Source organism: Phalangium opilio, unplaced genomic scaffold (assembly GCF_054372755.1).
Source record: "Phalangium opilio isolate 3A_F unplaced genomic scaffold, DU_Popi_V2 ptg000483l_1, whole genome shotgun sequence".
Lineage (NCBI taxonomy): Eukaryota > Metazoa > Arthropoda > Arachnida > Opiliones > Phalangiidae > Phalangium > Phalangium opilio.
The window spans coordinates 69,843-141,931 of record NW_028324236.1 but is presented as its reverse complement, the minus strand read 5'-3'; the positions used below and the strand labels follow the sequence as shown (position 1 = coordinate 141,931).

Here is a 72,089-nt window from a genome sequence, read left to right as displayed (position 1 = left end):
GTTACACGTGAAGATGTGAGTTTTCTAAAACCATCGTAAAAATTAACTATTTATGCTTCGTAATTTGTTATTAAATCAAAGCGTTTTAATCACTCACTTTCAAAATACTGTGTGTAGGTTTAAGAGTATATAAATCAAAAGGGGGAGTACCGTAAAACTCATAGACCCTGAAAATTAATCGACAAGATGAATTAAAATATGACCTTAACATAATCTTATGAATGTTCATAAAGATATTGGTTTCTGAGGGTTCGTTACGATTACAATTCTTCCCCTTTTTTAAGTTTTCCCCGTATTTGTCTAAATCACTACTAATAGTTTTCACCCGCCACTTTCCGCGTATCAATTTTGTCAAACTAGTGAGGATTAATTTATCGCGTTAAGGCGATTCTTTCTCGCTCGCCCCAATTTATAGTCGTCTAATATATTTTCAAATATGGAATTTACTTTATGTTCAGGGATCGTTTTAAATAATCCGCCATCATTTTTAACTGGGTCCGTTTGCTCGTAGTACTCCACCAAAGCTGACAAGAAATGAAAGTGCAATTGTCATCTAGAAAATCAATCTCAATTCCGAGAGATTGTTCAAGTCTCGCTTCGATAACGCGAACTAATGATTATAAACTCACCGGAAGTATGCCGTATTTAATTTCAGTCTCATTGGCGAACCTATTGATCAACTTATCAAGGATAAGTATTTCAAAATGCAAATTAAATACCTGTATTTAAAATATCAATTATTTCCGAGAAATTCCATTTCGTTCAGCGCCATTTTGGGCTCCATTTAAATCATAACGTGTAAAATCCGAAAGGCGACGACATGAAGTGAAACTATCTTATTAACTTCAAATCTCTCAAATTATTCAAGCCATAATCATTTTATTAAATTTTAAGACAATTTGCTACGCTCCTTCGAGTACCGTTTTCAAGTCTCGTACTGAACAGAGTTTAGCCAATCAATCTAAAATATCATTTTCACAGCTATTTTTGCCAAACAAAACACACCTGCTAATGTTTTTGTTGCCAGGGTGACTGCAATGAAAATAATTAATTTATCTATACGATTTTTATTAAAAATAAAGACCAGACTAGAACAATTGCATTTTGGAAATGTTTAGTTTAGAAGAGAACAGGTTCTATTTCAACAAAGTTATCCATTATTCTCGTAATAGTTTCTGACAAAATGTTAAGTTTGGCTTTATCATAAGAAAATAATACGTGACTCAATATAAGTATGAAACTCTCCATTTAAGCCATATAAACAGCAGTTTCTTCCGTTGAAATTTGTGAAAAGTTTCCATTGCCACCTTTTAAGATTTTTTGACGTTAAAAAAAATAAATATTTGTTGAGAAAAATTCATATCGTTAAAGGTCTTGAACTTATTATTATTATGATAATTATAAGTGATTAAGTGCTTGACAATATTATCATAGTAAATTAATAGATGACGCGAGAAACTAGCTTGGAGTTTTTTGATTTGGACGATCAAGGCCAGAGCCAATAAACGGGTAGGAGGTAAGGAGTTTGGTGGCGGTTTCGCCCCCCCCTTTTACTCGTAGTTCGAAAACGTCCCGCATGGGGCTTAAAAGCGCAAGCGCGTCAAATACTGTAGTATGAAAATGTAGTACGTTTCATACTTTTAGGAAGCTTTATAATATTTTCCTATGGCTTTATTATTCAATTCGAGACTTGAAGGAGCCAAAACATCGTCGCACGCGTGTTTGTATTAAACGTTTTATCCGAGGGGGTAAACACTTTGGATCTCTGTGTACACCTGAGTTCAAAAGAGTTCAGCTTTGACAGTGCATTGAGTTCAAAGTCTTCGAAACTCACAGCTTTGACAGTGCATTGAGTTCAAAGCCTTCGGGACTCAGAGTTCAGCTTTGACAGTACATTGAGTTCAAGACAAATTGTACATCTGAGTTCTCAAGTGTCTACCCCCTCGGTTTTATCAGATCTCCTATTCGAAATCCGAATAGAGTATTCGTTTAAACGAATATTACTCGTTTTTCAAAATATTCGTTTCGAAACGATTAATCGTTCTCTAAATACATGTAGCAGACGAAAAATATTGTAGAATAGAATTGTAAAATTTTGACTTGACCACCTTGTAGTTCCCTCATTTACAAATGATTGTGGATGTGGTAGATGCACTTTTGGGTTGACTTAATTATAGCATATTTGATTTTAAAATAAATAATTCCCCGAAAACCTTTGTTGTTAATGAATAAGGTATAATAAAAAATGATTGGCAACTGCAAAAATATCTCGCGTCAAATTAACTTTTTATTTCACCCACAATAAGATTACAGACGGGATTTGAAATTTAACAGTAATGTTGTAAACGAGAATTTTGAAGCCAGGGAGCAAATTATAGCCCCCGATGAAATATCAATATCATTTCAGTTTATTATATGTAAATCGAAGTGGATTTGTGGTCTTCATCATAATAATTGGTAGTTAATTGTTTTGAAGGTCAGGTTAAGTTAATTTCTATAACTTGAGGTTATCGCTTATTTACAAGAAATTCAATATTGATTTTCGCATTTTTTTCAACTTTCAAACGGAATCCACAACTGTACTTTTTCAATAATAGTTAAAATTATCATAAAAATTACTATATTCTATTGGCTATAGTTTTTTGAGGTAATGAAAACCATAGATCAGCATATTTTCCAAGTTTAATTAATTTTATTTAAACTCACACGAGAGTGAGTAAATATTTAATCGCATTCGTGTCATAAGTGCATAATTACCCTCAATAAGTTCAAGTGTAGATCGCAACACGCAGTGATTTCGTTGGTAAACTATATATATTTCCAAGTAAATTTGAAGTTTGTGTTAGATTTGGGGTGGTGACGTATTGAATTTTAAGAGTTCATGTTAAATAATAGAAGATTATATCGGTGATGGCGACGGCTACTGTTCCCGACAACAACATGAGAAGAAAGTAGAAAGGAACGCAGACGCTCCTTAGGTCCAAATCAGTCACGCTTTTCAACGGTTTCTCCCACTTGAGCTGTTCAATCGTGTAATCGAGCTCAAAATGTAGATATTTGGAAACTTGCACTTCGAATAAGGGTGCCATGCTACAATAGAACATTCGTCAAAAGCCGTTCATAATTTTATCATGAAATTCATTGTTGACCTCAGTTGGAGGGACTCGTGCAGTTGGGGGCTGCTTCTCACCCAAGAGGTGTTGAACATGGTGTGTAGGTAGTCGAACTCGACGTCTTCTTCCGAAAAATAAAGTCCCGCTTTCATCGCGGATATTATTATTATTATTATTATTATTATTATTATTATTATTGTTGTTGTTGTTGAGGAGGGTATGCGCCCTAGCACCGATGCCAAAGGCATATTGAGCATCCTCGTATTCAGGCCGTGAATACGCCCGTAGCTGCAGCGTAGCGAAGAATTCGCTCCACCGTAATTGAGGAGACCCTTAAAGGCTCCACAGTGTGTGAATCAAAATGTTCTAGTCCAAGCGAGGCGAAGCAGTCGCACTCGCAATGTACGTGAGCGGATGTTTCATCGTTCTCCCGGCACGACCTGTCGAGAGGGTCGTCAGCAAGACCCATCAGATGGAGGTGTCTACTAAGCCGACAGTGTCCGGTCAGAAGACCGGTGGCCAGCCTAATATCCCATCTGCTGAGCGAAATCAGGTCTCTAGCGCGAGACCTGCAGGGGCCATTGACTAACTGTTTTGTCTGTCTCTGGCCCTCCATGTTATGCCAGAGCTGGTTTTGTATGACAGTCAGCCTGTCATGCAGACTCCGATTGACAGACCCATAGGGGATGGGGACGGCCGGTGCCGGCCCCAAGAGCTTGGCCTCCGCGCCCCTTTTCGCAAATCTATGGGCTTGCTCATTGCCGTAATTTTCCAGGATATCCTTGACCAAATTTTCGCAATATCCCTGACCATTTTAAGGTGTTTACCAGAACCCACTTTTCACACCTGGCTCATATTTAGCATTACTCGAATCAATCATGGTTTGATATACCAAACGAAATCCCTGACATATCCCTGACTTTTTAGGAAAAAGTTTTAAATCCCTGACTTATCCCTGACTTTTTCCCTATTTTCCAAATCCCTGACTTATCCAGGTTTTCAAGGTTATCCAGGTTCCGTACGAACCCTGCTCATTTACAAATTTAATAGGGTCGGGTTGGGCCAGGCTCATTTTCAAATTTAATAGGGTCGGGTCGGGCCGGGCTCATTTTCAAATTTAATAGGATCGGGTCGTGCTTGTTTACAAATTTAATAGGATCGGGTCGGGCCGGGCTCATTTTCCAATTTAATACGGTCTGGTTGTGCTCATTTACAAATTTAGTTGGGTCGGGTCGGCTTATGTTTATAATTTCGGGCCGGGTCGGGTCGAAAAGAAAGTCGACCGTACTCGTCTCTAGAGCGCGGTGACCGAATGAAAGACACACGTCCTGTGTTTTACCTCTCCGTGACGTTCCTCTTCACTCTTAGGCTTGAAAACTAATTTATAAATGTCTCAAAGTTGTAAGATTACGCCTTTTACTGTAGAAACTTCTACAAAATTGCTTTTCTATAGTTTAAGCCTACTTGAACGTTACCAACTAAATTAGATTTTCTAAATTGCAAATGTTTATATTTAGATCGAAAATAAGTTTATTTTGACTCGCTTTTTTTTAATTGTTTAATACAAAGTTATAACAAAGGAAATTTAGCACACCTTGATCAATCAACTCCGCCATTTTTCACCGTCTTTTGTCTTCTCTTCGTATTTATTATGGGTCCCACCTTCAAAAAAATGACGAGTAGCTGTAGCGAAGCTTGCCATATTTTGGCCGCTCACGAGCTAGTAACGGGTAAGAAAATTATTGTCAACGTGCTGCACAGCTTGGACAAGAAAATGACCTTGGGTAAATTATACTAAGTGAACCCTAATTAACTTAAATAATAAACGAATTACGTCCCAAAGTAAAGAAAACCCGGATAAATGTGGTCACTTCTGGCAAACCAAAGAATACTCTTTGTGTTCAAAGTTTTTGCCGGTAAAAGAAGGTAGTTGCCAAAACGATTTTTAAATGGACCTGGAGATCCTGGAATAGAAAATGTTGGAAAATGTTGCGAGAAATTCCAATGGATCAAACCCAATGATTTGCTTAAAACGAGAAAATTTCAATTGTTACATGGTAATGATACCAATCACCTTTGCTGAAAGAGACACGCAATGTGATATGTAGAGGCGCGAACTCAATCGAGCTTATCTTCCATCCAATAGAGTTATTTTTTATAATGCTACAAGTTTTCCGTAAGTTTATTAGATACGTTCCAAAAGTATGACACTTCCAAAACTTAGTAATGCTACTGAGAGACTTACAAATGACAACTAGTTCGAGAATAAAAAAAAGAGAGAATTGCTTAACTGCACTCGGTGGTGGCTAATTTTGCGGAATTTTCTATTTTGTCCACGCATTCCTAAGTCTTTGACAGCCGCGCCTCACTCACCAAGCGTCGCTTTACGAGATCTACTTTACTCTGCGGGAAGCGCGGTTTATAACGGCCCTTGACGACACGTTTAACTTTAATTTTTTTACGAAGTCAGTAAGAAGGTCGGCTCTTTTCGTTATTGATGAAAAATCACAAATTCCAAAGTCCACCGTCTGAAAGACCCGTACATTAATTGAACCAAATTTATAATCTATCATCGCTTAAAATGTCGAAAACTTAAGAAATGATATCTTAGTTACGTAAAGACAAATCATATTGCGTTGTTGCGTGACGTGCTTTTTAGGAGAGTGATGGTCTGAAAAAACGTGGCAAAGTGTGGTCTGGGGAAGGGGCGGGGGAAGGAGAGGTCAGGAAATTCTATTTATACGCCCATAAGATTATAAGATATGTTCTATAAGTTTGACACTACCTATATTTCGTAATGCTAGAAGTATTACAGAGAGCTTGTTCGAGGGAGAACGCCGGAACCGAGTCAATTGAATATCTACACTCGGGGGTGCTTAATTTTGCTGGTCTTCCATCTAGTTCCTATTTAGTCCGCATTACTTTACCCCCTTTGACAGCAGCGCCTTACCAGGCGTATGTCGCTTTACCCTTCGAATCTATGACCTACCTCACTCACTTCAAGACGAGCTCCAGTTTGTAAGCAATGAAAAACTTATGGCCAACATATCTTATGAACTCGTGGTAATAGTGTCCTTACTAAGAGCTGGAGCGTAGGAACGATGTGGCTTTGATTTGGGTCTTGACAATCTTGTTTTTCTTTTCAAGACAAAGATGATTCCGTTGTGGAATTCAAAAAAAGGCAACGCAAGGTTAGTTAAACGATGGATACACTGACTCGAATTATAAAATATAGCAATATAAATCTTATTTCAGAATTATTCTACCAAAAGCATGGAGTCTGTAACTATATATCTTTCTTATCTTATTTAAATGGCGTAACCGATGAAACCCTTTCTTTTCATTTGAAAAACCTTTTTTGTTCATGTTTTAGTTTCGAGAACTCTTCGACGGGGTTAAAGAAAAAACCACGGAAGAGAAAATTTTAACCATCTGCGGACAAAATAAAGTCAAGTTATTTAATACTTTGATTAATAAAAAGTCTATCATTTCAGGGCTTCAGTCAGTTTCAGGCATCGGCACAGCCAAAAGTATTAATTCCTTATGAGAAAAAAAAACACAATTTTCTTACGGAATTATAGGATTTTATAGGAGAAAAAACCCGCTTATATAGGAAAATATGGGACTAAAAGTGCTCGTATATAATACTATTTTGGCTTAAACCATGTTGAAAAATCTAAAATGGAAATAACAAATTGGTTTTAACTTTGAGAAGAGGAACTTAACTAAATTCGGCAATTTCGGGGGGTGTCTTCTGTTCAAATGTGATCTCTATTTTAAAAGAGATAACTAAATTTTAGGATAAATTTGATGCTAAACTATACGAAAACTTATAGAAAAATCCAAAATGTAGGGCATTTCGTGAAATTAAAAGGACATATTAAAAACAGGATTTTATTGGAATGATAAGAGCGCTGAGCGGGAGGTACTAATTTGCCATTAAATTTTTTACAAACTTTTTTACAAACTTGCCAATACTAGTTGTGACTTACCCCTCGAAAAGTTTGCAAAAAAACTTATACTAATTTGCCCATACTTTCAAAATTTTTTTACAAACTTGCCAATAGAAAAGTTTGTAAAATCTTATTCTAATTTGCCCATAATTTTTTTCTTTTATTTTTACAAACTTGCCAATAGAATTTTACAAACTAACAAATAATAGGTGGAAATCATAAAGAGCAAAGACTATGTGACCCGCAGTCGTCTGCTTAAAACTACAGCTTATGAAGAAGCCGAGGATGAAGTACATAATAATTGCTTAAGTTTTAATCGAAATAATGTAGAAAAACACTGTAAAGTTAATAATTTTACAAACTGTTGATAAAATATTAGCATTATTTTTCAGTTTCTAAGACTTTTATGCGTAAATTCTTTGACAAAGGAGTTTTCCTCCATGGAAATGGTACCAATTAGTGTGTAAAATTAATTAAATATTATTTCTAATTATTATTTACAGTTTCCATAGGATTTTATCGGAAAAAAAGACAAAATTCTAATTTGCCACTAATTCTAAAAACAACTCCAGAAACGAGTTTTCCTCCATGGAAATGGTACCAATTAGTCTAAAATTAATTAAATATTATTACTAATTATTATTTACCGTTTTCATAGGATTTTATGGGAAAAAAAGACAAAATTCTAATTTGCCATTACTTTTTAAAACAACTCCAGAAACGAGTTTTCCTCTCCATGGATATGGTACCAATTAGTGTCTAAAATTAATTAAATATTATTACTAATTATTATTTACCGTTTTCATAGGATTTTATGGGAAAAAAGACAAAATTCTTGGGAATGCAAAATTGAACAGTATAGTTGACAATTTGGCACACATAATGTGTCAATTTTGCATGATAGAAATGACAATTTGGAAAGCTTATAGTGGCAGTTTTGAAAGGCTTTAGTGAAAAATTGGCACACTTAATGTGGCAGTTTTGAATAGTTCCGTGGACCATTTATCTCTTACAATGCCAGCCTTCGATATTCGTCTTGATTCCTTTCCTATGTACCGAATTCCCAATCTACCGGAACCAAAAAGGGAAGATTCCATTAGATTGTACTCCCACACCTTGAACGGTTAACGAAAAGTAGTAGTTAGCCTCCAGGGACTGCACTTGACGAATGGGGTTATTGTCTTTATCCTCCGTTATTAATGGACTAGCAAATAATTACATTTTCAATTTAAAGTCCTATATAAATATAAGGGAAGGGTGAAATACGCAATAATCCTTGACATTTCCTTTCATATTATTTTAAAATGATGTTTGTAAAGACCAATTTATATTTAATTTAGGATAAATAAGCATTTCCCAGTAAATTGTTGAGATATTATCGGATACTATTGGATTTTTAATGAAGGTTTTGTTAATGAACTTCATAACGTTTTAGGCAAACTGTCAGGATTGAACACCTTCAATGTTATTGTATGATTCTGCACTCCTTTCGCGATTGAACGCCTAATATTTCCAAACTATTCAAGAATGAGCAATTGCTTTCAAGTTTGAACACCCATTGATAGCTTTTTTCTTAGAGTGATCACGATCTGTGCAATCTTAAAGCACACTTGGCAGGTCATTTTATTCCTTGGTCAAAATTTGTCAGTAGTGTGCAAATTTGGCGTGTTAATTTATGATTTGTGCAACTTGGGTCAAAAGTGTGTAAATTTGGTACGGCATTTTTGGATTTGTTCAACTTAGGTCATAGACGTGCAAACTTGGTATGCCATGCCAATTGAACAATTATGTTTCCTTTTCCTAATTAATAACCAATATTCTTTGACTCTATCATTATTATACATCTTTGTTCGTATCAAAAATATCGTGACTTGGCAATCGCTAAACCTTATAAACGTGTACATAGGGTTATGCATAACTCGCCTTATAAACTTGTAAATTGGGTTTTGCATGACCCACCATATAAACTTGTTTGTACTCTTCTTATAAACTTGTACATATCCCCTCGACCATAAACGACTTATACTAGTCTACTTACCTGCGTTCCCGTTAAAAGGCCTTAACTCTCCACAACTGACTTCATTCTAACATCTTGTCTAGCGTTAGCGAGGTTGAATCATAAGTGAAAAGAGGTAGGTCTTTGTCTTGCATCTTCCTAACCCCTCTAGTAAGACGTCGAACACCCCACTCCCATAAACAACAAATGAAGAAGGCAGGTAAAGGCTTATAATTCACGTTAACGCAACTACATTCTCAGTTGGGCTCTGCGTTAACCCTACTCTTCCAATGCTTAGAGCATCACCCGATCGTTTGGTTTACGAAGAAAATGTTGGCTTTGGGCTCTTGGAAATAAAAACACTGGCCAAATGTAAGGAACAAATGTAAGGAACCAGGCAAAAGCATTGAAAAAGCAATGTTGGCCAAAGACCCAACTACAAATATTTTAACGAGGAACGAAAATGGCAGTTTGTTTTTGGATCAAAAACATAATTTTTTCTTCCAAATCCAGGGCCAGCTGGGATTAACTGGCCTGAAGTGGTGCGACTTACTCGTTGATTTTGGCAATGATAAGCCTTTCTGTGATAGAATCCCTTTTGATTCACACGTATTTAACACTAAAATGGCTCCTAAGCTCTTAGAGTATTATTTAAGTAATCTGGAAAAATCAATGTGATATTTAGGAATGAAAAATATGTGATATTTTGGCATAAAGTTAGATGATGTATGTTGAATACATGCTTAAATGGCTCCATGGTTCCTATGAAATGTACAAACCAAACTACTCACTAACTCTCACCATTTGATTTGGGGAAAAGCAAAATTTAAAATTACAAAAATAAAAGCATTAACAGAAAAATTAAATACTTCATTTATTTTAATGAAATTTCAACATCATATTTTAATTTAAAATTGTGGTGCTTTCTTTTTTACATCCATCCAGCAAAGGCTCATTACAAAAGTTTATCAAATGACAGCAAATTTTCCACACTTTATTCAGCTGATTGTGCATGCTATTTGGAAGTATTGTGTTCAATAAGTGGAATTTTTTACGCTTCTTATTACTCGTTCAATATGAATTCTAACAGTAGCTATGTCTCTGGTGTAAGATCCTGACTCTGCAGAAAGCTTGGTTCTGTCTCCTTAAAAGGGGGCATGTTTAACATCGCTGCTTTTTCCTTTAAACATTCCTCGATCAAAAAGCCTCTATCGGCCATTACCGAATCAGCAGCTTTAATCAGGGAACTAACCATGGTTAGTTCCCTATCAGACATGCGTTCTGGTACCAAATCGGAAACAAAACTTATAAATCCATTTGGTGTACAACCGATTAAGCCCTTCGCTGTGTTATGGGTCTTACAAGAGGACCAAGTATCGCTCTTGAAATCGTCAGTCTTTTGAATGAAAAACTCGGTGGCATCAATAATAACCCTAGTTTTCCCAAGTTTCTTCCTAAATTCTTCAGGCTTATGGTCATCCACTAGCTTTCGAGAAGGCCAGATTCTTCATTTAGATAATCTTTACTATAATAAGTCAATCCATACAATGCACAATTTGAAACCGTTGAAGACGATATTTCAAAACGATACGCTAAATCTGCAACGATTTTTCTTTTTCATTCTAGCATAGGCATCCAGCTCACTTCGTTGACAAAATCTAAACTTATTTATAACTTAAACTAACGTTAGAGTTGTTCTAATTAGGGAAACGAGGAAGGATTTCGGTTATAATTAACTAAGTATTACGGAACATTTCTTATTTTTACATTCACTCATCAATTCTAATTTAATTAATTCAAAGGAACAAAGGATTATTAGTCAATATGCAAAATGGTTAATTATTAAAACGGTTATTATACGAAATGATGTTACAAAAGGTGCAAAGCTCTTATTGTTTTACGGTTTGTTCTTATTCCATCGTTATACCATGGTATAGCTTTTCACTTACGTTAGGTTGACTTATTGTTTTCTTATGTTAAACTGACTGATTTTCTTACGTGCCGTAACTTCACGCGCGGCGGAAAAACGCCGACGTCGTTATTTTCTAAATGCTCCTGGTTTTCGTGACAAATCCTATTTCAAGTCCTGGTCGAGCTTTGCTTGGACGTTCAGAGGAAAAATGGTCGAGAATTCATTTCAGGCAACATAAAATCGTTAAAAAAGCGACGCATGATTTTTCATTAACCTTTTTACTTCACTGTGTGATTTTAAAGCTGTTGAGTTGAAACATAAGAAAATAATATATATAGCTCCCTATAAGTATGAAACGTAGTACATTTTCATACTACAGCATTTGCTCCCAAATTTGGCGCGCTTACGCTTTTAAGCCCCGTGGGAGAAGTTTCGGTACTACGAATAAAAGGGGGGTGAAACCATCGCCGCCACCTAAGGTGTCCGCGAAAGGCACGATGGGCCGGGAAAATATGGCCGCACCCGTAGAGACACAAGATACTCCTTACCTCAGTACCAATGTAGGCGCTAGCCTCGTTCGTCAAAATATCGCGCCATCTTTTAATTTATTATGATAATTTTGACATGTACTTAATCAGTTATATTTATCATAATAATAACTTCTAGACCTTTTAACTATTTAATTACGATATAAAATTTGAAAATTTTCAAAACAAATATTTCAACTTTTTAATGCCAAAAACTCTTAATAGGTGGCATTAGAAACTTTTTACAAATTTCAATGGAAGAAAATGCCGTTTACAAGGCTTAAATGGAGAGTTTCATACTTATAGGGAGCTATATATTATTTTCTTATGGTTCAAATTGTTTCAACCTTTCATGCTCCCACTGGAGGCAATTCTTTAACTTTTAAAGCGAGTTATGGCAAGTGCTACGTATCGTTCAAAGGGAGTTTATTTAAAAAATGGAGAATCTGTTTGAAGAATCCAACTTTAAAGTTAAAAATATCCAGATTTTTCATAATGGTTTTAAGGAGTCAATTACAATGAGAAAAACAAAATACCAGAAAGTATGTCAAAAATAATTGTGATTGCACATGAAGCCAAAGAGAACGCGGCTGGTCAAGCTGTCATGTAAGACAACCGGATAAAACTAAATTAAAATAACTTCGTATTGTTAGGGCTAGTTCTTCAACTAGCAGCTCGCCATCAAACTTCACTGATGTTGTTGACAGTTCTGAAGATGATAGAAATCTTTCGACCAATCTGAGTCAAAGACGACTTCCTTGCTCTTATCTCATACCTACTCTATCTCCAGCGATTTTAACCTTGATCAATGAAAAGAACACTCTAGTATTCGAAAGGTCATTTTGTTAACAGATCGTAAATATATTGTTTGAAGTAGCTGGTAGGCATAGAATTTTTGACGTAGTTTCCTTGATTTTAACATTGTTCTGTATTTTTTAGGTATCCAATTGGATTGGATTATGACACTGTAGGAAGTCAGCTATTTAAAAAACACAAGTTTCTCAGGGATAGACTTTCCGTTTCTTCTGGTTACGTAAGTTTTAAGTCTTATTGTCAGGGAACTAAAATGACGGCCCATGCAGAAATAAGAGAATACATTTAAACGCGCGTAAAGTTTGTTGAGATTGGGTAAGAAGAAAACAATTTTGATAATAAATGAAAAAACCCGTACGTTGAAAAAAAAGAGGGTAAGGCTGCCGACTGTTGGCCGTCCGAAGGTTAACCTTGAGGCCGACTCTTAAATGCCGTTATAAAATCAATTTTGACGGCTTTGATTAAAAGGTTTTCCTATTGAAATACTAGAAGCTATTGAGTGCAGTGGTAAAAGGACCTATAAATGATGTAATACGAACAATTAAATTTATAGCATGTTGTTGAAAATAGATCCTTTCGGGTATTGGTGAGGATGATGATAGCATCGAGGATCATATAGTGACTTTGCAAAAAGAAGCAATGAAATTGCATCCAGATCAATCGGTTATTGAAAATAAAATGCTTCGTACAATGAAGTAGAGACAGAATTATGCCTTTGAATATTCAGTTAAGGAGATCATTGAAAGGTTTCCCATGTTGTCCAAAAAAATCAGGTAGAGGGAGGGGGAGTAAAAATTCCAACAATGTTCAATATATATATAATTTCTTATCACATCATAGGTGATTAAGGAACTGAATATGATGTTCGATTTGAGACCGTCCGCAGAAACACTTTTAAGCATTATTTTAATCAAAAAAATATAAAATATTTAAACTTTTTGAAAAAAGAAAAGCGCTCAAAAGTTGATAGGCATGGTTAAACACCAAACCGAGTTATTGACAAGCGGATTCAAAAATGGTAACTATTAAACTTGCAAGTACAATTTATTCAACATATTTAAAAAAATATCTGTAGAACTTGAGTTCCGCCCTTGCCATGCCTTTTTGGGGAAAACCTTGGTAAATGGATGACCTACAATGTAAGGTTTTTGACCTTTGTCCATATTTTGACAGTCATGTAGTATTATATAATATTAATGAGGCAGGTAATTTAACAGTTAAGTATGAAAGAGGTCAAATGTTACAAACTTGTGGTTTTCTTAAGAAAATGTTAAATATGGTTAGTTCTCAGGATATTACACATTTCAGTTCGAATACCCCTAAGAACTGAAAAAAACGATGGAATTTTTACAGAAAATTATTTATAAAATTCAGCCTGAAAAGATCTCCTCTTCCATTATTAATACTGTGAATAAGTTGGTAGTATAAATTTTGACCAAATATGAGTAATTTTTGACCAAATATTATTAGTTTTGGACTAAATATTACTGATTTTGACTGAGCTTTGAGTAACAATATCTGTTATTATTGATTTAAAATTTAACACACATTTTTAAAAAAAAATAATGAAATATTTTGGCACTTAAAATTCAATTTCAACGCATATTTGTCAAAATTTCAACGCATATTTGTCCCAATTTCAACGCATATTTGTCCCAATTTCAACGCATAATTGTCCCAATTTCAACGCATATTTTTTCCCAATTTCAACGCATATTTGTCCCAATTTCAACGCATATTTGTCCCAATTTCAACACATATTTGTCCCATTTTCAACGCATATTTATCCGACATTGAGCACACGTGTGTTCACACATGCATGCCATTTTCAGTGTGGTATGTCGCACGCTGCCAAAGGTGTGCAACATTGAACGCAATTCCGTACCAGCACAGTAGCAAGGCTCTGCACGCACTTGTATTTAAAGTTGAACGCATATTTTTAAGAGTGTTGGAAATAATGAAAAAATGTAAAGTGATAAACATTAGACCACTTCGATGTTTCAAGAATTAAACCCGACTCGTTTGTATGTTCCCTTCATTTTGTCGGTGGAAACGGACCCATTAAAGACCACCCGGACATACTGGATTGAGATGACAGATTTTCAAAACTCTTTTATAATTAAACATATTTTAAAGGTCTGTGCTATAATTCAGTTCAATCTGTGGGCTTAGATAATGAAAGGTCTGAGTCAAAATTCAATTGCGGTATTTTGGAGTGCAGAGTGAGCAGCTGAGAATGAAAAGTAATTGTTATCATTTCATTTAAAAAATTAAAAAATCGTATAAATTCAATTATGATCAAATTGAAGATCAATAATTCCTGAGCGAGCGAAGCGAGGTCCGCGATTTTTGGATCTGACCAAATTAGATACGAACAAAGATGTGTAATAATGATAGAGTCAAAGAATATTGGTTATTAGTTAGGAAAAGGAATTTATTTATAACATAATTGTTCAATTGACGATTGAATGAGAAGAAAATGACAGACTTGGCTCTACATGGGATCTCAGAACGTTTTACAGCGGAGAGGGCACGAAGCGAGGCCTGGCCAATTTTTGTACATGTTAAGGTTTTTGATAGGATTTCGAATCTTTGAAGAAATTACAAAATTCTAGGGCTTTGTGAATAGTGGTTTTTCGAACCGAATCGAATCCAACAGTAAATCTCCTATTCGAAATCCAAATCGAGTGCTCGTTCAAACGAATATAACTCGTTTTTCAAAAAAATCTTGTTCGAGTGCTCGTTTTGAAAAATATTCGTTTCATAACGATTAATCGTTTTCTAAATAAGCCTAGCAGTGACTTAAATCGTAAATTTAACTGATATACCTAGCTTTAAAGTTCCAATATTCATGGATAGGGAGATTTTATTCCTAATGCAAAAAAGTTTTCTTGGTTAAGAGTTTAGACCACCGGCATGAACCGCTCCTATTTTTGGAGGTTCGCCCCCTCTGCTGGCGATTCCTCGGCTTGGGGATTAAGAGATACCAAGCAAGGTTGGAGTGAAAAGAGGGGGTTTAATTTTTGAGTTTTTTGGTACCTTTTCAATAAGAAAAGGCCACTCTTCGTATATTTTTTGGAATGAAAAGACTTGTTGGTCGGAGTGACCGTATTAGTTTCATGATATTTCTCTGTTTTCGCTAACTCTTGGACTGAAGCATTATTTCACCTACGTGGAATAAAGGTTTAAAACTATTCTGTGACAGCAGTGACAGTTTTATCAAAACGAGTACTTAAAAGTGGCAAATTCGATTCGTCGAATCGATTACTCTATTCTAAATAAATGAATACTATTCGAAAATTCGAGTAATCGCACAGCCCTACAAAGTTCGGAAATATTTGGCAAAAATCACGAATGAAATCATGAAATCTCACGAAATAGCAAAATCAAAGAAAAAAATCCCGCAATCTTTGGGGAAATCGCAAAATCAAAGAAGAAATCTCTAAATCCCGTAAGCTTTTTTCGGCAATGTCGGACCCCTCGTGCGAGTCACTGTATAGTCTTAGATCGTTGTAGGGTGCTTTTCAACCTCAGCGCATTGGAAACCACAAGGAGTATTGTGAAATTATTTTTGCCCTTGTTTCTAATATGAAGCAGACTAAGCATCATATCAACCCAGATTTGTCAAGTGAAAGTCTCGCGTTAAGACATGGCATCTTGAATAAGGTAGATTCTTCCAAAAATGTAACCTAGCGCGGCCCTTCCTAAAATATTAGCCTGGAGCGGTCTCTGTTGATAACTTACGTCTGCAGCTTCACTCAATACGCTTACGTTATACACCTCTTCTTCCATATGTTAAAGAAAGAGTAGCGTTGTCCAACAGCAAATTTACGTTCGGATTTAAAGTAACAAAATGATCGTATCTACTGCGTGTCCTCACCATGAGAAGTCAAAACGAGTTTTACCAGCGGAATCGACTGAAGAGTCCAATTATTTCCGCACGCTCATTCTGTTGACATCATTATCCTGTCAAAACAGAGCCTTATTGTTTCGACACCGTTTTGTTAAAATGTGCATTTCTAATCACGAACAGAGACTTGGATCAACAGCGCCAATCGAGGAGTTCATCACTCTCAGATTCCCGGTCCACCTATTAAGGGTTACGCTTTGTAATTTTAGGGCTGTCAAGAGTAGGCCTTTAAAGATTACGCATAATGATTTTTGTAAAAAACAATTAAGGGGGCAGTCTCGTTCACTGATTACAATTAGTGGCTGGCTCCACGACGCAAGGTTGGAACAATTACATTTTGAAATAATTGCATTTACAATAAGCAGTCACAGTTTGTTATTAAAGTCGTTAGAGAGTCCACTTTGTATTACATCCACATTTGATATATCTAAAACAGAATGTCGACAGCATTTTGATGCCACGAAGTTAAAATGTTAATTTTTAAAGGCGAATTTTAAATCATAATTTTCTAGATTAAAAATAAGCTTTCGCGACAATACCGGTATTAATGTTCAGTCAAAATCAGTTTAACGTCTTTTCAGGCTTTAAACCTTCGAAAGCGGATATCTAAATGAGTTTGATATTTGTCTCTCATTTTCTTGAAGTTTTAACCGCTCAAAGTAAAAGTAATTGAGTTACTCTCTCTGTAGTCAATTTTATTCTTTTAATGCTTGTTTTAAAACGGTCCGAGTTGCAGCTTTTCGATTTTCGATTTTTGTTATCTTCGGAAGCGCGTCAAAAGTTCGAAAGAAAAGGCCAAAGGGAAAAGATAGGAAAACGTTCGTTGAAAATGGCCTTTAATTTAAAGAAAGGGATATTGTTAGGAAAAAGAACGGTCGTTTACGGACAGTTAAGCCGTTACTCGGTATGTACACGTACTCTAAGGGTCACTTACTAAATCTAGGCAAGACTTAGGCCTCGTTTCTAGTTGTTCGTGGGTCCTTGGTAGTGGTTCGCCCGAGAAGGAGTTGCCAAGACTGGCTTTTCTAACTCAGGGTCACCCTTTTATATGCTGTGGACCCTCTTTGTTTGGTCCTTCGCTAGAGCGTCGGCCTATTAAGTACGGAGAAAACCTAAGCTAGACACGACTGACCCGTGTTTATTTACAAGAATATATAGTAAGGCTACAAGAATATATAGTAAGGTTACAAGAATGCAATTACTTACTAGTAAAATATTATTCCATAACAATATAATCTCCGATTACTGGCAAAAGGCTGCAATTATGGCTTTGGTAATGATGGCTCAATATTAGGAAAATAGCTATCTCAACGATAATTAGTGGTTCAAATGCTTAAAGCTAGGTTCCCACTTGACCGAAAAAAACCGGCGGAAATCACACAGCCAACGGTAGAAATTTTACCTTTCGCCGGCAGTAATGTAATAATGACAGTTTGGCATAACGGGCTGAAAAAAGCCCATAGGAATAACATGGGGTTTTCACCTCGACGGCTATTTCAGGGCCAGTTTATGCCTTGAAGCACGGGTGTGGATATATTGTCTACCGTCGAATGTAGGGTGGTTCACATTTCCCCGGTTTTTGAACGCGAATGTGGGGGAGGATCTACCGTCGATTTCAAGTGATCAGTTAACATATGGAAGTCTCTTAACGCGACGGGAGATTTTAGGAATACTTCAAATGAGTGGTGATAGGAAAATCAATCAACACCGCGCGCTTCCAAATGTTTATCTCTCAAATATAACGTATATTTGCATTAACGTTTAATATCTAGAAATGAATTGGGGGTGTTGGAAAAGATGATACATTTTGTATAGGCCTATTGCGGAACACTCTTATTATTATTGAAGGGAGACCTTATTTAATTTAAAGCTTACACTTAAAAACCGACTGAAAAACTTCTAAGTGATTTTTGCCTATTTGGCGCTAAATGTTTTCTAAGTATTTTACCTATTTGGCTAGGTTCTAAATTTTACCACTTTTTTGCGGTACTAAAGTGGCGAGATCTTAAGGGTTTGAATTCTTAAAAGCAAGTGATTTTATTTGTAGAATTTTATACATAGATAAAGTTGATATCCTTTAAATTGTTTTTCCCAGATTAAAAACCCCGTGCGTATCACCCACGTCACAGGTTGTTTTCGATTTGAGGGTTTTTGCAAGGTACCCAAATCTTACAAAAATATTTTTCACTTACGGGTTTTTCAGTTTTTCAACAACATGTTTTTAAATTTTAAAGGGTGTTTTTGAACGTTGGGTGTTATAATACAAAGGGATGAGGGGTTCCATTTAATTTTTTAACACTCCCCACAAAGGACTTTTTTTGCATTCAATTACACTATTAAACTATTACAAATTAAAAAATTATATCAATATTACAGAGTTTTTTATATACATAGATTTCAAATCAAATTTTTAGCTAAATAATATTACCTTTTATGATTATTACATTATTTAAACATTTTTTAACACGAATTGCATGCAATTTTAATCTTAATTTATTTTATTGAGCTAGTCTAATCATTTACTTCTAAAGAATACAGCGAGGGGCTTACCACTGGGATAAGAACTGTACACCAGATTACAGACTACACCTTATTTCCCCGAATTTTTCCAGACTACGCGTAATTTCCGCGACTTCACCCATAATTTGTAGACTTCGCTCACATTTACGAGACTACGAAAAAATTCGGGACTACACCACAAACATTTGGGACTACACCTCAAAAATTTGGGACTACACCTCAAAAATTCGGGACTACACCTCAAAAATTCGGGACTACACCTCAAAAATTTGGGACTACACCTCAAAATTTCGGGACTACACCTCAAAAATTCGGGACTACACTTCAAAATTTCGAGAGTACACTTCAAAAATTCGGGACTACGCATGAAAAATCGGGATTGCGCATAAAAAATCGGGACTGAGGCTTGAAGTACGCGACTGAGGCTTGAAATACGGGACTGAGGCTTGAAGTACGGGACTGAGGCTTGAAATACGGGACTGAGGCTTGAAATACGGGAGTGAGGCTTGAAATACGGGACTAAGGCATCAAAATTAGGACTAAGGCATGAAAAATCGGGACTGCGCATGAACAATTAGCGACTTCATAAAATTTTGTGTATATTTTACAGACTTTAAAGATTTCTTGCAGTTTGTTGTAAAAAAATCAGAGATTTATTCGGTTGCAATCTTTGTAGGGCTCTATATATTTATTGAAAGTTAGTTTGTAGTTTGCAAGACTGAAAATAAAAATTGTGGGCATACTAAAAATTTACTTAGCTGGTACATTCATTTACTTATCTTACTTTACTTCTTGGCTTGCTTAGGTCTTCCTCGAGCTTTGCGCTTACACGCGATTTTCTTAGATTCATTTTTAATGGCGTTCAAAGTAGTTGGGGGCAACCACAGTCTGTTTTTTGATAACTCGGTGCGTTGAATTGTAAAAACGTAATATTCAATATTGTTCAATCCATGCGCTAACATTTCTTCTGATTCTAACAGAATCGAACCAGTTGCACAAAATCCCCAAACCTTTAGCATTTTTGGAGGGGCTTTCAACAGGTGCACTGACTTTTGAGTACTCTCGATCTTTGCCACTTCCCTTAAGATAGGTAAATCCAGGGCTAACCCGATTAACAACCCAGAATAATCACTCTTTCGAAAGACAACCCATTCGCCTATAGAAATGTCGCTTTTCGGACTTGGGTTAGTATTCGCTTTTGGAAGTGACGGAATTTGTTTTTGGCATAGTGTTTTTGAAACACGTTGTAGCCTATCACTACTCAGCTGATTATCAGTTGCGCGCAAGAGCCAACACAGAGATGTCTTAAGAGCAACAATAAGTGTTACTTCTTAAAGGGACGAACCTACTTTCCTTCGGAAGCAGAAAGGCATTAGATTCACTGGACTAGTCCTTTAAATTCGAGCCGCCTAATGACAAAATTAAACTCAAATCTTCCCAACATCGACGTTAACATTTTCGATCTCGTATTCCAGAACGCTAGTAACGCCTAGCCTCGGATTCTCTTCGTTGTCACTAAAGCCCTCAATGTTTTCTTCTACAACGCGTTGATTCCCTATCAACAGGACTTGAGGTAGCGTACAGTTATTTTCCGCAGTAGAAAACATTCCCAACAGAGCGGCGTCTTCGATGGCTAAAGATTGAGCCCTTCTGACTGTACTGTCAATTATTTCCTTGGTGGGTAATTTTTTGGACGGACGTGGGTCAAAAACTTTATTTGTTGGAAATATTGTATTCTTTTTAGTCTGTGCAAAATGTCCAGTAGACTGAAATTCACGACAGTTGATTGTGTTGTTGTCATAGAACGCGTAAGTCTAAAAACGCTTTCACAGGTTTGGCTGCTAAACAGCCAGGGAAGAAAAGACTCTTCATCATTGCAATCCCTAAGTCTTTCAATTAAAATGATCAAGGCATGGACATTAAGTTCCAAACAGGCATATGTGTTATACGTTATAAAGTTATCCTTAAGCGTATATTCGGTATGCTGCAAAAACCAGGCCCTCCAAATCCGGAGAAAGAAAAAAACATACCAAATATCAAATATTCTTTCGGTGGACGAAAGTTCTCTGCATAAAAATGGATTTGAAGATCTTTGCATTAATACAGTGTATTGGGCGGTGCCTTCGGTTTCTGGTAGATTTCTTAGATTAGCTAAAACTCTCGGAGAACATATTCTCTCTACCGCTCGAAAATTCATTTTATCTTTGGGCTCTAGGTCACTCTTTGAAAGCCCATGTTCATCTTTTGGAAATGTTTCCATGAGGACATAGGGATGCGTCAGTGAAATTATTTATTCTCCACATGGTAACATGTTGGAATTTTTAAGTAATTTGGTTCTCAATTTTTTTCCTACGTGTACAGTATCTTGAACGCAAAGTATTTCCGGGTCAGTGTCTGCTTGAAACCAGTTTCTATCGTTCTCGTTACAACGGTTTGTTAGGAATAACTTCCGTCTTAAACCTCATTGATTTGAGAAGGCGACTGTCTCCGTCCGAAGACACTCCTAACACTTCTATCCCGTGTTTCTCGGCACTGTTCAAAATGGTTTTCCATCGAAAAGTTACATCTGTAGCTGTAAATTTATTGTCGGTTCCATATATTCATAAACAAAAATGTTGATGTATAAGGGCGATATTTAGTGGAGATCCGTTTTAGTTAATTTATTTAGTTAAAAAACAAAGTTAAATCTTTCGTACAATTATTTTCTTTTATACTATTGTTTATTGTTTATTGTTGAGCACCGATACCAAGGGTATATTGTGCGCCCCGAGCTTGTTAGACTACGAAGAGTCCTGTCGCCTCGATGAATCGGAGAATCCGATTGGCCGAGACAGTAGAGAACTGGTGAGGTTCCATAGTGTGCATGTCGAAATGCTCGAACCTCATGGCCGCGAGGTAGTCGCAGCTACAAAGGATATGGGAGGAGGTTTCCTCTACCTCCCGGCAGAACCTACAGAGTGGGTCATCAACGATGCCCAATAAGTGCAGGTGTCTATTCAGCCGGCAGTGTCCAGTGAGGAGACTGGTGACCAGCCTAATTTTGTTTTTGGTGAGGGCAAGCAGTTCCTTTGCCCTAGTGATAGAAGGACCCGGGACAAACTCCTTGGCCTGTCTCTGTCCATCCATGTCAAGCCAGAGCTGCAGTTGAAGTGCAGACATCCGGCAGTGAATCCTATGGCGAATGATGCCATGGGGGATGGGAACCGCAGGCTCTGGTCCGAAGAACTTCGCCTCAGCCCCCTTTTGGCATACATATCAGCCCTCTCATTGCCCAGGTATCCTCAGTGCCCTGGCACCCACAGCAATTGAACCTTGTTGCGGGCAGCCAAAGAGCCCAGCAGATCCAGACAGCTGAGCACCAGTCTGGAATCGACAAGGCACTGATTCAGCGCCTTGAGGGCGGCCTGACTATCCGAATAGATCTGAATCGTCCGTCCGCGATAGTTTTTCTTGTTGCAGAAATCCGCGCATAAACAAATGGCCATGATTTCCGCCTGGAAAACGCTGGCATAGTTGCCAAGGCTCTCGTAAAAACCAAACTTCTTGGTCAAGCAGTAGACCCCGGCACCAACTCCAGAGTCCGTCTTAGAGCCGTCCGTGAACCAGACGGACTCCCCCCCAGTCCCGAGGACTGGGGTTGTCTCCCAATCAGCGCGACTGGGAAAGTGCACGCTGAAGGGCTTGTCGAAGTGGTATGATATAACAGATTTATCTGAGACCATCACAAGTGATGGCTCTGTACTGCTGTACTCACTGAAAAGCTTGGTGTGACTGAAGTCCCAATGCTTGGGCTTCCACCAGCCGAGGTTGTTGAGCCTACAGGCTCCCATAATAGCTTCCTCCTCAATAAAAAGGTGAAGAGGAAGCATATTGAGAAGGATTTCCAGAGAAGCTGTGGGGGCTGTTCTCATGGACCCCGTGATACCGATGCACGCCAGCCTTTGAAGCTTGCGTAGTTCATCTTGGGCTGTTTTAAGGCGAACCCTGGGCCACCAGACAAGAGCTCCATAGGAGACCACTGGCCTGATGATCCTGGTATAAATCCAGTTTACAGCGCTAGGGCTTAAGCCCCAGGACTTGCTGAATGAACTTCTTAAAAGCCAAAATAAAATTTTGGCCTTCTTGATACTCAGATCAAGGTGGGACTTCCAAGTAAGCTTGGCATCGAAAGTCACGCCAAGGTATTTGACCTCGGAGGACTTCTTTAAAACCTGTCCAAAGAAGGAAATATCGTTGAATAGGTCATTAGTCCTTTTCCGAGTAAACGGTATAAGGACAGTCTTGTTGGGATTGACGGTTAGGTTAACACCCCTACACCAATCCTCAACATCATGCAAGACAGATTTCATCAGTGCAGCGATAGTTGTTGGGAACCTCCCTGTAACAATCACTGCGATGTCATCCGCATAGCCAAAACAGTGACATCCCCTCTCCCCGAGTCGACCCAGCAGCTCATCCACCACCAGGCACCAAAGAAGAGGGGAAAGAACCCCTCCCTGAGGACAGCCACGGTCGGTGGAGATCTCCAAGGTTTCCCCGAGAAGAGACGCCGTCACCCTGCGATACGTGAGCATGGATTTTATCCAACGACACAAAGTGTCGTCAATACCAAACCGCTCCGCAGCGCGAAGGATGACTTCACTAGAGACCCTATCAAAGGCACCCTCAATATCAAGGAAGATGGCCAAAGACATCTCCTTGAACTCGATGGCCCTGTCAAGGCAGTTCAAAATGCCATGAAGCGCCGTCTCTGTGGACTTGCCTTTCTGATAGGCAAACTGAAAAGTGGACAGGGGTGTGTGGGAAAGAACACCATCCCGCAGAAACCTGTCCACCAATTTCTCTAAAGTCTTTAGGAAGAAAGAGGTAAGACAGATAGGTCTGAATGCCTTAGCCTCAAGATAGCTCGTCTTCCCAGGTTTGGGAATAAAGATAACCTTCGAGCGCTTCCAGACATCTGGAATATGCGCCAGAGCAATGCAGGTTCTAAATATCCTGCACAGATAAGGGCCAATGGCGTCTATGCCTTCCTGGAGGAGGGCGGGAAAGACGCCATCTGGGCCAGGGGACTTGTAGGGCTGAAAAGAGTTTACAGCCCACTGAAGTCTAGAGTATGTAACTACCTTATTGGCGATGCCCCAGTCCGCCCTGTGCGCTCTCCGAAAGTGCACGGGGGGAGCGCCGGTACCTGTGAGGTCAAAGGCCTTGGAGTCCGGGAAGTGTACCTTAAGCATATGCTTAAGGGTATCAGTCCCTGACTTGGTAAACTCACCATCTTCCACCTTGATGGTGCTGAGCTGGTGAGTGTTATCATGAGCCAGGATCTTCATGATTTTGGCAGAAGCGGGGGCATCAGAGATGCTACCGCAAAAGTCCCTCCAGGAGTTCCTCTTGGCCTCCCGGATGGCTTTATTATACTTATTGAGGGTCTGTCTATAAATAGTCCAGTCCCCCAGTCCTCTTAGCCCTATTAAAGAGTTTCCGAGTGAGCTTGCGAAGCTTGCCAAGTTCCGTATTCCACCAAGGAACGAGCCTTGGCCGGCTGGCAAGCTTCGCTGGACAGTTGTGGTGGTAGGAATCGATAATGGCATGTTGCATGAGATCAACCGCCGAATCAAATTCCAGCACCGAGGAAAGCTTTGGAGCATTACCTCTGAGAAGGAGGCGAAGTTCCTCCCTGTAGCCGGACCAGTCGGTCCGACGGGGGTTACGCAGTTCCGTCTTAACCGAAGTTGACTTGACCGCAACCGAGAACCAGATGTGCCTATGGTCCGAAAGAGACGGTTCATCAGACACATGCCAGTTGGAAACCGACAGACTGATATTGTCTGTGGCCAGGGTGGCATCAATGACCTCCTTTCTGTTAGAAGTAACGAAGGTTGGCTCATTGTGCCTGTTGAGAATATGCAGGTTCGTACCGACCAGATATTCAAGCAGTTCATCACCACGTCTGTTGCAGTCACTGCTGCCCCACGTGACATGGTGGGCATTGGCATCACAGCCCAAAATGAGCCTGTCCCCCTGCCTCTCACAGCGGTCGACAAGAGCGACAACCTCCTGTGGTGGAGGGGAACCCGTGGCATCATGGGGAAAGTAAGCGGACGCCATGGTAAGGCCAGTTGCCTCTCCAAAAGAGGAGGGCATTACCTTAATCACAGCAGTATCCCTAGTGAGGAAGTTCGGAAGCGGAAGGATATCAAGACCCTTCCTGGTCAGAACACACGCCCTGGGGTTGGGTGAGGTAAAGTCATAAGAGATATTACCTGCATTCTTTAAACCAAGGATTTTACCATTATGAATCCAAGGTTCCTGAATGAGGGCCACATCCAGGCCCTCTAAGGCAAACCTCCGGCATAAAACTGCCGAGGCTGCTTTGCAGTGATGCAGGTTGATCTGGATCACCTTGATGCTCATATCGCAGGAAGAGAGGCGGCCCCGGCTACTGCTTGGCGGTAGCGCGGAGTCCCGATCCAAGACCGGTATCTCCCACGCCTCCACCAGCAGCACCCTCGGCCCCTAACTCCATCCTAGTGACAGGAGCGTGGGTCCTCTCGGTATCAGAGTCCTTCAAAAAGTCGGACTCTGTCCCGAGGTCTATGTCTGAGCTATCTGGAAGGGATGGCTCTAAATTAATGCCAGCAATATTTGCTGCCAGCTCCCCACTCACGCTGGCTGCAGTGTTGCCTTCTTCATCCGAAGCCTCAAGGGCATTCTGGAGAGGGTCCTTAGGCGCATTCAGGACTTTAAAAGTCCCGACATCCACGCCAGTAAGACCCTCGAAGCCGGCCTCCTTGATGGCCTCCATGGAGGAGCCATCAATTAAGAAGATCCAGCGTCTGGTGCTCTTCTCATCGAACGACTTCAGGCACCGCCAACAGTCGGTCAGAAACCTACCGTTGTAGGCCTTCAATCGCCGGAGAAGAGCCGCCGGATCAGTGGAGCGACGGTCCTTGGTCCGGAAGGACACCTTGAACGGCTTCGGGAGTTCACTGGCCTTCATTACTGAAAGCCGTGTTCCCCCTATGGCACGCTCATTATGGTGTAGCACCTTCACGAGCCAATCGCCGGTCGCAGAATCCCCACAAGAATAGATCATGGCCCCAGCCATGATGTGGAAATTGAGAGGACGCGGCAGCGAGCTTCCCGAAGAAAGCTCAGCGTCCAGTGCGTCAAGTATAGCGGCCTGGATGGGAACAACGTCCTCCTCCGTGACCGCATTGGTCGGATAGCCATCTTTAACAATGGCCATCTTGACAATACTAGCGACGTCGCAGTAAGACTTGGTCTTCTTTGACGCCGCAGCTTGTAAGCTAGGCGAGGGATCAGGGTCCTCAGCCCTAGCTCTCTTTCCAGAAAGGATGGTAGCTTCTCTTGCACCAGGCGTAGAGTCCGTACCCAAGACGTTACTCCCAGCACCCGAAGGTACAGGAGTCCCATCTCGGCCCGTATCTCCTGCACCCAGTGCAGAGTTCTGGCCATCTTTTTGGGATTGTTTTCTTCGGCGGTTGGCCTTGCGCCTCCTATTAGCCTCACTCAACCTGGTAGAACCCGATTGAGGAGCAGGAGGTGACTTTTGGCCTTCCACCGATTGCGGGTGGTTGCTGCCAGAGGCAGCATCACGCCCAGAAGCAGGTTGGGAGTTGCCTCCTTCCCTGAGAGAAGGCTGGGTACCGGTAGAACCGGCTCCATGCCCAGGTTTGTTTTTAGTTTTAGTATTTAGAGAATCCATAGAGATCCCACGAGTAATGAGGCAAGTAAAAGGTCACCACCCGGTAGTCCTCAACCCGGGTGGAAGGCTAATTACAACGGGGTTTCGCCTGGTGCCCCGAGGGGACCGTTCGAGATACCGTAGATTAACTTCCCCGGTACCACACAGCCCTCAGCACGTTACCTGCACACCTTGGCTTGGGAAGGGCGCGTATCAACTCAGCCCACAAAACGCAGTGGTTGACCAGCTCTCACCACCGAGGAGGTGTGATACAACGCACTGTTGAGGACCCAAGCTGGTGGTCGCGCAAGCGAAAAGAAAGGCTGAGTAGCAAAGCAAGGGGGAATTAAGCGCGCCATCCAGCTTGCGTCTTCAACTTCGAGAGCCTTCTTTTATACTAACATCGGGACCAATATCAAGAGCACCAACCCGCATTGGGTCTATCCGATCTAAATATATTTATTACACGCAGCATCCCTTATGGTGCATCTGGATAATGGTGCATAAGGATAGTGATGCCCTATCTCAATGTATATAATGTATATGTCTCACCAACACTCCCCCCACATAGGCATTATCACAGTTCATTTATTAATACATTAATTAGGTAATTTAATAAGTTAAAAAAATATTATTATTATATATTGACAGAGTTAATTTTTCGACTGCATTAATAAATTTTTGTTTCGATAATAATTTTGTAAATATGTCTGCCAAATTACATTGACCCATTCACTACTAACAAATAACAATTGAAATTGTTTCTTAGCTATACAGTCTCTGATATAATGGTATTTCACTTCGATGTGTTTGGATCGGTTGTTTTCTATACAGTTCTCTGCGTAGTGTATAGCTGCTTGATTGTCACAACGTAATATAGGTTAAGTGCCTCGTTGTTGAGCTGTCCACAGAAAGGCAACACCTCAATCAAAATACGGTTGACCCACGATACTTCTTTCGCCGCTTCAGCTAATGCTACCTATGCTGATTCCATGGTCGATTATGCAACGCTGGTTTGCTTGATAGATCGCCAGTCGATGGGATTCCCTCCTAAAAGGATTATGTAACCGCTTGTGGATTTGCCATCGTCAGGATCAGAAATATATGACGCATCAGAAAAAGCTTCTAATCGCAATTCCTTGGTTGGACGATATTTCAATCCGTATTGTTTCGTTGCACGTTGTAAGCCCCACAAAACAGATAGGCTTACCCTAGAGTAATACAGCACTGTTTTTCAATACAAAAATTTATTCTCACTCACCCAGTCATCGTTTAAAGTAAAAATGTAAAACGTAACAAAAAATTACAAATAAAAAGGTGAGCTTCCTCTCCTCCGTCAGCAGCCAAAAGATAAAGATATCCTCCTGGTCCCCGGCCCCTCCTTATATAGACACAGGGTCTCGAGTCGGGTCTAAGAGTTCCTTCCCCCTTGACTTTTGGTCAAGGGGTTAAGTCTCTGTCGGGATACTTTCTTAGACCCCCTGATAGTTTTACAAGCGTATGCTCGTTCCGCTGCCACCCCAAGCTCGCTAATTTTAACGTTATGAGGATCAACGGCCTACCAGGGGTAACGCCATTTCGCGTTTGCGATATGGCCGTTACAACTCCCCCACCCAAAAAATACTTATTGGGTAGGGCTGTGCTAACCCAATGCTGGGAAGAAAAGGTCTTCCTCCTCCTCCAGCAATGGCGAAAAATCTAATGCGTCCGAGAATTCGGACGCGCTCGATGCGTGGGCCTCTGGTGGAGATGGAGCCGCGGCTGCGGCACCATGCTCGACTCCACTCACCCCGACGAGGTCGTCAGGGGTGAGGTCCTCCCCCTAAAAACATTGGGGTTGGGCCCCCAACACGGCTGGTCATCTGGCCAGCCGGCCACCGGGCGTCACTGCTATATACTTGGCCCGAGTGGCACCAAGTAGCGACGCTTCGCCTACTTGGCTGTTGGGGCCCTTTTGTTGTCTTTTTCGGTGGGGCGGGTGCCCTTCCCACCTTGCTGCTGCGGCAGTTGGTGTTTGGCCTGGCCGCCCTGGACCACCGCCACCACTGGTCCGCCCCCTTGTCGCCGGGTGCTACTTCCGTTGCCGTTGCAACGGCATTTGGTACAACTATTTAAGTCGCGCGTATGCGCGATAAATTAGTCTTTTGGTAATCGTAAGGTTTCTTACAATTCTCAAGGGTTAAATGAAAAGAGTGTCGTGGTTTTCAGACCCAAAAACGTTACAAAGGGTTTCCTCTGGTGGAACGTAAATTGTACCTGTGGCGAGGAACACTCTTTTCGCTCTCTCTCCACTCTCCCCTCCTACGTTTAGGCCTAGCAATATCGATAGGTGAGTTTTCACCTGCGATTTCGCTATCCTGCGGAGAGTCTCCCGTCCAAGGTGGAGTTTACCGTTTCAGGTTTGAAACGTGAGAGATACCAGCGAATTTTCGCGTAGTTTCCTTCTCCAAGCTGTACGTCAACGGGGTAGTTCTTTTCTGCACTACAAATGGGCTGTCGTACTTTTTCGCGAGCGAAGCCGTGAAACCACGACTCGCTTCGGAAAGTGGGTGCGTACGGCGCAAAACAAGGTCTCCACGTCGAAAATACACGTGTTTCCGACGCTTGTCGTGGTGCAGTTTCTGCTTCAGCTTCGAGTCCTGCATGTTATGCCTTGCATGATCGATAACATCATGAAGTCTAACCTTCATTCTCTCAGCATATAGATCTGGGTTTTGGTTCTGGTAAATATTTACCGGTTCCAATTCCCAATCTAACGGAGCGCAGAGCTCCCTACCGAAATTATCGCTGCGGGCGTGAATCCAGTCGAGCTGTTTTCAGCTGACCTTAAGGCGAAGCCCAACTCAGGAATACGAGCATCCCAATCCCTATGTTTCTCAATATAAGAAATAATCATAGGCTTGATATTCCTATTAATGCGTTCAGTAATGTTCGCCTGAGCATGATACGGAGATGTATTTTTCGGGCGTATACCCAATCTTTTACATGTTTCTTTGAATTTCGGACTGGAAAACACAGAAGCATTATCAGTAATCAGTTCCTTTGGGAATCCAAATCGACAGAAAACTTCAAATAACTTCTCCCATATTTTCTCCTTAGTCATTTTTCGTAAGGGGTAGGTTTCTACCCACTTAGTGAAATGGTCTACGATGACGAGCAGGTATTGATTACCCTTGGAGCTGCGGGTATAGGGACCCATGAGATCACAGGTCACTAATTCCCACGGCCTTTCGCTACGAACGCTTGATAGCAATCCGAGCTTTAATTGTGCAGATGGCTTAGATTTTTGACACATCTCACAACCCCGAACATACTTCAAAACGTCGCGCTTCATACCCGACCACTTGACCCGGGATTGTAAACGTTTATACGTTTTACAAACACCCAGGTGGCCGGCAAGGGGCTCGTCGTGAAAATATTTGATTACCTCTAGTCTTAAGCTTCGAGGTATTAGCACCTTCCAAGCTTTCTCTAGGACATCCTCATTCTCCTCGTCCCATGGTGCGAAGTATCTTAATAGAAGACCGTCTTGATCCATTACATACTGATCCAATACTGCCCCGGCCTTTATTGCCGTTTCCGGGTCTACAGAGCTTCTAACACGCTCTAACTCCTCGATTAAGCGAGATAACTCTGGATCAGTAGCTTGGGATTTTATTATCGCCTCTCTATTAAAAGGTAAACCCAACTTGGGTGTGTTACCCCCCACTACTTCATTTGCAACCAATGTAACGGCTTCTTCATCGGCCAATTCGGTTTCGATTGGTGCCCGACTTAGAGCATCGGCTACCAAATTTAATTTACCAGGACGATATCGTACCTCGTAATTAAAGGGTTGCAGGCCTAGAGACCAGCGAGCTAATCTTCCAACTGGCTCTTTCATCTTCTTAAGCCATTGAAGGGCCTGATGGTCGGTTTCGATTATCACATCAGTACCTTCAACATACATTTTAAACTTCTTGAGAGCGAATACTACTGCAAGACATTCTAACTCTGTAGTGGAATAATTACGCTCAGCTGAAGTCAGCCCACGACTTATAAACCAGATAGGCATTAACCCTCTATCTGTCTCTTGTGCCAATACTGCACCCAAGCCGTGGCTACTAGCATCGGTTTGAATAAGAAATTTCTTATTCAAATCCGGGAGAGCTAATTCCGAGGTACTCTTTACCTTTTCCACTAACTCCCTCATAGCGTTGGTATGGGTTTCCTCCCAACGCCACGTGGAATCCTTCTTAAATAGGTTATACAAAGGACGAGCTATTCCCGCAAAGTTCGGTATAAATTGGCGGTAATAACCTATCATGCCAAGAAATCTTTGTAACGATTTCACGTCTCGAAATTTATCCGGATTTGGCATACAGCGCCCTGGACCAATCTTGTAACCGAGAAGATGAACGGTATTCGTGCAAAGTTGCACCTTGCTCGGACTAATAGTTAATCCGGCATCTTTAAGGCGGCCTAGAATTTCTCGATTGTGAATCAAATGATCCTCAAACGTCTCGGAATATATGGTGATATCATTATAAAAACCGAGAGCGAAATTCCATTTAAAGGGTCCTGACACACGGTCAACTAATCGCATGAAAGCTGCCGGTGCGTTTTTAAGTCCAAAGGGCATCTTTACGAACTCGTAAAGTCCCCTATGGCACACGAAAGCTGTCTTTTGTATATCGCTATCTTTCATCCTCACTTGGAGGAACCCCTTTGTGAGATCTATTGTCGTGAAATACCGCGCCTTCCCTAAGTACGCTAAAATATCAGGTATCGAAGGCATTGGATACCTGTCGGCGGTAGTCACGTCATTTAACCTCCGCACATCAACACAAAGCCGTTTGATCTCACCCAGCTTTGGGTTAGCTTTCTCAACAAGAACTATCGGGGATGCCCAGGGACTATTGGATGGTCGTATAACTCCCAGTTCCAACAACTCATCAAAAGCCCTGTCGATCTCCTCCCTCTTCTTATTGCTAACCGGACGGGGGTGACACGCTATAAGCCTAGCGTCACCCGTCTCTATAGAGTGCTCAATTAGCGAGGTTTCGCCAGGTTTCTTTGTGAATATACTTCGGAATTCCGAGAGCATATCCACCAACCTAGCTCTTTCATCTTTGCTACAGGTCGATTTCGACGCTAAAGCTTTTATCACATTTAAGGGGTCTTTTTCGCTTTTGACGATTTCGCCAAAGCAATTAGACGCCCCTTTTTCCATTTCTTCGGTATCGAATGGGATGACTTTTTGAGGGAAGGGGCCGATTGACCACCCACCCTTGTGGGTGTCTATCCCCGTTCCTCGAAGAAAATCTCTTCCAAAAATAACTGAGGGTGTAAGACCTCGGACAATAAGAAAGCGCTGCCTTCTTTTCCCTCCGGGCCAATATACCTGGAGACGGATATCTCCGGCTTCGCGGCATGTGCCGCGATCGAATCTAACCATTTTCCTATTAGCTTTTATCGCCATTTCTCGTTCTTCGAATATGGGTATGAATTCATCGCCCAACAAAGAAACTGACGATCCGCTATCTAACAAGCCAAGGAACGATTGCCCCATAGCTTGAAATCTCAACAATGGGGGAGTTTTCCCGCCAAAATTGGAATAGCGATTAAACGATGGCGCGAAAATTCGAGTTTTCGAATTTCTTGCCTGGTTTTTGGCCCTCGCATAAGGAGATTATCTCTCTCTCTCTAAGGGCCCAAGCGCATCTATTAGCAAAAACATCTAGTTCTGCTAGATGTGACGTAGATTTTGTATAGGGGCTCCTTCCGAATTTTTCGTCAAATTCGCGGGAGAGAAAAATAGTTTTCAAAATCAGCCACGACCATGAGTGAATCATATACTAGCTCCCTATTAGTTACTCAGCCACACTGGCCTAATGTATCCAGCATTTTCTTCCCGCCAAAAATGTGTTACCTATATGCGACCCCCAGCGAGAGAAAATAACACTACTCTCGGCGCTTACGAATTTCCGGCAAAAAAACCGGAAAAGGGGATCAACCAATGAATCTTTGAACTGAAAGGTAGTAAGTATAAGCAGACGACGTTTTAGAAATGTTGTGATTGCTTGCGGACGGTTCACAGTCGTATTTTATCTTTGAAATTATTTTAATGGATTAGGGTTGGCGCAAAGTTTTATTTTTTCGCATTAAAATGGCAGAATTTTGGATATTTTTTGACAAAGCCTAAATGAATTCAGAGCGTTGCCTACGTTCAGAGGCAGGAACTATTTATGGTGAGAGAACGAAACTTTATCAAAAAATAAGAAAAACAACAACTTAATAGTTATCTCGAAAACCTTAATAAACTTTTTAATAATGCGTCTAAAGAACTAATAGAAAAACTTAAAGAAAGGCTCAACCCATTTTTAACGAAGCCTGTTGTGAAACCAAAATTATTTTTCAATAAGCAAAAGAATGAATGTGACGCAAAGAAACCAAAACCGTTAATACCATTTGGAACTACCGTCACTTTCAAGTTCTCGATACATTAATTTCAAAGCCCTAAGAGAGGGCGCCGTCTACTATCACTTTCACCCGCCTCCCCTCCTCTCGACTACTATTCGGAAGAAAATGCTGGATACATTAGGCCAGTGTGACTGAGTAACTTATAGGGAGCTAGTATATGATTCACTCATGCCACGACCGATATCTTAAGCCGGTCGTGGTTTAGAGGCGAGCTCTGAGATAACGCTCCCAAGCGGTTGGGAATCAAACTAAAACAGGCGGGTAGGCGAGGGCCGCGAGAGAAGGACTGAGGGGAAAAAATAAGTAAGAGAATTTCCAGAACCCCCCAGCTCTCTCAGACACAAGAGGTAAATTCGCGCTTAGTAAAAATCACGAAGAGCTGTCGTGAGAAATCTTTGAAGGAGGGAAAAATATTCAATGCCGGGTTACTCTGCAGCGAATGCGCTCGGCTTCTGTTTAGGCCATACAATTATTATACCACTTGAGATGAGACGGATGGCTGACCAAATCGGACATACATACATTTCAACCGTAACATAGAATCTTGGGCCCTTAGAGAGAGAGAGATAATGTCCTTATGCCCTCGTTATTTTGGTTTCAATTTTATCACGAGGCCCCTCCCAAGAATAATTCGGATTTCCGATTATCTTGGTTGTCTCGTTTGCCCATTTCCCGGATTAGTACAATCCTTTTTGAAATGGCCGGGTTGGTTGCACTTATAACAGCGCCCAATACCCCGATTACCTCTCCTTTGGACTGGATTTCCGCCATTGGATTGTGCATTAAAAAATCCACCAGAATTATTACCTGAGCGAGTATTTACTCCGCTCATTACTTGTCTCTGTACTCTAAAATAAGAGTGCGGATCCAAGGCTGCCAATCCTACTCCCACCTGGTTTCCCGCAAATGCATTTGCATCCGCAGAAACAGACATAGTGACGGCTTTACTAACCGATTGATGCGTTTGCTCAATCGTAGCGCTTGCCCCATATGCCAAACCAGGTTCTCAAGATTCCGCCATTGATGGTGGGGGTCGGTACATTACCTCGGCTAGGAGGTCAGATTGAATAATCTTAGCCTCCTCAGCCAATTCAGTTAGGGTAGCGAAAGCTTTCCCCTTTAGCATTCTACGGTATGTCGGATGACACTGCCGTAGGACGCGCTGAATTTGTACCGACTCAGACTCCGGTGTTTCTAATCGGTGAGAATACTCCGATAAACAATGGATGTACTGAGTCAATGGTTCATTTTCTCCTTGAGTTCGGTTATCCAACTCAATTTGAATGCGCCTTGAGTAATCAGTAGCCTGATACTCTTTTCTAAAACAATCTCGGAATTCCGAAAGGTTTTTGAAAGCGGCTGAACCCCCCACAAATTTAAACCAGCGATCGGCCGGCCCTTGTAAAGACAAAGGGATCACGTGAAAAAGGATATCCTTATCACTATAGCCGGTCGCTGATTGATACCGCAGAAGAGCCTCGAGGAAATCCATCTTAGATTTCTCATCTGCGGGTCCTAAATAGGTTGGAGCGTCTACTCGCAACCTTACCCGAGGTGTTTGCGTTGGATTTCCAACACTAGCTACCCCACTACCTGAGACAAAACCTTGAAAGGCTTGACGCAAGGCATCACTAATAAGTTGGCTCATTTGCTGAGCCGGGTCTCCGGACTCAGCGCCTTCACCATTATTAGGGGAAACCCCGGATCTAGTTTCCGGCATAATTCAATATAGTGGTATCACTATACTAAAATCACTAATTTCTAAACTAAACTAACTTTCAATCAACTAAATCGGCTCGCGACCACAACACTTTTTTAAATTAAACTTAGAGAAAAATTAAACTAAGTACGTGTATTACTCTATGTTCTCAAAGCCCCACGTTGGGTGCCAGTTTGTAAGCCCCACTAAACTGGTAGGCTTACCCTAGAGTAATACAGCACTGTTTTTCAATACAATAATTTATTCTCACTCACCCAGTCATCGTTTAAAGTAAAAAAGTAAAACGTAACAAAAAATTACAAATAAAAAGGTGAGCTTCCTCTCCTCCGTCAGCAGCCAAAAGATGAAGATATCCTCCTGGTCCCCGGCCCCTCCTTTTATAGACACAGGGTCTCGAGTCGGGTCAAAGAGTTCCTTTCCCCTTGACTTTTGGTCAAGGGGTTAGGTCTCTGTCGGGATACTTTCTTAGACCCCCTGATAGTTTTACAAGCGTATGCTCGTTCCGCTGCCACCCCAAGCTCGCTAATTTTAACGTTATGAGGAGCAACGGCCTACCAGGGGTAACGCCATTTCGCGTTTGCGATATGGCCGTTACAACATGTATACTTGAGGACATTCATTAAGCATTTGAAATGGTGTGGTCCAGGAGATGATGAAAATCTTGATAGTTTAGCCACTACAAATGCTAAATCGGGACGAGTTCGTTAGGCAAGGGACAATAAACTCCCAATTAGTTTTATATATGATGCTTCGGGTTCATAATTGAGAGCTGAATCCTTCTTAGATAGGACCGTGCCAACAGGTAGTGGTATATCATAGTTCTTTTTATCTATCTTGATGTTCATTTCCTTCTTTAATTTTTCGATGTATCTTCGTTGGTGAAATTTCACGTTGTTCAGTTCAGACCATTCAAATTCAATACCAAGATAGTAGGTTAACGGTCCCAAGTCGGTTATATCAAACGTGCTCTTCAATAGCTGTAGTAAATCATTCATGTGTAGATGTTCTTTCACTAAGATGATAATTTCATCAACACGGACTATGATAATACAGGTTGAATTATAGCTATATACGCAGTTGCAGCCACTTAATCGGGTACAACCCAGCGTGATTAAACGTTGGTCAAGCTCAGAGAACCATTGTCGTCCACTTTGTTTTAAACCATACAGTGCTTTCTTCAATTGTAATACATCGGTTTCTTTGCCAGGTATTTCGAATCCTTTGGGTTGTCGCATGTAGACCTCTTCATTTAAATTCCCGTATAAGTAGCCACATTTCAAATCCAAGTCGCGATGTGACCATCCAAGACAAGTTACAAAAATCAGTAGTTGTAACCGAATGATGGTAAAATTGACTACAGATGCATAGGTGTGTTGATAATGGAATCCGTAACGCTGTGCAAAGCCTAGAGCTACTAATCGAGCCTTGAATCTTGCTATTTCTCCACTGGCTTTTCGTTTAAGAACATATGACGTCTCCAAGAATTAGCCGCACTTCTCTATTATTGAGCTGAGATGATAATACCACGTCACCTTTCCCAACCGCCTTAACTGTTCCTTGCGCAATTGTTATGGGTGTTTCGATTTCATAATAGTTATATAGCCATCCCTTCGTATTACAAAAATGATGCGTTGCGGCAGAGTCATACACCCATCCTTCTTCGTTCGATGCTTGTGTAATCATAGTTGTCGCTGCAGCGTAATGTGTGTGTGTGCGCCTGCGTTTGTTGTCCCGTCTACTTCATAGGTAACGTCCTGGCTACTGGATAATATCGCATGATGTGATGGCATTGAATCTCTGAATATCTCCCTCTTCTCTGTTGATTAGGGTGGCGAGCTTTGCGACAGTTCCGTGCCCAATGGCCTATCAAGTTGCAGTTGTGACATCTTTCTGTTATACGACAATCTCTGGCGAAGTGACCGATCTTGTGGCATTTGTGACAGCGATTCTTCTGATCTATTATTGCGGGTGATGATTTCGTATGATTCTTCAGCTTATTCCCTCTATAAGCTACCATGGCCGTTGTAAGTTGCGTCTCATCCGTTGATGTCATATGCTTTTGTCGATCATACTCTGCTAAGAGTGTTTCCTTGACTTTCATAATAGTGAAGCCGGTTCTCCCAAGATTATATAATCCACTAACAATAGTGCCATATTCTGGTGGTAGATCATTTACCATTTAAAATGCTACGTCATCATCATCCAATGGTTTCCCAGCCAATGATAGTTGGTTAGCAACTGCCTTTACCCTGGCAAGATATGCTGCCATCGTCTCCGGGGGTGTGTACTTAATTGATATAAATTGAGATCGTAGTTTTGCTATCCTAGCCAAGGACTTGGGTTGATACAGGTCACTAAGACTATCCCAAATTGCCTTAGCCGACGTCTCATCTTCTATGATTTTCTTGTATTCATCATCCAAAGCAAGAGTCACCCCTGTAGCACGAGGCATCGGATAATTGGTCGACAACAGGTCTGTCGGTCGGGAAGGGGTCTAGTTGTATTTGCCAACCCTGTGCCAACTTGAAATCTTAATCTTACAGATGGGTGGGGAAGCCGACTATATAATAAATAACGTTACATGCCGTGGCGTGATTACGGCAAAACCGTACATTTTTGGTATGAGTTCATTTTAGAGTCGGCATTAAGTTGGAATAGGAGACCTACCAATCGAAACTAAATATGTCTGGTAAAGGGTCGGCAGTGCCGAACACATTGTTAATATGTAGTTGGCATCTTGTCGGCATATACGGCTGTCTAACTAGTACGATATAACGTTCTTTATATAGTTGGCAACACCGACTAGGTTTCACGATTGCCCTGTTTCGGTCGGCATTCTGTCGGTATAGCCTATGTCATTTCACAACGATCTCGTTCTGATGTAAATTAGAACGAAAACTATTTTTGTTCTTTATTGTGCCATAAGGCGCTGAACTATGGGACAAATTATTAGTGGGAGATTTCGCATGATAAATCAATTAATATGAATTAGTCTAAAATAGGTTTCCAATAATTTCCACACACAACTTTTAAAACGTTGGCAAATATATGTGGATGCGTGGATTTAAATAATTTTCTATTCCCGCGTCTATGTGCACCCCCTGGTGGAAAGCATTTATTAAAATCGCTTGTTAATTTGTCTATGATTGTCAAAAAACGTACTCAATTTGTCTACTTTTTAAAATTTGTTAAATAAATTTTTACTTTAACATTAATTGCTACACCGTATTTTAGTAGTTACAGATGTCGTTACCTGTATTTTTTTAGTGCCTTTCCTTTATATGGTAGGACCAAATGGTTCGTGGCGGGACCGATTACTGTTGGGAGTTTGTCGCACAGCACCTCCCTTTCGAGTATCGAGAGGGTGACAATTGTTGCATTGCAGCAGTCCCAAAACCAGAGATAACTTTCAATTTTCTCTCTGGTAGTCTGAGGTGATGTTGATGTTAGGTTATTTTAAAGATGTATCGATAGCCAAAAAGGCTTAGCTCTTTATGTTTTTCTTGCCATAGGGTTGGCGGGGTTTCGCAATTTAAAATGCATCGTCTTGTAGGTAAATGTATCAATTATAGACCTTCCATAAACTCCCGATTCTTACATTACATCGCGTCAGTCATTTTGACAACCTCTATAAACGCAGTTTTTCCCTATCATATTTTTGTGTTTATTCTCTTTCGTGTAAATACTTAAGTCTTTCATCAATATTTGTGGTAACGGTAACGGGTAGGAAACGTCATTTTTGTAAGCCTGAATAGGTGGGTTTCCAAATTCATGACGCGAAAGCTGAACTTTCAGGGGAGGAAGATAAATAAAGTGAATAAAGCGACCGCGAGATGGCAATGATGTAGTTCACGAGTGATGATGACGTCAGTGTGACGTTTTTTCTAAAGAATAAAGATGGCGGACGCCAGTAGCGCGGTCAGGGTTATTTATCCCATAATTGGATATAAAAAGTGTTTAAATGATTTACCAAAAATTACCCAGGAGGAAATTGAACGGTATTATAAAGCGCGAACGGGTCAAAAACGGACTAAATTAAAAAGCTACAAATTTTTCATTGAAAAATACGTTGAACCATCAACACTGCAAACATTGAGGTAAGCAAAGGCTTAAGATGTGATTTACTGTAGACTGTAGGTCTATATAGTTTTTTAATTTTGTTTTCTTAAATTTAACTAGGAAAAATGATGTTCTATATATCAAAGCTAGGTGCTATAGAAGCTTTAATAGGTAAGATTTTACTTTACCTACCTAACCCAACCAACACTTGATTCTGACTAATTAGGCCACGGGGAGTTCGGAAAAAATAGTGAAAAAATTCTTAACCCGCCGCAAGTTGGTCAAAAAAATTTTTGAAAATTTGAAAATTGCATGTACTTACCGCCATTAAGACCGCTACGCGCCTAAACGCATTCTGCCCTCGATCTTGAAAAACTACCCGGGGGGGGGGGGGGTAAATATAATAATAAGGACTCGCGACGGAAATCAAGGAGCACATACTGCGGAAATATAGCTATGAAATTTTAAACACCCACTGAAACATTTAGAATTCTCATACCAGGATAGAAAAATATTTGAAGCGAGCTCCAATTTTAAAAATAAACAACGATATTTTGCTAAATTGCGTAGATTATTTCGGAAGTAAATAAAGATAAACAATAATATTTTGGAAAAGGTGTAACATTATTTGGGAAGTAAATGAAGATAAACCACAATATTTTGGAAAAGGCGTAACATTATTTGGGAAATAAATGAAGATAAACAACAATATTTTGGAAAAGGCGTAACATTATTTGGGAAATAAATGAAGATAAACAACAATATTTTGGAAAAGGCGTAACATTATTTGGGAAGTAAATGAAGATAAACCACAATATTTTGGAAAAGGCGTAACATTATTTGGGATGATAAACAACATATTTTGGAAAGGCGGTCACTTATTTGGAAAATTATATAATATTTGCTTAAAATGTGGCACTTAGCGTTACCCGAGAAACACCACATGGAGGTGGCCACACGTCGTTTCTCATGGGGAGTTTTGTTTAGGCAGGTCCCCTTGCCTACTGCCGTATATATTTACTGAAATTCCACCAAATCTCGTGAAAATCGGTAAATAATAAATTAATTAAGATGACTCAATTCGAGAACCTAAATATCTAGTAGCCCCATCCAAATATTTTATAAGTCCTGAATGAATATCATATGAATAATATCTACCCTGATTTTCCGGTTTTTTCATGTAAATGAAAAGATCTGCAACCTTACGTTCGTCCTGCCTTGAACAATCTTTCCAACGAATGATTCGCCAAAAATTGTATTCCGATATTCCATTCAATATGCAGAATGCTACAACTTGCATTCTTTTTACGTATGTGCATTTTACTGGAGTGGCCGAGTGGACGCTCCATGAGCAGCCTAAGTTTGGGTTGGTGCGTAATATAGTGCTGCCATCTGTGTACTAAAATTTGTACTAAAATATTTCAAAGTTTCTTTGAATATTTTTAAATTATTTTCACCATAGAAGGCGCTATAGTCGTACGCACCAACCTTAACATGTAGCGCCTCTGGTGGATTCTGTGCTACACATCGGTACAACATACGCGTGTTGTAGGCATTGTATCGGCCACTCCAGTAACACCTTTCTTTCTCTATGGTGCATTCGTCAAAAAAAGCACACACAATATGTTCAGGAACGCTGCTAAAATCAGATACATCCTTTCCATTTAGCAACCTTCGCATCGCTGCAACGCGATTGCTTTTGAAAGCCATAATTATCAACTTTATCTCAAATAATTTTTATTTTTACAAACCGTTAATCCTTTTCAATAAATGGTTTGAAAAAAAAAGATCTAAATCTACCTTTTATTGTGGGCAGAAGCAGGTTCGGTTAGGTTTTTGGTTCGGATAGCTTAGGATTTCACTTCACGTGGAGAAAATGAATTTTTGTTCTAGATTTAAAACATCCAAACCCACCGCCGGCACAATGGTTGTCATGGTAACGTGGCAACCTTCTTCTTTGCCATGGCAACGGTTCGCGCATGCGCGAACCGTTTTTAAGTAACAGGTGACCTTTTAAGACAATTCTTTATTACTCATCAGACGCGTTTGAGCGAGCTAAGCGAGAGGTTTAATAAAACTCAATTTTGTGGCATTATTTTGTTGGGAAGAGATATTTTTGTTGGGAAGAGATATTTTTGGTGGGAAGAGACATTTCTGGTGGGAAGAAACACATTTTTGGTGGGAAGCATTTGGTTTTGTGGCTGGCCTATTTTCAAAAATGGAAAATCCAACTTTTGAAAACCCTAATTTTGAAACTGCGGAACAGTTTTTCCACAGTATTTCGTTAAAAAATTGGGGTGGATTTTTTCCATGTATGAACGAAGAGTTAAGGGCCAAATCTGAAAGGGACGCTAAAACTCTGGTGATTTCATTGGACTTGGTTCCAAGCGTTACTTCTTTCAATGAAAGAAAGATCGCTTGTACTTGCGGAAATAAATCCGACGATGGAATTATCGATGGATTTCTTGTGGGGGTGTTTAACAACCAAAGTCGGTTTGGATACGTAATCCGATGTTCCACTGGGCAATCTCGAGCCAACAAGCGAAAGGCTTTAAGGGCATTGAAGAAAAAGGTTCCCGATCATTTGGTTTCCGAGTGTGTGAAGGCTTTCGTCCCCTCCAAAAACACATGGTTTTATAATCAAAATTTGTCGGTTACCGACAATCTTTTCCTCGTTTTCCTTTGGGTTTGTAAAATGAGCGTCACTGACGCTACAACCCATAGTGAATGTTCCTCACGAACAGTTGTGGATTATTTTTCCATGTGTCGTGAGGTAACGGAGATTGTCATTTCTAATAGGGCCGACAAAGTTCAGATTGGAGGACCAGGACTGTTTGTGGAGGTGGACGAAACCTACCTTCATACTCGCAAATACAACCGAGGGGCGGAGTTAGCCGGGGAAACCATTTGTATCTTTGGAATTTATTGCCGGGATACAAAAGATGGTCTATTTTTGAAAGTGAAAAATAAGTCCCGTGCTGTTCTGTGGACGCAAATGGCAAAATATATAGCCCCTGGGTCCATCATCGTGTCTGACGGAGCCCCTATGTACATGAATTGTACGTTAATGGGCTTTCGGGAGCACCTTACCGTGCTTCATAAGTACGAGTTTGTCAACTCGGAAGATTCTCGCGCCCATACGAACAACATCGAGAACCGAAATAGACACGTGAAGGATGCCATTAAGTCCCACAGAACAGACAGGTCATTAAGTAGCTATATGGCTTCTTATTGGTACCGATGCCTATTTTTCAAGGACCAGGATGGAAACTGGCTTCCTCCTGGAACCAATTTTGCTCGGTTCTTGGAAGACGTAAAGGCTTGCTACCCTGGACCGGGCAAAAAAGGCCTTGAATTAATTGAAATCGGGGTCTCGGAGGAAGAGCTGGCTACTCTCGATCCCGAGACAGAACCAGCATTTTTAATTGCTGGCCAAAACGAAGAAAACACTGCCGAATTCACTGACGAATAAGGCAACGTTTTCTTAGTTTTTGGCAGTAGGCAAGGGGCCTGCCTTATCAAAACTCCCCGGTTGGATTATAGCGGCAGTAGGCAAGGGGCCTGCCTTATAAAAACTCCCGGTTGGATTATAGCGGCAGTAGGCAAGGGGCCTGCCTTATCAAAACTCCCGGTTGGATTATAGCGGCAGTAGGCAAGGGGCCTGCCTTATCAAAACTCCCGGTTGGATTGTAGCGGCAGTAGGCAAGGGGGCCTGCCTTATCAAAACTCCTCATGAGAAACGACGTGTGGCCACCTCCAAGTGGTGTTTCTCGGGTAACGCTAAGTGCCACACTTTACTGCATAGCCATCGGTATAAACAGTTTTGCAGTTAGTAGTGTATAATTTTTAACATACACTTTCTTCCAACATATTGAAGCCTTTTTAAAATATTGTTGATCACCACCATTTGCTTCCCAATAATTGGCCGCCTTTTCAAAAATATTGCTAATTATCTTCATTTACTTAACAAACAATATTATGCCTTTTCCAAAATATTGTGCTTTACCTTCATTTACTTCCCAAATAATGTTACGCCTTTTCCAAAATATTATTGTTTATCTTCATTTACTTCCCAAATAATGTTACGCCTTTTCCAAAATATTATTGTTTATCTTCATTTACTTCCCAAATAATATTACGCCTTTTCCAAAATATTGCGGTTTATCTTCATTTACTTCCCAAATAATGTTACGTCTTTTCCAAAATATCATTCTATGCCTTCATTTATTTCCCAAAAAATATTATGCCTTTTCCAAAATATTGTGGTTTATCTTCATTTATTTCCCAAATAATGTTACGCCTTTTCCAAAATATTGTGGTTTATCTTCATTTACTTCCCAAATAATGTTACACCTTTTCCAAAATATTATTGTTTATCTTTATTTACTTCCCAAATAATGTTACACCTTTTCCAAAATATTATTGTTTATCTTTATTTACTTCCGAAATAATCTACGCAATTTAGCAAAATATCGTTGTTTATTTTTAAAATTGGAGCTCGCTTCAAATATTTTTCTATCCTGGTATGAGAATTCTAAATGTTTCAGTGGGTGTTTAAAATTTCATAGCTATATTTCCGCAGTATGTGCTCCTTGATTTCCGTCGCGAGTCCTTATTATTACCCCCCCGGGTAGTTTTTCAAGATCGAGGGCAGAATGCGTTTAGGCGCGTAGCGGTCTTAATGGCGGTAAGTACTTGCAATTTTCAAATTTTCAAAAATTTTTTTCACCAACTTGCGGCGGGTTTAGAATTTTTTCACTATTTTTTTCGAACTCCCCGTGGCCTAATTAGTCAGAATCAAGTGTTGGTTGGGTTAGGTAGGTAAAGTAAAATCCTACCGCTTTAATAAATCTCACGAACCATATTTTGTTACGGCAGCTCTGGAATTACCAAAACAAATAATTTTAGATAACAACTGCGAATGCCCCAATGGTGTTAGTGGTTTTTGTCACCACTCGCTTGGACTTCTTCGACTTATTCAACATATAAGTAGCGGTAAAATTAACGAGAATGGTGACGAAATAACCTGCACAGATTTACCTCAAAAATGGCACAGGGCAAGAGGGAAGAAAATCACCCCTTTCTCGATTATTGACATAAACTTCCAGTCTCCGAAAAAAAATGGTAGCACGAAAGCAATTCCCGTAAAGATGTTTCAAACCAGGAAGAAACCCAGGACTACAGAGGATGTAGCTAAAAACACCAAAAATTTAATGACCTTGCTAATGGAATCTGGGGATGATGTATTTGCAAATTCCTTAGAGTTGCCAGACTCTAGTGATGTAATTCAGACGAAGCTTGGTGAAGTTCCGAGTGGAAGCTTATTAAGCTATCAATTGTCTTTGAAACAAAGTGGCTTCCAAATCGTAACGAATATAAATCGCTTACCATACAGCATGATCTTTATGGTAGATGATCAGAACAGACCAGACATTCCTTGTTTTAGCCTTAGTCGGGTAGTGGAAGAGTGGGAAGCTACTGGTAACTTTTTCCCATTGGAATTTATTCAGGAAGTGACGCTCAATGTTAGTAATTAACTAGTAATTATTTAGATATCAATTTAAATTTATCTTTTATAAATTGCATTTTTTTCCAATAGAAAATTGATTTATCACTTTTTGGTGCCCGGCAACTAGAACACTACTCTAGAGCTCAAACAAAAAACAACCCTGATGTTTGGAAAGAAGCCCGAAGTCTCAGGTTAACCTCTTCAAAGTTTGGCACTGTTTTGCAGCGTCGGAAATCTTGGACGGAAGTGGGGGTGAGAAACCTTATCCAGGTTAAAAATCTAGACAACGTACCAGCTATAAAGTACGGCAAAAGTTTCGAATCTGTTGCCCTGTTGAAATATAAGGAGCAAATGGCTCTACATGGTCACAGCGTTTCAGTTTACCAATGTGGTTTGGTAGTGGACTTGAAAAGACCCTGGCTCGGTACATCTCCAGACGGAATAGTCTATGACCCTCAAGAAAATCCACCATATGGCCTTATTGAAGTTAAATGCCCATTCTCAAAAAGAGACCTTTCACCGTCGGAAGCTTTACACAGCAATGGATTTTGTATGAGCTATGAAGATGGGGAACTTCATCTAGAAGAGTCCCACCTTTATTATCAACAAACGCTTGGGCAAATGGCCTTGACAGGGTTTCAGTGGTGTGACTTTGTTAACTATTTTCCAAAGGGATTAATTATATTTAGGATTAGGTTTAACAAACAAAAATGGCAGTTAAGCCTCAAAGAATTGGATTATTTCTATTTTAATTCCATGTTACCTCAGTTAGGTTAAGATAACATACTGTGATAAAAACACCTCAAGAATAAAGATCTCGTTTACAAATATCGAAATTATTTCTTTCTGATAGTTTTTTTTAAATCATTTGTTCCAGTTTCTTGAATGTCCGAAACTACACACCATTCTGCACTTTTAGATAATCCAACTTCTTGCTCCGAATCGATGTCATCTTCATCTTCACACCCATTTTATGTTCATCAGAGGTTTCTAAAATAGCATCCAAGTTAACGCAAGGCTCAATTTCAAGATTGTAATCATCGGAATGTTCTTTGTCGTTTTTAATAGGACGTTGAAAGTTTGTTATTAGCGCCACTGCGCTCCACAACTGATTAAGGACTGGGGCTAGGCTTAATGGAATTGGCCGATCAAATATGTGGTACCCTTTTATTCTTTGTATTCTTCGTTCAATGTGAATACGGAGACGAGCGATTTTTTCATTTTGTTCAATTTCTTCTTTCGTAAACTGTTTTTTGTCTTTAAGAAAGACTGGAATATTTAGTCTAACATCTTTCTCTTTCAATAAAGCTTCAATTTTGAATCCTTTATCAGCCATCACACTATCATTTGCAGAAAATGTCAAGCTTGTAAAGCCTGATCGGCGCGTAAGCTCGATGTCTGAAATGCACCCCGAGAAAAGAGTGGATACAAAGGTTACTGCACCCAATGGATTAATGCCAATTAACCCTTTCCACGTATTAGCCGATTTGTAATTTGAGAAAGTACTTGATTGTAGGACTAATGAAGATGGTGTTTCACATTTTATTTCCGTTGCATCAATTATGACTCTGGTACTGGGGTATAAGTCTTTAAATTCCTTGGGCATAGTTTTATCAATTTTCTCCCTGCTTGTCCATATTTTCAGCTCTCCCAATTGTAGGTACATGTGATTTATCCAAGTTGTGCATATCCTGCTCACTGTAGTTTTTGACACTCCGAAACGGTGTGCTAAATCCTTCGTAAAAAGTCCTAACCTAAGCCTGACCATAACCATAAAAAATTGCTCCTTTGGTGATAGTATCTGCGGTCGACCAGCTGGGCTGAGAGATTCGGAAACTGATCGGTTGAAATTAATGTTTTCTCCCATTAGTCCGGGTTCAAAAGATTCGTAGAGACACATTAATCTATCATAATTTGGTAATCCAGTGTAAAAATATATATCTTCATCATTATCTTCAAATTTCTGAAGAGAAAAAGATGTTTTCCACATCATTTTTTGATTAAACTGAATAGCTTTTATTTTATTCTTTAGCTGCTGCACTGTAGCCTGACACTCCTCATACGATTTTTGACTTCTCCTTAGCTTAATGCCGAGTACCGTTGTTTTAACACGGAGTTCCACATTCGTTGCTTGTAACGTTTGAAACTTCTCTAACTGGTCTTTAATGTGTTTTTCTTTAAGCAAAAGTTCAGCCTTGACAGCTTTTAATTCTAGTTTTAGAGAAGAGTTTTCAATTTTTAGAGCCATAAATTCTGAATCCACATTAACATTTGAATCAATTTCATCTTGAGAAGACAAAATAACAAATATATAAAATTTTGAGAATCCTAAATATCTAATCTATGTATAATTTGAAAATTTCTAATACTTTCATTCGTTGCATCACTGTCAACTATTTCCGTAACCTTTTCAGAGTCAGAGGAGCTAGCAATAGTTGAAATATTTAGATCCATGTTCTCATTTACTGTTAGAGGAAATAACCCAAAAGTATATTTAATTTCTTATAATTAATTTAAATTTCTTATCATACTACTGGTTATACTTTCATATTACTTACTTATGGTCGCATTCACTGTTGGGCCCGTTTTGATATTCCAGTAAAAAATAGATGGCAGAATTCCTTTCTTCAGCGTGTTTCTTACTCCATAAGACAATGTTGGAAGAAAATCAGATTTTTTGAAGTGTTTTGAACACACTACAACCCATTTAGTTTTTGTATAAAAGTAATCTCTTCGCCTTATTGCTCTAATCCACTTGTCTCTTAGATCTCCACTTTTCGGAGCTTTATGATAAGTAACCTAGGATACATTAAGTGTCTATTTTGGCCTGTTTTTGGGGCGGAAATAGTCCATGGGCTATTTGGGCCTGTTTTTCGGGCGTAATTAGCCGGCCCCTAAGCGGCCTACTATTTTGGCCCGAAAAACAGGCTTAAATAGTGTAGGAGGACGACGGAGCTATTTAGGCCTGTTTTTCAGGCTAGGCCTAAATAGCTCCCTGGTACTCACAGGCTATTTAAGCCTGTTTTTCGGGCGGCGAAATTACCAGGCCAAAACAGACACGGCCGCGCGGACGTTCCTATTTACGCCTGTTTTTCCGGCTACAAAATTATCAGGCCAAAATAGTAAATGAACTAACGGCTAGCTATTTTCGCCTGTTTTTTTAGCTTAAAATTCCCTCAGGCCAAAATAGACACGGCCGCGCGGATCTTACTATTTACGCCTGTTTTTCCGGCGTCAAAATTATCAGGCCAAAATAGTAAATGAACTAACGGCTGGCTATTTTCGCCTGTTTTTTGAGCTTAAAATTCCCTCAGGCCAAAATAGACACGGCCGCGCGGATCTTACTATTTACGCCTGTTTTTCAGGCGTCAAAATTATCAGGCCAAAATAGTAAATGAACTAACGGCCAGCTATTTTCGCCTGTTTTTTGTGATGCAAATTCCGTCAGGCCAAAATAGACACGGCCGCGCGGATCTTACTATTTACGCCTGTTTTTCCGGCGTCAAAATTATCAGGCCAAAATAGTAAATGAACTAACGGCTGGCTATTTTCGCCTGTTTTTTGAGCTTAAAATTCCCTCAGGCCAAAATAGACACGGCCGCGCGGATCTTACTATTTACGCCTGTTTTTCAGGCGTCAAAATTATCAGGCCAAAATAGTAAATGAACTAACGGCCAGCTATTTTCGCCTGTTTTTTGTGATGCAAATTCCGTCAGGCCAAAATAGACACGGCCGCGCCCGGCCGGGGGGGCGGGGGGCGCCGGCCTAGATTTTTCCATCAAGATGCATTCACACGATAATATTTAGTTCGTAGTTTTTATTAAATCCGTGTTTTTGAAAGAGAAAGATTGAGTATCAAGGTGCGTTCACACGGTATTATTTGCTACATAGTTTTAATTTTTAATAAAACTGAGTGTGTATAGTTGATCAATTTAAGATTATTTCAACGGGGCATAAATATTTTAATCTACAAATGATCTATATAAATGTGTTTGTTTGTATATTTTTCTGTAAGAACTTACTCATACGCAGATTCCGAGTGGAAAATTGATTCCCTCCCTGGTGGGAAAAAGCTACGAAAAGACATAAGTTATAAATAAAATTCTAATACCACAATAAAACTTTAATGAACTAAAATATATTTGTTAAGATGAGCATAAGATCAGTTTTCTTCGGAAAGTAGTAAAAAGGTAAAAAAAAAGCCAATTTGACATTAACTGTGGGTTATTTTACAAGGTATGAACATATGTCTACATAATAGACTTGTGGTATGAGCGATAGAGGATATTATTGTTTCGTTCAGATTTTTGTGAATTAGATATCAATTGTGACGGGTTCACATCTAAATTCACAAAACCATTTGGATCCCTTTTTGGGTCGTCTTTTGGAGGTTTTGACACACGTTTCGTGAAACCACTCCGAGCACTTATCACACTGTATCATGCGAGCTCCTGTATACTCTTTCCTGCAAACGCAGTACACGAGTTTGTGTGAACTTTCTATAACACCTTTGAAGAGATGGGATCGTGTAAACGAACACTAAACGGAGTTAAATAATTTTTTTCCATACAACTGTGCAAATGCTTTCTCATCGCGTCATCGGCCTTATGGTATTCTATGGTTCCTGGCTCTATATTTAAACAGGCGTTCAAAGCATTTGCAATGGCATGAGCGCCGCACTCTACTTCGACCTGTTCGGTCACCTTAACAAATTTCAAGTTCAATTTTTCCACGTTCGTATTCTTGAACTGTCCACTCAAAAGCGATACCAACTGTGGTAACCTTTGAATTCTGTGCGCCAAAGATTGATAAGTGAGGGAATCGTATATTGAAATGTTAGCTTCTTCTTCCCCGTAAAATCCGGCTGCGCAAAACAAATGGCTTCTGACATTGTAGATTTGAACAAAAAAACCTTCATTCTCTACATTGTTTTGAATAAAAGGTATGTCTTGCTTCCCGATGTCTGTACTAATTCTAAACAAAGAGTTCAGTCCTGCTGTTACATTTTTGAACTGTGCCTTTAAAATAAGTTGAGCGGCGTCTATTACTTCGCAAAAGATATAGGCTCTCGTAATGACACTTAGTTCATGCTCGTTGAGCTTCACACTCCGAAATATTCACAAATAATTATTATAATACTAAGGTTTTCCTAATTCTGAATAAAACAATACATCTTTCCAAAGAAAACTGATCTTATGCTCATCTTAACAAATATATTTTAGTTCATTAAAGTTTTATTGTGGTATTAGAATTTTATTTATAACTTATGTCTTTTCGTAGCTTTTTCCCACCAGGGAGGGAATCAATTTTCCACTCGGAATCTGCGTATGAGTAAGTTCTTACAGAAAAAGTATACAAACAAACACATTTATATAGATCATTTGTAGATTAAAATATTTATGCCCCGTTGAAATAATCTTAAATTGATCAACTATACACACTCAGTTTTATTAAAAATTAAAACTATGTAGCAAATAATACCGTGTGAACGCACCTTGATACTCAATCTTTCTCTTTCAAAAACACGGATTTAATAAAAACTACGAACTAAATATTATCGTGTGAATGCATCTTGATGGAAAAATCTAGGCCGGCGCCCCCCGCCCCGCCCCCCGGCCGGGCGCGGCCGTGTCTATTTTGGCCTGACGGAATTTGCATCACAAAAAACAGGCGAAAATAGCTGGCCGTTAGTTCATTTACTATTTTGGCCTGATAATTTTGACGCCTGAAAAACAGGCGTAAATAGTAAGATCCGCGCGGCCGTGTCTATTTTGGCCTGAGGGAATTTTAAGCTCAAAAAACAGGCGAAAATAGCTAGCCGTTAGTTCATTTACTATTTTGGCCTGATAATTTTGACGCCGGAAAAACAGGCGTAAATAGTAAGATCCGCGCGGCCGTGTCTATTTTGGCCTGAGGGAATTTTAAGCTAAAAAAACAGGCGAAAATAGCTAGCCGTTAGTTCATTTACTATTTTGGCCTGATAATTTTGACGCCGGAAAAACACGCGTAAATAGGAAGGTCCGCGCGGCCGTGTCTGTTTTGGACTGGTAATTTCGCCGCCCGAAAAACAGGCTTAAATAGCCTGTGAGTACCAGGGAGCTATTTAGGCCTAGCCTGAAAAACAGGCCTAAATAGCTCCGTCGTCCTCCTACACTATTTAAGCCTGTTTTTCGGGCCAAAATAGTAGGCCGCTTAGGGGCCGGCTAATTACGCCCGAAAAACAGGCCCAAATAGCCCATGGACTATTTCCGCCCCAAAAACAGGCCAAAATAGACACTTAATAACAGGGATTAAGAGTAAACATACTTTATTTCCGTTCTTATCTTTAGGGCCATTTTGCGAGCAACCTAAAACATTACAGCAGGAAGGCATTCTTTAAGTTGGTTAATGGCTTAATGCTTCTACAGTTCTACTACCTGGTAGGCTTGTAGTAAATGTTAAGCCAAGGCTTAGAAAAACTCTAAATAATTCAAATTTACGTTAATATTATAATGAATGTAAATATTAACAATTTAAATGAGACCTACCTATTCTTATTCGAACTTAAATTGCTTCTAAACGAGTATTCTAAAGTAATTTTACTACTATTTAGACAGCGCTATTTTTTACGCTTTCGTTCTCGGGGCCGCCATTTTAAAGTAATGATTTGACGCACTTAACCGACTTTTTCAAAAAGTGCATGGTGGTGCCATCTCGATACTGATAATCACTACAGTTTTATCTTCTTGGTCGTTTTACCCCTATCACTTCGCTTCTCTGCATAATTTGGAAACCCACCTATTGTTCTCTAAAACTTCTAATTAAAAAGCAGTCCCATGTTATCACATCGTACCGTACTTAACAGGGGTACAGAAGATTTGATTAGCCCCTCGAAGCGCTACCTTTAACTGTTTTAATTTATGTACTTCTCTTACAATTATAATAGTGTGACCAGAACCTTTTGGAAGAGAAAGTTTAGTTGTAGTGATTATCCCCTCGATGTGTTACAGCAATGCTAAAATCATCACACATAACGCTCAAATAACTTTACAACATAAACTTATGCCGACACATACTTATCGCATCTTCTAAATTTGATAGTTTTATCCCCTCGATGAGTTTACAACATAGACTTATGCCGATGCATACACATCGTATCTTATAAATTTATAACCTGGACTTATGCCCAGAAGCGTTTGAAAGAGAAAGAATTCGGTATAAAACCAAACTTGAGATCTTTCTTTGTGTAAACCCCGAACTTTTTATTGTATAGAAAGTTCGGATTCTAAGAAAAGTCATGGCTTAAAGTATGAGAAATTTTAAAGAGAGAGTGAAATTTCTCGTTTTAGGTAAGGCAATATGATAAATTTGTGTATTCATAAAAGACCTACAGATATTACTTTTTGTTGATTAATATTTTAAATAAATCATTAAAATCGACAATGAATGAAAAATATCACCTTAACAAATTTTATCCCTTTTCACCCTAAGTGCGTTCATTAATATGTGCATCGTACTGTTATAGACAAATCATAGTTCTGTCCCTTTGAGAATCACCAATCCCACTTCCGCTCTCCCTTTCAAAAGACGAACGATACTACTTCATTTTCAGCACCTTCAGACCAAACCAAACTAATACCCCCATCGTTAGATGTACTGTACAAGTGTACATCAAACTATGTGGCTACAAAAGGCAGTGTAGTAAACGACGCCACTCGCGCGTGCTCGTTTGCTAGAAATGAGCGAAAGAGATAAAAATTGCCACCCTCCCTTTTTTCCCTTTCTGTTTCTTTAACATTAGAGCAACACTCCATGTTGAAACGTCCTTTCATCCCTCAAAATCCCAAAATGGGACCGGTCAAAATTTGTCTCCTTTCTACAGTTTTTCTCTCATTGAGTGTTTCCCGTGCATGGTTTTTCTTCTGAACGCAGATGTCCCCCAGTTTGACTTGGATAATACATGGACATGTGCTATATTGGTCAAGATTCCGTTTTAAAATATGTTCGCGTTTAAAATATTTTTTGTAAACATACAAATTAATTTTGCATTACTCCGTGTAGTTTCCAATGTGCTAAGATTGTACAGCATCCAATAACGATCTAAGTAGCTCGCAAGCACTATAAAGTTGCGAACAGAGCCACATAAACTTGAGAAATTACTGCCCAAATCAGTACACGCGAAATGCAGTGACCAGAGACACTATAATGTGCCACTGCCATTTCTAATTTAGCATACATTTTCCTCTTTTCGTTATTCGTAGAAATTCAACACAATCCGAAATAAGCCCTGGCAGTAACTAATTTCAAAATTTGGTTTTCCAAAAAACTAAATCCATGAACATACTGGTCAATAGAAGGTGTTCACGATGTCTATGTAATTTGGAAAGCAAGCCCCCGTATCGAATCGTCTGCCAGGTGGGAAAAGGCTTTCCATACTTACATGTAAATATATATATATATCCAGGATTTTATTTCAACCTTTATAATTATACATTTCGATTTGACTTTGATTATAGTAGGAAGATTTTCGCCGTCCACATAAGTATAACTTGTGCGTGGACGACGAGGTAACAATTTAAAATTTTCTTGCGAGCAGTAGCAAAGGATGCATACAATAAATAAACATATATACATATATATACACACATATACACATATATATATATATATATATATATATACACATACATACATACACATTTTTTTTTCTTTTTTTTTATAATTTCATAAGAAGTTCTAAATTTTCTTTACTTTCAAGCCAGTTTTTGATTTTTCTTTTAAAGAGATTGATATCAATTATAATTTAATTTTAAAATCTAGATCATTGAACAATTTTATAGCAACATATGACGCGTGATTTTGTCCCAGAGTTGTATGTTTTTTTGGTAAGTTTAAATTATTTGAAGCTATAAATCTTGTATTTCAATTATGTCTGAGAGGTTGGTGATATAAGTATTTAAAGCCATATACAAGCGCTGCATAAGCATATAATTGAGAAAGTGTCATAGTTTTGTATTCTTTATACAGTAATTTTGTCGGATAGCCAAATGGTTTATGTAGGGATAAACGTAAAATTTTATTTAACAAGTCAATAAGCGGGCGTAAGATATAATAGTGTGTGTTTCCCCAGGCAATTATACCATAGTTAATGACTGATTGCACTAACGCGAAGTATACCATACGTAGTGTTTCAAACTGTAAGAATTTACTCAAAGTTAGGATAGTATACGATATATATATCGTAATTATCTCGTCATTGATTTTACATGAATGTCCCACTTGAGATGTTGATCTATATATAATCCAAGATATTTAGTTGATGTAACAAGGTAATATATATATGTGGATTCCCAGTTATCATCAACGAAAATCATTACCGTGTCATCCGCAAATGAGAATAGATGGTCTGCTATATTGGAATTGCAGAAATCATTGATATATATCAAAAAAAGTATTGGTCCCAGTATTGTTCCCTAGGGCACGCCATAGGATACCCTGGAGGAGTTACTAGTAACATTATTAAGGCGAACTATTTGTTTTCGATTTTCTAGATATCTATTAAATAATTCTAGGGGTAGGCCCCTGATACCTATTTTTTCTAATTTTTGTATCAATGGGTATGGGAGATGGTATCAAAGGCCTTTGCCAAGTCTAGGAATATCGCTAACACGTTTTTCTTACTTTCTAGAGATGTTGTTAGAATATCTGTTATTTCATAGAGAGGATCATTTGTGCTAAGACCATTTTGATAACCATATTGATTTTGGGAAGTAATATTGAATTTCAAAGTTTCAAAGTTTATTTGGCATAGTTTAGTACAAAAGCTCATGAGGAGGGACCAAGTCTTCAAGCGACTTATTGCCCTCCTTAAATTTCTTAAGATTAACGTCAATTGGACATCAAAATGAAATAAAGAACATTAAAAGAGAATAACCATAAAAAATATAAATTAAAATTAAAATAAAGTTTTGCAAATACATAAATATAGTTTAATATGTTTCGTAAAGCATGACTTTTTTACTTCGTTTAAAACGATTTATTGTTTTTCTTTAAATAAATCAATCAAAATCAGGAATAAATATATAAATAAAAAATAAATAAACAAATAGATCAAATATGGCTACACACTGCCATTAAGTATATGTATTTTAAGTTTTTAGCCACATCGTAGATGAGGCTCTTAGTTTGACCCGAGCCGTAGTAGTAGTAGTAGTAGTAGTAGTAGTAGTACATGTGGCCGGGGTTTTTCGCTTTCGTTATCGTTATTTTTTGGCTTAAAAGGAACTCCACATTACCACAGCCCACCCTTAGGGGTAACTGGGCTCGGTTAGAGATTTAATTTTAATTAAAAATTTTTTCGGATCGCAGCCGGGAATCGAACCCGGGTCGCCGGCGTAGTGGGCAAACATTCTACCCACTCAACCATAGAGACTTGATAGAAACCCCGAGTTTTTTATTATTTATTTTTATCTCTAAAATGTCGGGGTGTTGTGGGGTGGGGTACCTCTTAATCTGTGGGGTCGGATACTTATGAATTTGTATGTTTGGGGTTTTTATATTTATTTTATTTTTTTATTTATGTGCTAATTAAATAGATAACGATTTTCCCCGTTTCGTTCTCGTTCGGTAGCTATCGCCATCTATGTTATGATTGACTGGAACGTTTTGGCGGTTAATACAAATGTGGGTTTAGATAGAGCTAACATAGTGTTAAATGAGCGTAATGCGTTTGATCATTTTAGCATTGCTAAAGGTAATTCGAGGGTACTAAAATGGGTAATCACTATAATGAACTTGTATCTTTGGGGTCGAATACTTCTGAACTTGTATCTTTGGGGTCGAATACTTCTGAACTTGTATCTTTGGGGTCGGATACTTCTGAACTTGTACCTTTGGGGTCGGATACTTCTGAACTTGTACCTTTGGGGTCGGATACTTCTGAACTTGTACCTTTGGGGTCGGATACTTCTGAACTTGTATCTTTGGGGTCGGATACTTCTGAACTTGTATCTTTGGGGTCGAATACTTCTGAACTTGTATCTTTGGGGTCGAATACTTCTGAACTTGTATCTTTGGGGTCGGATACTTCTGAACTTGTACCTTTGGGGTCGGATACTTCTGAACTTGTATCTTTGGGGTCGGATACTTCTGAACTTGTACCTTTGGGGTCGGATACTTCTGAACTTGTACCTTTGGGGTCGGATACTTCTGAACTTGTATCTTTGGGGTCGGATACTTCTGAACTTGTATCTTTGGGGTCGGATACTTCTGAACTTGTATCTTTGGGGTCGGATACTTCTGAACTTGTATCTTTGGGGTCGGATACTTCTGAACTTGTATCTTTGGGGTCGGATACTTCTGAACTTGTATCTTTGGGGTCGGATACTTCTGAACTTGTATCTTTGGGGTCGGATACTTCTGAACTTGTATCTTTATCTTTGGGGAAGTCTTAAATACCCCACCAAAATTCATTAAAATGAAAGTTGTGAATTTTAATACTTAAAATAACCATTAATAACCTCTAAATTTTTTTAAAACTAAATGGAAAAATGGCATAGCTTGTTTTTGATTTTTCCCGCCTTCAACGAGCTGCATATATTGGGAAAAACATTTTTACCCATCCATCGAATGTCTCCTAGCTCAGGACTAGCAGGCACCGGCCCGGACTGCCCGAGGCTCCGCTCTGCCTAGACTGCCTCTACCTGTATTACGGCTTTTGGCAAGTTAATATGGGATTACACTCCCTTCTCTGCCTGTATTAGGGCTTTTGACAAGTTCTTTTGACAAGTTAACATGGGCTGACAGTACTATATATCTTTTGTTTTCGTTAGCTTTTCGCCAGAAAAAATTATAAAGAAAGTCGGGGCTTATCTGAAGGGAGATAAGGTTTGCTTCCGTTGGTATGTTAAAGGGAGGGTGAAGTGGAAAACAAGTGATTTTTTTATCGGTTTTTTCCACTAATTATGCATCTCGCGCCACGATTATCACGTTGCGCGCAAATTTTATCAAATCTCGCGATCAATTTCGTTCGGCATGGAGCGTGCCCTGAGAAGTTTCTTAACAAGAAGGCAGGAGGTTACGCCTGGTCTTATAATATGTAGAATAATCGATAAAATAAATCACGTGCTTTTCTATTTCACCCTCCCTTTAACCAATTCCGGTTTTTTATGTTGGACGTTTTCCCTTTGCTGCCTGTCTCTAAATCCTCTTCATTTCTGGACTGAAATTTCAATGCAGAGGTGTACATTTTTCAGTCACTGAGTATTTTTGTGTATAAAAACGAGAGTTAAGTTACACCGTAAAGTTTTTCTACCTTTTAAAGTGAAAGACTGGCACAGTATTTGGTTAATCTTTGAAGATTTCAAGTAGGATGTTTAACTTTTTCATTTGTTATATATCCCATATTCGAAAATAGTTCTTTGTGATAACTCATAAAGAAAAATGTCTGGTCGCAAAAAAAGGGACGATGTAGATGATGGTGAGAGTAGTATGGACGAGAAAGCTAGTGATAAAAAGGGGAGAGATACTGTGGATCCTGAGGTTCGAGCAAAATTAAATGCTAGGCGCAGAGAACTATATAAAATTAAGCGCGGAAAAGAGATAATTGCCGAAGCCGAGGGAGGGCAAGGCCTAGGAGCCAAAAAAATTGTGAACCCAGAGGTTAAAGCTAAGTTAAATGCCAGACGCAGAGAATTATATAAAATTAAGCGAGAAAAAGAGACAATTGCCAAAGCTGAGGGAGGGCAAGACCCCAAAAATCGAGAAAGTACTAGAACGAATATCGAGGGAGGGCAAAATGCAAAAAATAGAGAGAGGACTAGAATTTGTATGGCGGAGCGAAGTGCAAAAAATAGAGAGAGGACTAGAATTTGTATGGCGGAGCGAAGGGTAGAACCCGATTTCCGGGAAAAAGAGAAAGCCCACAAAATTGAAAGAAGGCAAGAGGAAGGAAATAGAAAAAGGTATGCAGCTTATATAGCTGAACGAAGGGAAGAACCTCTATTTCTTGAAAAGAAGAGAGCTAAGGTAGCGGAGCGAAGGAAAGACCCTGAATTTCGGGAAAAGGAGAGGGCCCGTATGGCGGAGCAAATGGAAGACCCTGAATTTCGGGAAAAGGAGAGGGCCCGTATGGCGAAGCAAAGGGAAGACCCTGAATTTCGGGAAAAGGAGAGGGCCCGTGTGGCGGAGCGAAGGGAAGACGCTGAATTTCGCGAGAAGGAGAGGGCCAGCATGGTGGAGAGAAGGGAAAACCCTGAATTTCGCGAGAAGGAGAGGGCCACCATGGCGGAGCGAAGGGAAGACCCTGAATTTCGCGAGAAGGAGAGGGCCAGCATGGTGGAGAGAAGGGAAGACCCTGAATTTCGCGAGAAGGAGAGGGCCAGCATGGTGGAGAGAAGGGAAGACCCTGAATTTCGCGAGAAGGAGAGGGCCAGCATGGTGGAGAGAAGGGAAGACCCTGAATTTCGCGAGAAGGAGAGGGCCAGCATGGTGGAGAGAAGGGAAGACCCTGAATTTCGCGAGAAGGAGAGGGCCAGCATGGTGGAGAGAAGGGAAGACCCTGAATTTCGCGAGAAGGAGAGGGCCAGCATGGTGGAGAGAAGGGAAGACCCTGAATTTCGCGAGAAGGAGAGGGCCAGCATGGTGGAGAGAAGGGAAGACCCTGAATTTCGCGAGAAGGAGAGGGCCAGCATGGTGGAGAGAAGGGAAGACCCTGAATTTCGCGAGAAGGAGAGGGCCAGCATGGTGGAGAGAAGGGAAGACCCTGAATTTCGGGAAAGGGAGGAGGACGATATGGCGAAACGAAGGGAAGACCCTAAATTTCGGGAAAAGGAAAGGGCCAATATGGCGGAACGAAGGGATGACCATGAATTTCGTCAGAATGAAAATTTCGCTACCTGCTTTAGGAGGGCTATTAAAAAGGATGACCCGTTATATCAAGAATTTTTATATTCTGAATCGATTAAAGACGTACCTACACACAAGTGCGAAATATGTTCTAGACTTTGTTTTAAGAACAGTTCGACCTCAATAAGTTTAGAAACTTTTCAGGCACGCGTCGGATTAATTACCAGTGTTTTAACTCCCTTAGTGGAATTGTGCATGCCTTGTCATGCAGCCGTATCTAAGGGGCTGGTTCCAAAATACAGCGCCGTTAATGGCTTTTTTTTCCCAGTCGTAAATGAGATTATTACAGGGTTATCTAATCTCGAGCAACGGCTTGTTAGCCCTAGAATTCCCTTCATTCAAATACGATCTCTTGGCTGTGATTCGCAAAAAGGGTTAAAGGGCACCGTTGTTAATGTTCCTTGTAACGTGGACACGTCCTGTTCCGTTTTACCAAGGCTGCCTGACAACACACATACAATACAAGTGAAATTAATGCGTCGCATGCAGTATAATAACCCATTTTTGTTTGAAACTGTGCGCCCTAAGCTTATTTTAGCCGCGCTTAAGGCTTTGCTGCAAGCACCACTTTATAAGAAACATTGCATCACTCTTTCGGAGGACCTCATGAACACGTTGGTGCAAGAAACGGTTGATTTCGTCGTAGACGAAATCGACAGAAATATTGCTCTAAGTGAAGCCGCACAAGTGAACGAGACTCCCTCAATCGAAGGTGATGGGCAAGTGGGCAAGAGTGTCAATGTACAGGTAATTGATAGTGACGAAGAATGGGTTGAGGAAAAGGAAGAAGAAAGCGTCAATTGTGGAGCCAGAGATTCGTTGCTATTATCAGCTGATGATTTATTGGACACTAATATCACTATAACCTTTGCACCAGGAGAAGGTAGCCGTCCCGTGTCTTTGCTATACGATGAAGATTGCGAAGAACTGTCCTTTCCTCGAATTTATGGAGGGCAGAAAAGGGACATTAAGGTCAAATGCAGCTATCAAGATATTGTAAAATGGGAATTGCTGTCTTCAGACAGAAGGTGCGCTAGCGACGTCACCAATCTATTTTTTAAATGGTTAAAGATTGAAACCATGAAAGTCAGTCAAGCAATTCAAATTTGTTTACGCAAAACTAAGTCTTCTGACGGCCGTGGACTAACAGCGGGGACACTGAGGTTGGAAGGTGGAATTGAATCGCTACTTCACCATGACGATGGTTTCAGAATACTGGAGCCCCTTCGCAACTCTCCCGCATTTTGGCAACGAAAATCGAGGGACCTTCTGGCCATGGTCAGACAACTCGGAATTCCAACGTTTTTCCTGACTGTAAGCGCGGCCGAAACCCGATGGCCTGAGTTAATAAATGCGTTGTTGGTAACTGCTGGAAAAAGGATAACGAATAACCAAGACATTGAAGCTATGGCTTTCAAAGATAAAGCCAAGTTGATTCAGGAGGACCCAATTACATGCGCGAGATATTTTGATTATAGATTTCAAGCATTATTAAAGTACCTCAGGAGCAAGGTTGGACCTCTGGGGCTAGTGGTGGACTATTATTATCGAGTTGAGTTTCAACATCGTGGGTCGCCTCATGTGCACAGTGTAATTTGGGTTTCCGGCGCTCCAAAATTAAAACCGGATGGTTCAAACACTGAAGAAGTCGAGACTTTTGTTGAGCGCTTCATTTCTTGCGCCAAATCAGAAAATGAAGATTTGGTCAACCTGGTTCCTCTTCAAACGCACAAACACACAAGAACGTGCAAGGTGAAACGGGGAGAAGAAACGATTTGTCGTTTTGGAATTCCCTGGCCTCCAATGCCGAGAACATATGTACACGATCCTATTTTAAGAAATTGGACAGAGGAGTACGGTCAACATATCGCATTGGAATATAAGAAAGTGGAGAAAGCCATAGCGGCTCTGACGACTGAAAATTCTCCTAAAACATTTGAAGAGTTTTTGCGGCCTCTTCAAATGTCGGAACGGGTCTATATTGATTGCGTTACGTTAAATCTTAAGAGAAAAACCATTCTCCTGAAGAGATCTCCTCTGGAAGTAAGAGTGAACGCCTACAACAAAGACATTCTTAGATTATGGAGAGCCAATATGGACATTCAATTTGTTCTCGATGCTTACGCGTGCATTATGTACGTCATCGCTTACATTGGAAAATCACAGCGTGGCATTTCCCAATTACTTATGGAAGCTATGAGAGCCGCTAGGCAGGCGGGCTCTACTGTTAAAGAAAGGCTTAAAGTTATCGCCAACAAGTTTCTCACTGGTCATGAAATTTCCGCCCAAGAAGCGGCGTACTTATGCCTGCAGATAACCGTGTCTAAGTCTAGTAGAGCTACCGTCTTTATCAACACAAATATGCCAGAGAAACGAGTTCATATTCTCAAGCCAAAGAGTCAGCTTGATGATTTGCCAGAAGATAGTACAGATATTTTTTCGGAAGGCCTAATTGATCGTTACCCTTTAAGGCCAGATGATATGGAATCAGTCTGTTTGGCTGAATTTTCAGCTTGGTATGAATTCAATAAGAAAAAAGGCCGAGGTCGGCAAGTTTCAAGTCTAAACGAGGATGAACGAGCTGATAGCGAGCCCGAATCTAATGTAGCTTCGGTTTGGATCGCTTTGAAGCATGGCCACGGGTTTGTACGCAAACGTACACAGGCTAAAGTCCTCCGATACAGGAATTACAGTATCGAGAAAGATACATTGGATTTCTACAGAGAGCAAATTCTTTTGTTCCAACCTTGGCGCGACGAGGCCACAGATGTTTTGGAAAAAGATTTCAAAGAAGTCTACGAAGCAAATCTGGAACTGATTTCGCGGAAAAGAAAAGAATTTGTAAATGAAACTGGTGAAGCCGACTTTGAAAGAGCGAGGGTAGAATTCCTCGATAGTGAAGCTCAAGTAGATTTGACTAATGTGCAACCAATACTGGAGCATCAAGATGAAAGAGATCGCCAATACACGATGGATGACCCAGAATTCGCCGTTCTGGCTTGCGTACGAGATGCTACGGCAGACATCGGACGGGAAATCCCCGATTGCCGTGTCCCAGATTACACAGTCGTGCAAACTGTTCGTATAGTAGAGGACAGTGAATATGCCAAAATGGTACAGGGTCTAAACGTAAAGCAGAGAGAAGTATTTGGCTACATTCTTGGGCATTTTAAAACTAAGCCCGACCAGTATCTCCGCCTATTTGTCACTGGAGGAGCCGGAGTAGGTAAAAGCGTTCTCATTAACGCCGTTTGCGAGGGCGTCACTAGGTACTTCCACAAACAACCTGGGGCTGACAACTCCAACATTATTGTCTTGAAGTGCGCTTTCACGGGAAAAGCCGGTTTTAACATTGGTGGAACCACTTTGCATACGGCTTTCTCGCTTCCAGTTAGCCAATACGGAGGGCCCATGTCGAGAATGGAATCAGAAACTCTGAACAAAATTAGGGTTGCCTGGAAGGATCTTAAACTGATAATTATTGACGAGATTTCAATGGCAGGAGTAGGGATACTCACGAAGGTCAATTCTAGGTGCCAAGAGGTTATGGGGTCACAAGAATCATTCGGTGGACTTTCAGTTTTGGTTGTTGGCGATTTTAACCAACTGAAACCAGTAGGCGATAGTTACGCGTTTCAAATTCCTAAAGCTCGTGACACCCCTTATGCTGGATTGCTAGATAATAATCCGCAATGGAAAGAATTTAAGGTTTTTTTCTTGAATGAGATCATGCGTCAGAAGGAAGACAAGGAATTCGCCATGGCTCTGAATCGAATGGCAATAGGAAAAATGGAAGTCAGTGACGTTTCACTAATCAAGAAACAGCAGGTGAATGTAAAAGGCGACCCTCCTCTCGACGCCATACATCTGTATGCTACGAACAAAGGCGCTGCAGATTTCAATGAGCTACGTCTCAATCAGTTCAATACTGAATTTTGCGATTCTTTGGCTTTCGATAACGTGAAAGGAGACTTTCAAGCGCTTGTGCGAAAAAATATCCTGGATAGAGCGAAACAACTGAAGCCCAGTTCCACTTACGGATTGAGTGAAAATATTCGCTTGCAAATCAGTGCTCGGTATATGGTTACCAACAACATTGACATTCAAGATGGAATTGTTAATGGAGCCACTGGTAGAATACGTCAAATTGACTACGGAGTGCGTCCAGATGGGGTTCGTGTTCCTATTAGAGTCTGGATTTCCTTTGACCACGAAAGGGTGGGTAAAGATATTAGAGCTAAAAGTGCCGCTTTGATTGTCGCTTCTAAGGCCGAGCCTTCGTGGACTCCCCTTGTAAAGACGGTGAGGTCATTCACGCTTCGACACTCGAATAAAAACGTCACTGTGTCTAGGAAACAATTTCCCTTACAAGTGGCAGAAGCAATAACCATTCATAAGAGTCAGGGTGATACCTACAAATGCGTGGTGGTTCATACCAACAAAAACCGAAAAATGCAAAGGTCAATGTTGTACGTTGCTTGTAGCCGAGCCACTTCCGCTCAGGGGCTTTATATCGATGGTGATTTTGTAGCACCCGAACCTCCAAAGGACAATGACGTTGTCAAAATAGAAATGGAGAGAATGGAAAGAGAAGCGCAGCTCTTTGTGCCCACATTGCTCTCACGACCAGTTATGTTTTTCCATAACCCCGAGTCTTTAAGGGGTCATTTGCAGGATGTCAGACGTGATGATTTCATTGTCAGTGCTGACTTGCTTTTGTTTGTGGAAATTCGAGCGAAAGAGCAAGATGATTTAAGCATAGCTCAATTCGAGAATTTTGGAGGAATTTTCTTGCCCGAGAACGCTCCCGAAAGAAGATCTTATGGATCGACGATTTATGGAAATAGTAAAGTGACTGAACAGGTTTTGGATTGTAAAGTCACTCATGGTCGGCTTCCAAATGGGCAGCCATCGCCCATAGCCCGTCTTGAACGGATTTGGCTCGATTGTAAATTGGGAGGAGAGAAAATAGCGATAGTACTGTTGTACAAATACCCTCAAGCCAGCTTGAAACTGGTGTTAGATGATTTGACTATGCTATTTTCTAAAAAATACGATCCGACCGTACCTACTTTGGTCGTTGGAGATTTTAATGTTGACTTTTTACTAAGGAAACAGGCATTGACAAAGTTCTTTTTGCCTTGGCAAATTGAACTTATGCCAGGATTAAAGAGCAAGGTTTCAACCAATAAAGGGAGTCAACTTGACTTGGCTTTTGGAAACCCGTTGTTAATCCAGAGATATAGGGCTGATTATAGAGAATCTACCTATTCATTTCACAAATCCGTTTGCATTTTTGAAAAGGCTTAAGGCGGCAGCCTTAGACAGTGCGTGGGAAACCTGTAATTGAATCAGAAATGACCTTCGAAAAACTAGGTCGAGATCACTCAGAGGGAGATAACATTTCCATTTGAATAAATACTTTATATTAACTGAATTTATTCAAATTGACTATGTTTTTCGGCCTTTGGAGAGTGTATAGGATCACTCAGAGGGAGGGAACATTTCCATTTGAATAAATTATTTAAACTGAATTTATTCAAATTGACTATGTTTTCTCGGCCTTTGGAGAGTGTATAAGATCACTCAGAGGGAGGGAACATTTCCATTTGAATAAATTATTTAAACTGAATTTATTCAAATTGACTATGTTTTCTCGGCCTTTGGAGAGTGTATAAGATCACTCAGAGGGAGGGAACATTTCCATTTGAATAAATTATTTAAACTGAATTTATTCAAATTGACTATGTTTTCTCGGCCTTTGGAGAGTGTATAAGATCACTCAGAGGGAGGGAACATTTCCATTTGAATAAATTATTTAAACTGAATTTATTCAAATTGACTATGTTTTCTCGGCCTTTGGAGAGTGTATAAGATCACTCAGAGGGAGGGAACATTTCCATTTGAATAAATTATTTAAACTGAATTTATTCAAATTGACTATGTTTTCTCGGCCTTTGGAGAGTGTATAAGATCACTCAGAGGGAGGGAACATTTCCATTTGAATAAATTATTTAAACTGAATTTATTCAAATTGACTATGTTTTCTCGGCCTTTGGAGAGTGTATAAGATCACTCAGAGGGAGGGAACATTTCCATTTGAATAAATTATTTAAACTGAATTTATTCAAATTGACTATGTTTTCTCGGCCTTTGGAGAGTGTATAAGATCACTCAGAGGGAGGGAACATTTCCATTTGAATAAATTATTTAAACTGAATTTATTCAAATTGACTATGTTTTCTCGGCCTTTGGAGAGTGTATAAGATCACTCAGAGGGAGGGAACATTTCCATTTGAATAAATTCTTTGTATAAACTGAATTTATTCAAATTTACTATGTTTTCTCGGCCTTTGGAGAGTGCTTAGATGACCGAGATCATTCAGATGGAAATAACATATACATTTAAAAAAATTTGTGTGACCACTCAAAATTATAAATTATTATCTACGATTTATAGGAAACTTATCGGATCCTTCAAGTATAGGAAGTAATTGGAAAAAATTAGACAAAGAGAAAAAAGCAGAAAGAAATTGGTGAAAAAAGTGAAGAAATTGAAACAAAATTATGTAGGAAATATGAAGAAATGCTTTTAACAAAGTCGATATTAATATAAAAATCGAATCACATTTCTTATTATTCATTTAAGCCTGGACCTAAAGATGCTTCTTGAGATAGAGGGGAAATTTATCGGAGGAAAGCAAGAGAGAAACGGAGATAGGAGTCATGATCCTACGCGAGGCCTGGAGATGTAGCTTCGAGGCAGGATGAACAACTTATTTATTTTTGGGGTACTGGCGCGTCGAGGTGCTATCCCCCCCAGTTTCGCCTACATTACTTTCAATTCCCTCTCTTTCGCGTCGTTCTTGCAAAGAACGCATGACTAGGCATATCAGTTATCACGATCGTACGCGAGACTAGGAGCTCTTTCGCGTTGTTACTCCTTATTCCAGGGTTTCCATTCACAAACGTTAGCGGAGAAAATGTCTTTGCAAAGTACAGGTATGATATAGCACTTTTTAATATTTAAAAAAAAAATTCCTTATTACTGTTTACATTATTTCCAAATTTCATAAGTATTTAAGAATAGAATTTTTGAAAATATGATTTACATAAATTAATTTGTATGACTATGATTTATTTGTATATTATATGTATGTAAATTAATTTGTATGACTATGATTTATTTGTATATTATATGTATGTAAATTAATTTGTATGACTATGATTTATTTGTATATTATGTATATTTGTATATTATATGTTTCACCAGATGATGAAATGTTATCAGTTGATGAAAAATCTGAAGTTGATGAAATATCTGATCACTTGGAAAAGCAGTTACTAGAGGAAGAGCCTCACCAACAACAACCCCCATCTGTGCCTCAGCCTCAACAACAACAACCCCCATCTCAGCCTCAACAACAACAACAACAACCCCCATCTCAGCCTCAGCCTCAACAACAACAACAACAACAACAACCCCCATCTCAGCCTCAGCCTCAAAAACAACAACAACAACCCCCATCTCAGCCTCAGCCTCAAAAACAACAACAACAACCCCCATCTCAGCCTCAGCCTCAACAACAACAACAACAACTCCCATCTCAGCCTCAGCCTCAACAACAATCCCCATCTCAGCCTCAGCATCAACCCAGACCATCATGTGAACCAGAACCTCAACCACAGTCACGTCCACGAAGACATTGCTATCGTTGCCAGTCAACAAACCATTTGATTCGAAATTGCCCAAATTTCAACCTAACCAATCGACGACCCCGCTACAGGCCTGTTCGAAGAGAAAGGCGGCAACAAAGAAGCGAAGCAAATGAAAGCAGCTGTGACAACAAAGACCTGCTCAATAAGTTGCTGGACTTCTTCAAATAAATAATTCCTTCAAAACACTAAACTAATTCATGTACTAATTCCGTATCTTTTTTCATTTGAAACATTCCAAATACTAAAACGAACTCATGTACTAATTTCGTATCTTTTTTCATTTGAAATATTGCAAATACTAAAACTAATTCATGTTCTAATTTCGTGTCTTTTTTCATTTGAAATTTTTGCATATTTTTATATTTTAAACTATTAAATAAACAACTTTTGAAATCATTGAGCCATATTGGTCGAGTTTTTGACCTTATTTTTATTAATATTATTCTAATCACCAAATAAAAAAAAGAGTAAAAATTGAGTCCTCTTCAAACAAATCGTTTAAGAAAATCAAATCCTGAAGAAAAGATTCTTTAAGCTTTGTGTTATTTTATGTAATTATCTCAAGCTAAATCATTTTTACTTACGGTTCATGATTCAGGTTTTCCATCCTACGTCGCTCTACATTATATGCGTAAATATTGCCTCTTAGATCGTCATTTATTCGCCATTCTGCATACAACGCAAATATAGTGGTTTGAATTTTTTCAAAATACAAGGGGAATCCCGTTTGTCGCAATATATCCGGCAGCAGTTGTTCTGGTACATCGTTAACATACCCGAAAGCCGCTACTTTTATAATGACATCGTAAATGTCTTCAAAAAACATAGACCTTGGTGGGCCCCAAAACAAAGCTAAAATTTTTTCCGGAAAATCATCCGTTCCTAGCAATGTCAGCATTTCATGCCATGGATTAGCCATTTCAGAGCAATGAGAAAATTCAACGCCAGGTCAACTAAGAATCTTATTTTAAACCTTTACAAATATCACCCCGGAATCTGGAATCATCCATGAACACCTTATACAAAGGAAGTTACTGTAGACCATTTTTAAAATTGACCAAAGACGTCAATGCGAGGGCTTTGTAACCCTGGAGTCGCGTTGTCTCATGACCTTTCAATGCCAGGACTCTTTTTAACCCTGGCGTCGCGTTGTCTCATGACCTTTTGGACGGCTCCAGATTACCTAGCTCTGGCTACCTGGCTTTAAGCATGCATGGGCCTACGTGTCTATACAGTTATATAGATACAGTCTATTCATTTGACAAAACCACCAAAACCCAATTATACGTTAATGTGACAGGTATGTCAAAGAGTAAGAGTACCACTGCTTGCTAAGTTGCTTTGTGAAAATAAAAAAGGAGAGGGGTAACTTGTAGACTTTGGGGCGCTCTGCACGGGCACAAAAGAGGACCCCACTGAAAGGGTTGAAAGCCCTTAGGACAATCCGGCGCCCCTTCATAGTCCCGACAATCTGACGCTATTCTACCAGTTTCTATCTTCCCCATTAGAATCAAAAAAAGTCGTTGCAAAAGTAGGAAGTCCGTTGTTGTCTCTAAATATGAGTTCACCCCCGAAATGCAAAAACCCAATGGTGAAAATGGAGGAGATTGTGGGACCAAAGTACAAATGGCCCGAGGACATTAAAAGACTATTGTTCTTAAAACACAGAGAGTCGTCCGACCAAATAATAAAAATAATGGCTTTCGCCTATCTTAACGGAGTTAACGCGAATTTACTAGTGAAAGTTTTTCGGCAAGTTGGTTTAGGAACTGCTTACTTTGATTTTGTGTCCGCTATAAACGCTCAGTACCAAGCGTGGAATTTTAGTAAAGACTTGCGCGGAGCTGTGAAGTCTTTTCATGTCAAGAAAAATCGATTTTTTACTTTAAATGTTGAGAGGTAATTTTGCTTTTTTTTATTCGCTAGTTAAATTTTTAATAATTTCGATTTGATTATAAGCACGGTAAATTTGAAAGACTTTTGCTTCGTTTATTCGCATGTAAAATTTTAAATAATTTTCTTTGGTTTATTCACATGCAAAATTTAAAATAATTTTGCTTCATTTATTGAAATTTTAAAGTTTGTATAACTTAGCCTTATTTACTTGCTAAATATTGGAATAATTTTGGGTCATTTGCTTGCTAAATATAGGAAAAATTTCGCCTTATTTGGATGCTAAATTTGGAATAATATTTTTAGCGTTTATTTGCATGGTACAATTGAAATATGGTTAAAATGAAGTATAATAAGACGCTTACCGTGAGAAAATTGTTGGTATATTAGTACTAAATCAAATCAAATATTCAGAACATGGTCTTCTCAAAATTCGAGCTTTTCTAAAAGCCCCTCAAGCATCTCTCAAAGTTCGGCAACCGTGTCTAAATGTCCACAATTCTGCTCTCCAAAAAGTGCTACCGAAGAAGAAATTTTAGTGGACGATTCGGAATATGATGATGACATGAAGAATTTGCCAGGAGAAATGTTTTCACCAGAAAGAAAGAAAATTAAATGTACAGATGAAACCTCTAAGTTGAGTGAAAAAGATGAAGCGTGTAACGTTGATGAAAAGGATGAAGCGTGTAAAGTTGACGAAGAAGAAAAACGTTTGATAGCAGAAGAAAATCATGGCGAATTACTTAATAAAAATTAACTTCGCTATTTTACTATTTTGTTATTTTATTTTCAAAAATAGTGTAAATTTTTGGTTCTTTCAAAAGTAGTATCGAGTTTTATTGTTTTCAAAGTTATAATAAGGCTTTTATCCTTCGACTGTTTGACATCAGTTGTTATAAAAAAACTTTTTTCTTTACTTTACCTTTAAGAAATTCTTTAATAAATCAAGTAGTTTGAAAGTGTGTGTTTAAAAAAGTTTCCGTAGCCTTTCTTGTTTCAAATTTTGACTTAACCGCCCTCTTCTAAAGATGGTTTCGAGACATTGAGAAGGGGTTATTGACCATAGATACCATAGTAGTGGTCATTTTTAAATTATAAACTCTTTAACGATTTCAAGAAGGATTGGGATTTCAAAGATTATGGCATTTTTTACATGTAAAATGTTCTACATAGCTGGAGCCTTAAAAACGATGGGGCTCTAATCTGGCCGGGGCCATCTTGTTTTTAACTAAAGCGAAGGATTTGGTATCACATATAAGTAAATAAATTTGGTTGTATTGCTTTACTCCTGCATAAAAGATTGAGTTTAGCTTTTTTGAAGTTTTGCATTGGGGGCATTCTAAAATATTGTTTGTTATAGTTAATATGTTAGAGGATTTTGTACTAAATAGTTTATGTACACCATTAATATTTCTATGAATAAATATTAGATTATTATACTTAATAATTTGAAATATGTCTAACGTTTTACTTTTTGCATATAATATTTTAGTATGTGATAACCAGTTCACGTTATAAATACTTCTGAGAACTCTTTTTTGCAGGATATTGATTCTGTTTAAGTTGTGTTGAGAGGTATTGCCCCACGCGACCGAGCCGTATATCAATAAGGAATAGAACATACTATAGTATAGTTCGAATAGAATAAATCTTGGAAATAACATACTACCTTGTTTGATAAGATATGTTTGATAATTTATCCATGAAATTTACAAGCCGGTCTTTTATACATGATTCAAATATCTTTGACATATGCGTCAGTACAGAGATGGGCCTATAATTTCCAATACTACTATAACTACCATATTTGTGGATGGGTGTAACGAGAGCTAGTTTCCGTGAATCAGGGTAGGTTCCTGTTAAAAAAACTTAGATTTATTATATGTAGTAGGGGAGTCGTGATATATTCAGGGATTTCTTTTAGAGTAGTAGCACTTAAATTGTCATATCCAATGGCTGATGTACTTTTTAGTTTTTTTATTTTATATTTTAGTTCTTGTTTGTCAACTGGTGTTAAAAATATGGTATGGGGAATCAAAGCATCTTGTGATGTTAAATTTAGACCATTTGATGGCTTATTTTTAAGGATATTTTGAGCCATGTTCTTTCCTATATTAACAAAATAGTCGTTGAATAAGTTGGGCATTTTTTGGGTACTTAAGTGCGTCTAATTCAGTATTACACGTATCAACTACTTTAGTAATTATATTTTTAGATTTAATTCTTGAGGTAGCCTCATTTATAATTTGCCAAATGTTTTTACTATTCTTGTTACATGTCTCTATTTTATTTCTAAAATAGTTATTTTTCGATATCTTTATTAAGTTTGTCAGTTTTTTTCTATATATGGCATACTTCGCTCTTAGGCAATCGTTGAAAGGCTGTTTTAGGCTTTAGTTTTTAATTTATCCCGCATTTTTATAGATTTAGCTAGGCCGGGAGTCATCCATGGTTTTAACAATTTAAATTTGGAATTTTTCGCATAGCTTTCGATTTTAGTCGTTGTGGCAAGTTTAACATAGAAGCCCAAGAATTAAATAAATTTATCGAATGATTCATTTACATTCGTGTTGTTGCAGATGGCAGACCAGTTTTTAAACCTTAGTAACATCCTCAGTTTACCATAATTTATGTTTCGCTTTTTGATATTGTTTTGAACTGGGTGTATAATTTTTTTCTGGCCGATCATGCGAAATATTTATAAGAATGGGGTAATGATCAATAATATAAGTTTGTAAAATGGAGCTGCAATAATCCACATGCTTTTTACTTTTTATAAAGCAATGATCAAGGCATGCTTTTGAATGTTCGGTAATTCTAGTGTAATTATTGATAAGGGCTTTATAGCCTTTTAGATATAGCATGTCTATGTAATGTGTTCAAAAGTGAAAAATTGAATATCTGTTACTTTAGACAATTAATTTTCTACACTTATCTTTTACACTTTCCGGTCTTTGTCTACAATGACAGTTTTGATTAATTTAGATTGGTTTGGTAGACAAAATTGAAAAATAACAAACACTCAAGAAATGACTATCAAAAATTTTGAACTCATTTTCATGAATTTAAGCGAACAAAATGATAAATTACAAACAAACAAAAAATGACTATCGAAAACTTGAAATTCATTCTCATTAATTAGTTTTGGAAGAAATGACTATGATATTCAATTCATGAAATAGCAATAGGAACAATTGGGAGGAAATAACTATCGAAATTTATAATTAAATTTCATTAATATTGCGAAACATAACTAATTGACAAACAATTTATTATGAAAATTTTAAGAACAAAAGGAACAATTGGAAGGAAATGACTTGAAATATATCTAAACTTGTCACAAATTATTCAATAAGTGAAGTTATTCCAAAAATAAAAAAATGAACGGTGCCCCATAAACCATCTACAGATATCGGTTTGGTTTGTATCCAGTATATACTCCATTAGGGTTTGGGTAGAAGTCCCTAATTTTACATACAACACAAGAGGGTATCACTCTACGGTTACCTTGCCGAAGTTTGCCCCATTGCCAATAAATATACTGCCTATAAGCGGCATGGCGGTATTTTTTGTTGTAATCGCCTTCCTCCACGAGAAGGTGCACTAGGTTTTGCCCCATTTCAATTTGTATGTCTAAAACACCTCTATTTAATATCAAATTATCAAAACCTGGATTGTCCTGAATGCAACCTTTGCCCCTTCTCCTGGAGCAGCATTTCCGCTCTTCTGGGGTGGGCATTTGCTGGCACCTTCCACAATGTTTTCACCATCAGGATTTGGTGGAGGTGGGAAGGCTCATCAACTTCAGTCTCTAAATACTGACTTATATCAATAGCGGGGTTGTCTTGCTGAATTTTTTGTAAGATTCGCCGAAGCTGCACCTCTGTCAAATTCTCACCATCAAACATTGCACTATTGCGAGGCTCATTCAGCTGAATTTTTATAATTGGTAGACTTGAGTTATGATTAGGAAATTTGGAAATTAAATGAACTAAGCTAAACCACTTTTAATTTACTGTTTAAAACCTTTGCAACGATACCACCAGAAAAGCTACATCCAAATTAATGTGATCCTTCACGCTCAAAACCAAAAATAAGTGAGCAATTTAAGTGAGCAGTGAGCTGTGACACTCAATGAAAGGTTACGTTCAACACTTGTTGGTTAAACACTAATTTTAGTTCAACAGGTTGGCACATATCAGCTCTGATATCAGATATGTATACCACCACCAAACTTACTTCATTGCATTCCAACTTTATCCACAGCCAAATATCCAGTAATAGAAAATATAAACGATAAATACCTCATTAGAGACTATCACGGATGGTGTTTCGCTTCGTTGAACCTCTTGGAGCGAAGCTAGAGGCTGAGCTACGTTCTTTCGGGCCCG

At 39.3% G+C, this 72,089-nt stretch overlaps 3 protein-coding genes across 4 annotated transcripts; 2 read left to right on the top strand and 1 right to left on the bottom strand.

The window, feature by feature from the left end:
• Window positions 1–38,531: 38,531 nt before the first annotated feature.
• Window positions 38,532–45,072, top strand: LOC149593865 (uncharacterized). The gene is made up of 4 exons (XM_089861644.1): window positions 38,532–38,731; window positions 38,814–38,863; window positions 43,542–44,218; window positions 44,293–45,072. The coding sequence occupies exons 1-4, from the start codon at window positions 38,532–38,534 to the stop codon at window positions 44,977–44,979; spliced, it is 1,614 nt and encodes a 537-aa protein (XP_089717770.1). The 3' UTR covers window positions 44,980–45,072.
• LOC149593864 (uncharacterized) lies at window positions 45,007–50,632 on the bottom strand. Of its 2 annotated transcripts, XM_089861632.1 has the most exons (5): window positions 50,619–50,632; window positions 50,509–50,549; window positions 46,761–47,001; window positions 46,572–46,667; window positions 45,007–46,488 (listed from the first exon to the last, which is right to left on the bottom strand). In XM_089861632.1, the coding sequence occupies exons 4-5, from the start codon at window positions 46,654–46,656 to the stop codon at window positions 45,098–45,100; spliced, it is 1,476 nt and encodes a 491-aa protein (XP_089717758.1). In that variant the 5' UTR covers window positions 46,657–46,667; window positions 46,761–47,001; window positions 50,509–50,549; window positions 50,619–50,632; the 3' UTR covers window positions 45,007–45,097. The 2 variants fall into 2 exon arrangements, with proteins under 2 accessions (XP_089717758.1, XP_089717757.1); XM_089861631.1 differs by lacking the exon at window positions 50,619–50,632 and having other exon boundaries at window positions 50,509–50,614.
• Window positions 50,633–56,622: 5,990 nt separating this feature from the next.
• Window positions 56,623–63,396, top strand: LOC149593863 (uncharacterized). The gene has a single exon (XM_089861643.1). It carries the CDS (start codon window positions 56,623–56,625, stop codon window positions 63,394–63,396), a length of 6,774 nt encoding a protein of 2,257 aa, XP_089717769.1.
• The last annotated feature ends 8,693 nt before the right edge of the window (window positions 63,397–72,089 follow it).

What these genes read in the sequence shown, in the direction of transcription:
- LOC149593865 (XM_089861644.1), top strand. Translation starts at nt 38,532, where the DNA reads ATGGCGGACGCCAGTAGCGCGGTCAGGGTTATTTATCCCATAATTGGA. An exon ending in GTGCTATAGAAGCTTTAATA is followed by an intron (nt 38,864 to 43,541) that starts GGTAAGATTTTA and finishes ACCGCTTTAATA; the next exon opens with AATCTCACGAACCATATTTT. An exon ending in TTCAGGAAGTGACGCTCAAT is followed by an intron (nt 44,219 to 44,292) that starts GTTAGTAATTAA and finishes TTTTTCCAATAG; the next exon opens with AAAATTGATTTATCACTTTT.
- LOC149593864 (XM_089861631.1), bottom strand. Translation starts at nt 50,574, where the DNA reads ATGCCTTCCTGCTGTAATGTTTTAGGTTGCTCGCAAAATGGCCCTAAA. An exon ending in AACAGTGAATGCGACCATAA is followed by an intron (nt 46,668 to 46,760) that starts GTAAGTAATATG and finishes TTCCTCTAACAG; the next exon opens with TAAATGAGAACATGGATCTA. An exon ending in CAGTGATGCAACGAATGAAA is followed by an intron (nt 46,489 to 46,571) that starts GTATTAGAAATT and finishes TGTCTTCTCAAG; the next exon opens with ATGAAATTGATTCAAATGTT.
- LOC149593863 (XM_089861643.1), top strand. Translation starts at nt 56,623, where the DNA reads ATGTCTGGTCGCAAAAAAAGGGACGATGTAGATGATGGTGAGAGTAGT.